Here is a 72,089-nt window from a genome sequence, read left to right as displayed (position 1 = left end):
AGTGCCTGTAGAAAAGCCCAGACGGGCGTGCTCAGGGAGATGACTATGCTGATTGGAAGACGGAATTGGCCGTGAAAGTGAGTGCAGTGCCAGGGCCTATGTCTTCCTACCATGCTCCTGTTGAGAATACATAAAAACAAAACAGATGTTAGAATTAAAACCAACTGTATAGTAAATCACAAAGATGGCGGCCAATGTGGCCGTGTATTGTGTGTCCTATCTCAAATCTCAATGTTGCTTACTTGCCTGTAACTTTATTTACACACTGTGCACACGAGTTCACTTACGTGATCAAGGCGTGTCGAAGCCGAAACATGTTGTAGGTGTAATAAACACCTTTGGACTTTGATCTAGTGCTTGACGTTTTGATTTCGGAGGCGCGCCAGAGGCAAGCCCGTCTGCGCCCGTCCGCGATCTGGCTGCGCTCAGCGCCAGCTGTGCTGCCAAAACCACATCCGCTCATTATGTTTATTCCAAGGAAGAGCTTATTCAGGTAGGTCAGCAACCTGATCCGCTTAGTCAATCATTAGCGGCCGCTAGCCCAACACATATGTTATTATGTGGTCTGCTTAATGTTTGGTTTTTGTGCAAACACCATCTGGAAATATCACTTTTAATCGAAACTCACGGTTTAGATGTGTTGTTTGTCACTGAGACGTGGACAAGAGTTGACAGTGGGGTCGAGCTTGACCTGGCCTGCCCACCTGGTTATAAGATCAGACATAAGCCTCGAGTGGCTGGTAGAGGAGGAGGGGTGAGGTTTATCTTTAGGGAGGCACTTGCCCTGTCGGAGTTTGAGGTTAAAGATGTTCAAGGCATCGAATTGATGGGCTTCTCACTTAAAGGTTGCAAGGGAGTCCTATATTCTGGTCTGCTTTGCTATAGACCCCCCTGGCAGTGTTAAGACAGTCTCACATGATTTGGTGGATCTTATTTATGATCTCTCGAACACCCACGCTAGGCTTATGATCTTAGGAGACTTCAATCTTTGGTTGAATGGCCCCCTGGATACAGCCTATAAAGAACTATGCCAGGCCTGTAGCAACATCCACCTCTGCAGTTGGTGCTTTCCCAACCCACCTGAGGGGTCATATCCTTGATCTAGTCTTTGCAGATGAAATCGGGGTTAAGATCAAGAAAACAACTGTACAATGTTGGACTGATCATGCCCTTATTCAGTTCTCATTGCAACTCCCAAATGACTCTTATACCGATAACAGCATAGCTAACATCAAATCCTGTCGGCAGAGGTCTAAATTTTTGAAATGTTCTACACTACCTAGTCTGTTACCCAGTGGCTTTGCCCTGGAGAAAGGAGTGGAAGAGAACTATCAGAGCCTCTGCTTACAGATCACGGAATCCTTAGATAAAGTGATTCCTCTAATGAAAGTGAAGGATAGACCCAAACGTGCAGCCCCCTGGTACTCTAAAGAACTCTGCCAGCTGAAATTGCGCTGTAGACAAGCTGAGAGAGCCTGGAGGAAGCACTATCTTGAGTCAGATAAAATCCTTCTAAAACAGCTGCTCCAGGGTTATAAAGAGCAGATAAAAGACGCTAAAGCTAAATTTTTAGAGGTTACGTTGGCACATTCGGCTAATAAGTCACAAACCCTCTTTAAAATTGTTAAAAATGTGTCCAACACTGCCTGCGCTACTAATAGTATTCCAGCTTCTCAGGCACTCTGTGACTCCTTGGCCTCTACTTTTGAGGACAAGATAACTGCCATTTTGAATGGACTGTCTGCCTCAAGTGCCTCTAACATGCAGACTACTATAGAATCGTATTGTCTACAGACTCCAGTTGACACTGGGGACTGTATTGCACATAGGTATTATCCAGCTTTACCCCTCCATCTTTCGAGGACTTTTGTATATTGGCCAATAGTGCATCATCGGGCTCTCCGCTGGACCCATTGCCACATAAGTTTTGGAAGCTGTTGCAAACGGAGCTCTTCCCTTTCTTATACTCAATCTGCTGTCAGTCTGCTTAGCACTGCCACTGTTCCTGACAGTTGGCAATTGGCGGTGGTATCCCCTATATTAAAGAAAGCCACACTGGACCCCCTCTGTACTGCGAACTACAGACCCATTTCCTTACTGCCTTTCCCAATTAAGATCTTGGAAAAATATGTTACTAGGGGCTATATGTAGGTAATAGCAAATTCCTGAATGGTAAATACCGAATTTTACCGATTAGGTATTTACTAATCGGTAATTGCTATGTAGGAAAAAAAATCGGTAAAAATACCGAATTGGTAAGATTCGGTATTTACCGATTCTGTAATTACCAAATCAGTTTTTGCCATTGATTCCTATGGGCCTTGAAGCCCATAGGATTCAATAGCAAATACCGATTCGGTAATTACCGACTCAGTAAAATTACCGATTTTACAAGAGGGAAAGGATGTCACTTTGACACCCCTGTTGCAACCCTGTTTCTGGCTTGTGTGCCATGTGACACACAGACATGCCCTTAGGGCATGTCTGTGTGCCACATGGCACAGGTGTACATGCACAGATGTGCATGTACACTGGAATTCGTTATTTACCATGTAATAGTATTACATGGTAAATAATGAATCGGTAATGGCCTGTGGCACTGTTTTCAGTGCCACCTACATCTGTATTTACCGATTCGGTAAATTTACCGATTCGGTATTTTACAGAATCGGTAAATTTACCGAATCGGTAAATATACCGATTCTGTAAATTAAGCCTACCTACATGTCAAATCACAATTACCGGTCGGTAACGGCCAAAATCGGCCGAAATCGGCCGTTACCAACCGGTAATTGGCGACCTACATCGGGCCCTAAGTCTCTTTCATGTTTTATTGAGGCGAATGTTTGTATAGATGTTGCCCAATTTGGTTTCCGGCCAGCCCACGGCACGGAATCAGCACTGGTGGTTGTCTTGGATGACCTACGTTCGCGTGTCGACAGTGGTCATGCAGCATTTTTGGTGCTGCTCGACATGTCAGCCGCGTTCGACACGGTGAACCACTCTACTCTGATCAGAAGGTTGGAAGACAATGGAGTGGTCGGTGCAGCGCGGGACTGGCTGGTCTCTTATCTCCACAATAGACATCAAGTAGTGAGTCTGCCTCCATTTAGGTCTGGTATTGGAATGGTAGGGCACAGCGTTTCTCAGGGGTCAGCAATCAGCCTCATTTTATTTAACCTTTACCCCTGCCCCCTGATTAGGTTGATTAAATCCTTTGGTATTACCGTAATAAACTATGCCGATGACACGCAACTTGTCTTCTCATTTGAAGGTAAGGATGCTGTCTCTACAGAGACCTTTCATCGTTGTATGTTAGCCACTGCGGTCTGGTTGAGGGAAAATTCCCTTCAGTTTAATGGATCAAAGACAGAGGTGCTGCACTGTTCACTAGACAAAATTCCACGCCCTCTGCAGGTGGATTTCTGGCCTCCTGATACCACGGCCTTTGTTGAATCAGCGGACACTGCTCGCAATTTGGCTGTTATTTTTGGCCCACATCTGCAGATGGACGCTTTTGTGTATAAGACCATTTGCACTTGCATGATGCTGCTAAGAATGCTGCGCAAAATTCTCCCCATGTTACCTGTGTCGGCCAGACCTGAGGTAGTGCATAACATCATACTCAGTAGGCTTGACTACTGTAACGCACTGCTACTTGGTGGCCCTAGATCTCTGATTAGACAATTGCAGCGGATCCAGAACATGGCAGCCAAGCTGGCCCTTTCGTGGGTGCGTTCTGCCTCATCATCTTTGGCACTCAGGGACCTTCATTGGCTGCCTATGTATCAGAGGATCTGCTTCAAGGCTTCTTGCATTGTCTTCAGAGCACTTCATGGTATGGGGCCTATTGCCCTTCAGAATTTATTTAACTGGTATTCGGCAGCCAGACTTTTACACTCTTCCTCTTCATATCTGGGTTGTTCCCCGAATCCTGAGGACACGGATGGGAGGCCGTTCCTTTGGCTTCACTGCTGCTAAACTATCGAACTCTCTTCCACTCTCTTTACGGAATCTGAACAAATTGTCCCTCTTCAAAAAGGGCCTGAAGTCCCATCTCTTTCCTAGGGCTGCGTGATCCTCTCTGCATGTGATGTGATTTGAGTCAAAGCGCCAGGATACCTTCTGGGTGACAGCATGCGCTATATAAGTACGTCTTACATACATACATACAAATACTTCACACATTGACTCCCAAGTAAGGCCTGACTGTTCTGTACGAAGCCACCAGAGGGTGAGCACAGGTTAATTTAGGTTGTGTTTCTGACTTACGCTGAATAGGATTGGTGTGCCAATTTCAACAGAGTGCAAACCTCTGCCAACTAGAGACCCATTTCTATCAGTAAGCTACTACAAAACTGTAGATTTCAACAAAAGGGCATTTTCTGAATATGGAAAGTGGTAAACTTACTCAAAAGTGTAAACTTGCTCAAAAGTGTAAGTTATCTGGCCTCAGATGCCTAATCCTCAGACTTCCATAACTTGAATAGAGTGGCCAACACTTTGGGGCTCATTAGTATGGCGGGCGGACTTTGTCCACCCTCCATGCCCCCGGGATACAGGCCCACCAGCAACACTTGCGGCGGTCCCGCACATCCTATTAGGATGCGCCCTACAACACTGGCAGGCGCATACCGCATTTCTGACATTGTGGCCCGCCACAATGCCAGAAATGCAAGTTGTGCATTTGACAGTACAACGTGACAGGCACCGCACGGGGCCTGCCACGTTGTACTGTCAAATGCAGTACCCCCCATGTGCACCCCCTGCCCCCCAGAAACCCCGGGGGCCCGCTACGGGCCCCCAATGCTGGGAACCGCATGCCTTTCCATGGCTTCCCCGCATGTATGCTAATATGGATGGCGGTGTCTCCCAGACACCACCACCATGTTAACAGCTTTTCCGCCCGGTCAACTCTTCAACAGGGCGGAAAACCAGCGGATCGTCTTTCCTTCAGCCGGGGTCCCCCCGCCATGGTAATGTGGGGGGGGGGGGAAATCCACATGCGGGCAGTAGATATTGGCGGGCGGTTCGCCACCGCCATACGGGCGGTGGCGATCCGCCCGCAATCTTAATGACCCCCTTTGTTTCCAACCACAGTGCATCGCTTACCAATTTTTGTGTGTGCTGAGGTCCTGGTCATCTCTGCTGCATGGATTCTGCTAGTGAAACTGTGGGCTTTGACGACAGGATGTTATAACTTAGGGACTGAGTCTCTCTACAATGTCAGTACCTGTCAGCCTAAATGCTGGCTAGCTCACAGTGCTTCACCTGAACTCCTAACCTTCCCAGAGTAGCAGTTGATTTTGGCAACCTTTAACACAACCCTCTGTTCCCCAAGGGAACTGTGGATACAGATCCTCCCCTTTCGTTACTCACTCACTCATGCATGCCCATGGTAAATACAAGAAAGACAGAAAGAAAGGTTTCAAAATAGTTTTTGAAACTATCACAGTCTATTATGAAGAAAATGTGATGTGATCATTAGGTAGATGCAACTAAAAGTAATTAACATTACTAACAGGGTGTGTAGGACAAACATCCCAACCATGGAAAATTATCTGACACAGCCTACTCTTACTTTGTGAGCACAGGGATATATTTGCAATCTCTTGGCTTGGCCACAGAACTCATACCTGGTGTATGTAGTTAGGTAGTAAGTATCATGAGTGTAAACTTAGTTCCTGCGGGGCTGCATGTCAGGCACTACAGTCATTCCAGAACAGTCCTCTCTGCGGGAATTCTTCTCCCTAGCCCCCAAAGGAACAAGGCACCGTTTATATGAAAGAAAACTACTGTGCTGGAAAGATGCAGCTGTGCCGACCGTGTTGTGTCTCACATTAGGAGCTGTTGTTGAATGAAAAGCGAAAAACAGTACACTATTCTGTTATGTATACAGAGCAACCTTGTACAATATGTAAAGACTAAATCCCAGGAAGAGTCCCTGAATAACAAGCAATATGTTCAGCATATTCACAGAACAATGTTGTGAAAACAATTGTATTATAGTTGGCCATGCAGAGCAAAGGCAAGAAATGTCAAACTAAGGGAGAACCAAAGTGGGTCCAAAAGGGAACTCACTACAACTCCAGCACTCTCATGTTAGGAAATGCAGTTAGTCCTATTTCAGTGACCATGGGCCACCATCACATGACCTGGGCTACATGAATAAATGCGGGTCCTACCTTTATGTCATTGCTCGATATTGCCATTGCTTGGACTCCGGTATCCTGCTCCCTTGGTTGCTGTGCTGTTGCTGAGGATTCCTGTTGCCTTGGATTCCTTTTTTGTCCATCCTCCCCTCCCCTTGTTATTCTCCCACGGGCTCGTGGGAGATCCTGTTTGCTGATTTAGACCTTCTTTTCCCTTGTAGTTAGTCAGTTTAGGTCCCTGTCCCTGGTTATTTTTCGTTTTCCTTTTGGGTCCTTATTAGTTCCATTGTCAGCGTTTTTCTAGTATTACTTGCTGTGTGAGCGGGGGCTCCTGTTTACATTTATTTGCCAATTCCGCTGTGCCCGCAACGCTGAAGTTTCTTCGCGTTTAATTCCTGATTCCGGGCAATTTCTTAGGCGCCTTTTCACATCGTTGGCGCGCGGAAGTGACGTTTTGGGTCATTCCGCTGCAGGCATTGGAAAACACAAACGCTGATGCGATGGAAGCATAGAGACGCTGAAACGTTGAGCATCTCTTACATCCTCTTCTCTGATTAGCCCCTTGTTTTTAGTCATCACGAAGGGTTTTTTTTGTGTGGCTTAGCGGATTATCTGCCCCTGGCCTATCTTTTTTCCCTTCATTGGCGTTTTATTTATTTTCTTGAAAACGAAGGACGCTGTACATGAGTGCCCCTGACTGGCATTTTAATCCATTGGAGTGTGCTTATAATTGGATTGTTCAGTCCCTTCACGAAGCAGAGCCTGCGCTTACCATTGGTAAGGAGGGGGTGCATGTTGGGGTGGGACATGGTCACTAAGCTGCATGTAAGGTAGAGTCTGTACAAACAAAGGTATTGTTTTTTACTTGTTATCTCCAGGTGCAGAAGCGTGAAGGAGGGAGCCGTGTCCTATCGTTCTACGGGTGGGAGACTTGGTGTCTCGTCCTTTTACCACCCTCTTTTCGGGTTCATTGTAACGCTCACAGTGTTATACTTCTGTGGGTATTTGGTGGACAAGGGAAGGGGATTGGTACATGCTACGTTCCTGCAGTGCTTGGGCTGAGTGGGGTCCAACAGAATATCGAGCCCACGTATTCAGCACTGCCTGAGCGAGCATGGATGAGGATGGGAATGCGTTAGAGAATGGCACAGGGGGTCCTTCAATGCAAGACATCATGGGGGCAGTACATACGTTACAGGCACAGGTTCAGGAGTTACAACAGGAGAATGCCGGTCTAAAACAGGAATTGGTGGCAGTTAGGGCCCGAGAGCATTTGCAACACAGAGGAACCACTCCCGTTATTCAGCCTGCAACCTTCCAGTATAGTGGAGGGGCGGCGGGACATAGTGCGGTGGGTGGTAGTGGCCCCATTAATGTGACGGTGTCTTCTCCAGTTGTGGTTCCATTAGCCCCCCCTGAGAGATTCACGGGAGATAGCGAGAAGTTCGGGATGTTCATGACCCAGTGTCAGCTACATTTTATGTGTAGACCGAGCGCCTTCCCCGATGACTCTGCTAAAGTTGCCTTTACGATATCTTATTTGGCTGGTAATGCGGCCCAGTGGGCCATCCCTTTGGTGGATAGTGACGATCGTGTGTTATATAATTATAACGCGTTCAAGGAACTGATGCGGGGATTGTTTGCTAAGCATGCGTTCATGCAGGCTAGCGATGCTGAACTTATGAAGCTCCGGCAGGGCAGACAGGATTTGTTGTCATACATCGCCTCCTTCAATAGATTGATATCCGAGACTCATTGGCCCATTGAAAAGAGGACATCAATATTCTATCAGGGTCTTTGTGAAGAGCTGAAGGATATCGTTTCACAGGTGGTGGATCCTCCGGAAGATTGTGCGGCGTTCATAGACCTCGTAGTTAAATTGAATCATAGGGTGTCTGAAAGGCGTGGGGAACGCAGTCGATTCCAGGCATCCAGAGGCAGCTTTGTGAAAGCCGAAACAAAGGTGGTAGGGGAGAATAAGATGTCGTCTGAACCTATGGAACTAGGAGGGATGAGGGGACCTTTGGCTCCAGAGGAGAAAAAGAGAAGGAGAGAGAACAATCTGTGTTTGTATTGTGGTCAGGGAGGGCATTTTGCTCGGGACTGTCCTGTGAAGCCATCTGGTGTGGGATTCAGCAAAAAGGTAGCATGTATTCAGGTAGATCGTGGGGTAGTTGGAGGACATAGCACACCGTATGAGGTTGTTGGATCAGTGGACCAAGCCCCAAGACATTTCGTTATAAATGCCCAGTTACTGCTTTCTGTACAGAATCGTGTTTCTGTATCGGTGTTGTTGGATTCTGGTGCTACAGGAAACTTTATGGATATCACAATGGCAGAGAAGTTGGGGATTCAGTGTCAGCTTAAGGAACGACCTGAGCCCGTGAGGGCTATTGATGGGACTGAGCTGACGTCGGGGTGTATTACCCGTCAGACCACCCCTTTGTGTCTCTTGTGTGAGAACGGGCATTCCGAACTGGTGTTGTTCGATTTAATTGATGCCCCTTCCTTTGGTGTTGGGGGTGCCATGGCTGCAGAAGCATAACCCCAGGATCGATTGGGTGCAGAGATTGGTGACATTAGATTCAGCGCATTGTTTAGGGAATTGTTATACCATGGCATGTGCCAGGATCAATCCTTTGGTTTGTGCCGTGTCAGATGTGGGATCTGTCCCCCCTCAGTACATGGCGTTCAAAGATGTGTTCGATAAAATATATGCTCAGGAACTTCCCCCCAATAGGGCTTATGATTGTAAGATCGACCTGGTACCTGGGGTCTCATTGCCTTGTAGCCGGGTGTATGCATTGTCGGAACCCGAAGAGGAACATTTGAAAGATTACATCGATGAGATGTTACGGTTGGGATTCATCCGTCCCTCTTCCTCTCCTGTGTCATCTGCTATATTTTTTATTCCTAAGAAGGAAGGAACTTTGAGGGCATGTGTGGATTACAGGATTTTGAATGCGGCCACGGTGAAGAACAGGTACCCTCTTCCACTCATCTGGGTGTTGTTGGACCAGCTCCGCAAGGCTACCGTATTCACGAAATTGGATTTGCGGGGCGCTTACCATCTTATAAGGGTGAGACCCGGAGATGAGTGGAAGACGGCCTTCAGAACCAAGTATGGTCTGTTTGAATACACCGTTATGCCGTTTGCCTTGTGTAATGCGCCGGCCACGTTTCAGTTTTTCATTAACGAGGTCCTCAGTGAATATCTGGATCGCACGGTTATCGTCTATTTGGACGACATCCTTGTTTTTTCCGAAGTGAGGGCAGAACATACAGACCATGTGATCCAAGTGTTGCAGACCTTGCAGGAACATCGATTGTATGCTAAGCTAGAGAAGTGTCAGTTTGACACTCAGGAGGTAGAGTTCCTTGGGTTCGTCATTTCGGCGGAAGGGATCCGGATGGATCCGAAGAAGATACAGGCCATTGTGACCTGGCCTGTGCCTACGTCGGTGAAACAGATCCAGGTACTCCTGGGTTTTGCCAATTTCTATCGTCGATTTATTTCACACTTCTCGGATGTAGTGGCACCGATGACTCGTCTTCTAAGGAAGGGTGTTCCCTTTGAGTGGACCAAGGAGACTCAGAAGGCTTTCCGGTCTTTGTTGGAGCATTTCACCTCAGCGCCTGTATTGGTGCATCCTGACCCTGCCCTGCCGTTCTTTGTAGAAACTGATGCGTCCATGTGTGCAGTGGGTGGGGTGTTGTCCCAACGTGACGAGGCTACCGGTCATATGCATCCCATTGCCTTCTTCTCGAAGACTTTGTTACCCGCCGAACAGAACTATACAGTGGCGGAACGGGAGCTATTAGCCGTAAAATTGGCATTCGAGGAGTGGCAACACTATTTGTGGGGTGCTAGGCATATTATCACCATTTACACTGACCACAAAAACCTCGAGTTTTTCCGTTCCGCTAGAGCATTGACACCTCGACAGATGTGGTGGGTTTTATTCTTTAATGAATATGACTTTGTCATCACCTACAGGCCGGCGGCTCAGCAGGTCAAATCGGATGCTCTGTCTCGAATACATGGTGGTCTGAAGGCTGAAGGCCCTGTGGGAGAGGATAGGGCTATGATTGAGAGCAAACGGATCATGGGGACTATCGGTAGGGATGATTTTACCGCTTCGGTGAAGGAGCGATTGAAGTTGTTGGATTTGGCTCCTTGGTTATCTTTGCCCCAGGTTTCAGTGAAAGAAGGGTTGTTATATCATGGAGATAGGATGGTGATTCCCCCTGGGATGCGGAGTGAGGTTTTGGAGTGGTGCCATTCATCTGCCTTGGTGGCGCACCCTGGGATAAAGAAGACGAGAGAACTGTGCATGCAGTGGTTTTGGTGGGACTCCATGATTATTGACATCAAGGAGTATGTGAGGGCCTGTCCTATATGTGCCATCAGCAAGCCCTTGCATTGTAAACCCTCAGGGCTTTTGTACCCCTTGGAGGTACCACCTTCTCCATGGCACACCATTAGTATGGATTTTGTGACCGACTTGCCATTAGTCTCAGGTTATACTGCCATAATGGTGGTGGTGGATTTATTCACCAAAATGGCCCATTTTATTCCGCTTTGCAAGATCCCTACGGCAAAAGAGATGGCTGTGGTTTTAATGTCCTCAGTGGTGCGTTTACATGGGCTCCCAGAGGTAATTATATCCGACCGGGGCGCGCAGTTCGTGTCTCATTTCTGGACTGAACTTTGTCTGGTACTGAAAACAGAGATACGCTTGTCTTCAGCATATCATCCTCAGTCTGATGGTCAGACTGAGCGAACCAATCAGACGATGGAACAATACTTGAGATGTTTGGTCTCGTCTCTGTCGTGTGAATGGGTAACAGCGCTGCCCATAGCGGAGTTTGCTTATAACAACAGCTTACACTCCGCTTTGGGCATGACACCCTTCTTTTGTTCGCTTGGATACCATCCTAGAGCGGTGGCCATTCAGCCCACGGGACGCATGCCAGCCATTGATGATGTTTGCAGGCGACTGAGTGACATATGGGGTCTGGCCAAGGAGAGTTTGGTCAAGGCCAAGGCTGCTATGAAGTTACAAGCAGATAAACATCGGGCCCCGGCTCCTTCCTATAAGGTGGGTGATTTGGTATGGTTAGTAACCCGTAATCTGAGGTTAAAGGGTTCACGTAAATTGCAGCCCCGGTATGTGTGTCCCTTCCCAATAATCCAGGTTATTAATTCAGTTGCAATGAAACTTGAGTTACCACAGGATTATGGGGTACATCCTGTGTTCCATACTTCATTATTGAAACCCTACATACCCTCAGTACAGGTTCTACCTCCACCTCCTCCTTTGATGATCGATGGACAGGAGGAATTCGAGGTACATGCCATCCTCGATTCCAAACGGATTAGGGGTCGTCTTTTTTATTTAGTCGACTGGAAAGGATATAAACAGGAGGACAGGACATGGGAGTCAGCTGGAGGGGTACATGCCCCGAGACTGGTTCGACTGTTTCATAGGCAGCATCCCCTGAAACCCCGTCCTGTGGGGAGGATCGTAGGGGGGGGGTACTGTTAGGAAATGCAGTTAGTCCTATTTCAGTGACCATGGGCCACCATCACATGACCTGGGCTACATGAATAAATGCGGGTCCTACCTTTATGTCATTGCTCGATATTGCCATTGCTTGGACTCCGGTATCCTGCTCCCTTGGTTGCTGTGCTGTTGCTGAGGATTCCTGTTGCCTTGGATTCCTTTTTTGTCCATCCTCCCCTCCCCTTGGTATTCTCCCACGGGCTCGTGGGAGATCCTGTTTGCTGATTTAGACCTTCTTTTCCCTTGTAGTTAGTCAGTTTGGGTCCCTGTCCCTGGTTATTTTTCGTTTTCCTTTTGGGTCCTTATTAGTTCCATTGTCAGCGTTTTTCTAGTATTACTTGCTGTGTGAGCGGGGGCTCCCGTTCACATTTATTTGTCAATTCCGCTGTGCCCGCAACGCTGAAGTTTCTTCGCGTTTAATTCCTGATTCCGGGCAATTTCTTAGGCGCCTTTTCACATCGTTGGCGTTTTATTTATTTTCTTGAAAACGAAGGACGCTGTACATGAGTGCCCCTGACTGGCATTTTAATCCATTGGAGTGTGCTTATAATTGGATTGTTCAGTCCCTTCACGAAGCAGAGCCTGCGCTTACCATTGGTAAGGAGGGGGTGCATGTTGGGGTGGGACATGGTCACTGAGCTGCATGTAAGGTAGAGTCTGTACAAACAAAGGTATTGTTTTTTACTTGTTATCTCCAGGTGCAGAAGCGTGAAGGAGGGAGCCGTGTCCTATCGTTCTACGGGTGGGAGACTTGGTGTCTCGTCCTTTTACCACCCTCTTTTCGGGTTCATTGGAACGCTCACAGTGTTATACTTCTGTGGGTATTTGGTGGACAAGGGAAGGGGATTGGTACATGCTACGTTCCTGCAGTGCTTGGGCTGAGTGGGGTCCAACATCTCACTTAATTGACCTTTATATCTCATTGCTCTTTATGGGCCATATTCAGTTTCTTTTATATAACTCTTGATCTCTACATCATATTTTCTTCAGTGTGGTGTTAATGTAATCATTAAATTTTCATTACATTTAACTAAATCAATTTATGTTTTTTTAATGTATTCTTAAATCTAAAGTCATGTAGATGTTGATGCACAAGTAACATGTGTAAATTTCTTATTGAATGCCATGTTGCTTGAGCCAAGCTACCAACGGTGATCATAAAAATCCATGTACAAATACGTTTAGCTAATTTGAAATACGTTTTTTGCTCTGTTGTAGGTATACCATACCACCCAGGAAGCCGACTGCCTCTCTTCCACAGTCTTCCACATAGCTCAATAATCCTGTTTCTGACATAAGCATATACTAAGATAACAATGGTTTTGTTCACAAATATGGGATTTATTTTCCTCACTATTGATTTAGGGCACACATCACAAGGCCATCTAAATTCAGGTTGCAGGTAAGTTGCTTGATTTGTGGCTGAATGTTCTCATTTTGTATTTAGAAGCTGTGACTTTACCTTTGTAACTCCATTTTTACAGGGGTAATATTTTACCAGCATGGGGTCCTATTATGTAGGAGTAAATCTGCTCCCATGGAGAGGAAGAGGGCATATCACAGTCAGAATCCCTAGATCAGTTAGCATATTCCCATAAATTCTAACACACAAAGAGCACACGGGACCGGGGCCGCATAGGGCGAGTGTATGGGTGGGAGAAACTATGCTGAAAGGGTGTTTGGGGTGTCCTTTTTAAGGACAGTTTCCCTCACACACCTGTGGTGTCATGCTTCATCAAAGGGATACCTTCTCGCATCATGAACCTGGTCGGGACGCGGGCTACAACCCCCTCACTGCGAGGGAGGAGCTCAGGGATGTTTTTCAAGAAGAGGGGTATTCATAAAACCCAATGTGAGAGCAGTGTGTGGTTGAAGGAGTGCAGTGCTAGTTGAACAGTGATTAAAACTAGCTACGAGGTTCGCAAGACAAAGTTGATTGTTGCAACCTGGTGCTAGGATTAAAAACAAGTAGGGGGGAGTGTAACTGCCAGCATTAGAGGCAGTTCCACTAGAAAGTGATCAAAATATTTCAGCCGGTTAACCTATAGAAGTATCATGGCTTTCGTCAGGATCTCTTTGTATGGCTACTTCTAAATGTGAGTGAAAAAAAATGAAGAAATAGAAAGTGTTGGTGTGTATATGTGTGATACAGAACCAGTGATCCGGCAGTTCAGCAGATTCCCTGGTGGAACCTGTGAAAAAGCATAAACAACTTACAGAGCAGTTCAAACAATATAGTGGGGTACAGAATAGTTGGTCCACACTAACACATTTCAACATAGACAATTGTATATAACTTGTGTCGTGCAACAGAACTAGTGTGGCACTTCACTCAGTTTGTAGCTTAGTTATGTGCAACTCACCTGCAAAAGTTAGGTACTATACCACATCTGTCCCTGACTGGTAGCCTTAAGTACATACCCCCATCCGACCTATTAAGTAGAGGTGGTGGCGTTAGAAACTAGGGAAAATTCTTTCTTTGCCCAATTTTAGAGGAACACAGGGATGCAGGAGTCTAGCAATCAGTGGTGGAGTGACCAGAAGCAGGGCTGTATCCCTGGGTGGGGGCGGGAGGGGGGAGTTGGATATCTGTTTGCGTCCAGTTAAAGTTGTAGATTAGATATAAATATCAGCGTCTGCCATGTGAAGGTGAAACATCCCAGATAGAATCCACAATAGGAGCTAACAAGACTAGCCCTGCATGACAATGGCGACTATCCAGACAATCTTAGTGGTGTATCAGGCACCTTACAGCAACAAGAACACAGAAGCATGCCCTGGGAGAAGCAGATGGTTTGTGGATGCCTCCCCAATGTTTCCTGATGGGACAGAAAGTGTGGTGCTGGATGGTTTGAAACACGTAAAGGACGCGTTAGAAATCGGGTAACTGACAGCATATCCCGCCTAGAGGGTATGGAAAAGCAGTGCTCCAGGGTTTGCTCTGGTGATAAGAGAACCCTTGTAGTGTGTGTAGAGTCGCATAATTGTGGCAGGGAGGAAATGGTGACAAGAGCATGTAGGATGCGCAAAAAAAACAAAGAAGTGCTCAAGGGTTTGCTCTGGTGATAAGAGGACCCTGGTAGTGTGGGTAGAGTTGCTTAATTGTGGCAGGAAGGATATAGTAACAAGCGTGTGTGCGATGCGCAAAACACCAAGAAATTTTACGAATTTAAGATGAGCGCATGTAAGATGCGCAACAAAACTAATAGAGAGCGCGTGTTAGAAGAGCTGCAGGTCCTGGGGAGAATAGACAAATTAGCCCAGGATTCACGGAGCAGGGCACTTACCGCTTAGATGAAGCGTGGAGTCACCGGCGTGTGTCCAAAGGACAGGAGGAAGTGCCTGCTGTGAGCAACCCAGTATAAGTAACCGGTGTGAGCTCTGACCTCGAGACTGCTTCCTGGAAGCGGTCCCGGGCATGCTGGGAAATGTAGTTTGGTAGTGTTCAGAGTCCAGAAATAGATCAGGATAGCTTATAGTGACACTAGGGGGTTAATGGTGATGTGCAGTCTTGAAAGCGGTGTGACCAATAATTTATGTAACGATATAACCAATTATTTTTAAGGAGGTCATGGTAGTGCTGTAAAGATACAGCTCCCAAGTAGTTACAGGGCAGTGACTCACTGAAGTGGTTGGACAAAGGGGGTATGGCATAGCACAAAGAGGTGCACATTGTAGAACCTCAGTGGGTACTCAGGCGGGACACGGAGGCCAAGGGATACGTTCTCATATAATGAGATGTGCACATAGGTTCTGCCTCCAATGTTGATTGGGGTGGTGGGTGTGATAGAGCATGAGAAGGTCACCCAGAGGTACGGTGACTAGGTGAGCGAAAAACCAATGGATATCATTGTTGAGCCTATTTTCAGATGTGCCTAGTCTGAACACCAATCTTTGCTCGATTCACAGTAATCTTTTCATTAGGTTGGGTGTGGTTGTGTGAAGATTTGGTTTGTCAAGTACTGTCCATCTCATGTTGTCAGCTTGATGGTTCATTTCAAAGAAATGTTGTACTCTTGGTGCTGTGCTTGGCACATCTGATGGTGCTCTTGTGCTCAAGAATGCATGCTGTTACTTTGTGGGTGGTTATCCCCATGTATCTGCCACAGGGGCAAGTAATGAGGTATACCACCCTTTCACTATTACAGGTGGTATGATGTCTGAGTTCCCACAGTTTATCCATGCCAATGTCGATAGTTTTGGTTGCCAATGTCTGTGCGCAGACCGCACATGTGCCAAATGGGAAATGTCCTTGGATCGGCAGAAGGTCACACAAAGTTTTTTGCCTATTTGGTGTCACTGGAGGGGGTCTAGTGTGTACAAAGCTGTATCTTAGATTACAACCTTGTTTAAATGCAAATAAAGGCTTCTCTAAGGTCTGCGAGGCTTTATTCAGGATGCTCCAGTTCCTGTTGATGGATTTCTTGACCGCGTTAGAGAGGGACCTGCAGGTGTTAACACAGACCAGTCTTGTTTGCAGTTGTTTGTTGTGGATGGTGTCTAACAGGGCATCTCTGTTGTTGTTCAATGCTTGTTTGGCTGATTTAATTATGAGCGATGCCGGGTAATGCCTATCCAGGAGATTGTATCGTAGTCTTGTGGCATGTTATTTATATTTCTCTATGCACGAGCAATTGGGTCTCAGCCTCAGGAACTGGCTGAAGGGTAGATTATCTCGCAGGGACTTAGGGGATGGCTGTTGTATTGCAGGAGAGAGTTATGAGCCATTGGTTTCTGGTATAGTTCCGTATCGAGGTGGCCATCAAGTGTGACTATTAGGAGATCTAGGAAGGAGAGACTTTCCTTGCTGTAGTCACAAGTGAAACGGGGGTGTCCATTTTGCGTATTCAGCCACTGGTGGGATGAGGTGATGGACGTGCAATTGTCGCGCCACACAACCAAGATGTCGTTGATGTACCTTTTCCGAAGCACAAGCTGTGCCAGGCACGGGTTGTTGATAGATAGGACAACATCTTCCTCGAAGACATGCATATATAGATTCACCAGGCTGGGGGCGAAGGTTCTGCCCATGGAAGTCCCGGATTCTTGCAAGTAGAGTTGGTCTTCAAACTGGAAAAAGTTCTCCTTCATTGCCAGGGTGGCACACTCCATGATAAATGGTATGGGTGTGATGGTGTCCGGTGGGTTGCGACTGAGGAGGCCTTCTATATTTGTACCGGTCTGGTCCTGGAAGATGCAGGTGTTCAATGATTCCACATCGAAAGACACCAGATAGTCTGTTTCTTGACTGAATTCAGTCTCCCTCAGAAGGCAGAGGACGTCCTTCGTGTCTTGTAGGTAAGTTGGCATGATTTTCCCCAAGGGTCTAAGGAAAAAATCCACAAATTTGGAGAGCGGTTCAAGAGCAGAACCAATGCCATAGATGATCGGTCTCCCCAGCGTTAGTCTCTGAGGCTTATGAATTTATGGTAATATATAGAAATAAGTAATGACAGGTTGCTTAGTTTAGAGGAACTCTGCTTCCTTTGTTGTGATCCACAGGATAGCCAGAAGCTCTGTAGTCATGGTGGCTATGGTGTTGGTGATTCTCAACATGAGATCCTGATATAATGGACAGTAGGACATAGTTGTGCTCAATTGGTGAAGACATTCCAATCTGTAAGATGTAGTATCCAAGAGGACAATGGCACTGCCCTCGTCAGCTGGCTTGATGGTGATGGCTTTATCCATGCTTAGGGTGTGAAGGGCCTGCTGTTCTCTTTTAGGAATTTTGTTGTAGGCTCTTGGTAGTGAAGACAATGTGGAATCCAGGTCCTTAAGGACAGTTTTCTCGAAGGTTGCTACCTCCACAGGCGCCAGGACGATGGAGGGATTAAAGGTGGATTTGGGACAAAGGTTGGCATTCGTAGTGTCCATGCATGTGCAACCTAGAGTCTTGTCAGCAAAGAAGAAATGTAATGTGACTTTGTAGAAAAATGTATGGACCTCTTGGTGTAGTTGGAACAGGTCTCCACTATACATTGGTACAAAACCGAGTCCTCGGTTAAGTACATGTGTTTCATCCTCTGTCAGCTGTCATTGGCTCAGGTTCACCAATAAATTGTCTCTCTGCTCAGCCCTAGTTGTTGCGATGTTTTGGTCAATCTCCGAGAGTTGCTCGGGGACGCTGGAGGGCTCCAGTGTGCTTGTTGTCATCGCCTCCCTCTCGTTTGGCCACGGCCCTGCCCTTAAAAAGACTGGTTATACCCTTGTGGCGGAGGTGGTTGGACGGCCAACGTAGGACCTTGGGGTCCTGAACCAAACGGTTGGAAAAGAGGGTGACTCCAAGGTGTGGGTGGCCACCATTGATTCAAAGGGGGTCCCCCTTGTGCTCCACGCCATATCTTCTGCCTGTGTTTCTGTGTGTTCTGCCGGGATGCATCTGAGCTGGAGTCAGAGTCGCTGGACCACTCTTCCTTGTCTGAAGAGGAGTAGTTGGAGCCTTAGCACTTACCACTTCTGTTAAATTCTGGTGGTTTGTAGGTCTCTTCGGTGCATGGATATACCTTTTCAAAGGAGAATTTTGCTGAATCCTTTTTGAATGTATATATTTTCCTGGTCAATGGTTACCCCTTGTACTCTTGGTCGTTTTGTTAGTTTCTTCCATGTTCTTCTTAAAAAGTGTGGCACTCACTATGGTTTTGATCTGTGGTTCAAGAGTATGAATCTCTATCAGGATAGTATCAGCCACCTTTTTTGCTGTGCTTATAATCAAAATGAGCCAGTCCCTAGTGCATCACCATGCATTGAGGGACCAGTCTTTAAGGAACTTATTGCTATCAAGGAAGAGTCTAGGTGCGTTGGTCATGATCAAGCCTGTGAGGCCATAATTACCTCTGAGATATTCTGTCATGATTGACCCATGAGTGGTGTTTCTAATGTGTAGGTGCTTAAGACACAATAATTTGCTCCAGTCATCAGTGTGAGCAATGGTCTGGGTGAGTGGTGTGTCTAATATGCTGGGTGTGGTCAGGATATCTAGCAACATGGCATCATCGAATGCCCATCCTGTAAGGTCAACTATGGTTATGAGGCTGATCACAGTTAGGGGAGATCTCACAAGACGCAGGGGTCTGCTAATGAAGTTGCTTACTGGATGATTGTTACGAAAGGGGCTAAGACAAAACTAAGAAAAAAAGGGCCAACAGCTGAGCCGCTGCTCAAAGTACAAGAACACAACAAGGGGGCCTGAGGAGGTTTAAAGGACCAGCGAGAGCAAACTCCCCAGTCCTTAACTATCTAACACACAAAGAGCCCTTGGGTTCGGGGTCGCATAGGGCGAGTGTATGGGTGGGAGCAACTATGCTGAGGGGGGTTTGGGGTGCCCCTTGTAAGGACGGTATCCCCACACACCAGATGTGTCATGCTTCATCATAGGGATACCTCCTCGCATCACAAACCTAGTTGGGAGGCGGGCTACAACCCCCTCACTGCGAGGGAGGAGCTCAGGGATCTTTTTCAAGAAGAGGGGTATTCATAAAACCCAATGTGAGTGTAGTGTGTGGTGGTAGGAGTGCAGTGCTAGTTGAACAGTGATTAAAACTAGGTACAAGGTTCGCTAGACACAGTTTATTGTTGCTAGGATTAAAACAAAGTAATGGGTAGATTAACTGCCAACATTAGAGGCAGTTGCACTAGAAAGTGATCAAAATGTTTCAGCCGATTGACCTATAGAAGTATCATGGCTTTCGTCAGGTTCTCTCTGTATGGCTACTACTATATGAGAGCACAAAATAAGTGAAGAAATAGAAAGCGTGGAGTGTTAATGTGAGATACAAAACCAGTGATCCGGCAGTTCAGCAGATTCACCGGTGGAACCTGTGAAAAATCATAAACAACATACAGCGCAGTTAAAACAATATAGTGTGGTAAAGCATAGTTGGGCCACCCTAACACATATCAACATAGACAATTGCATATAACTTGTGTCGTGCAACAGAACTAGTGTGGCACTTCACTCAGTTTGTAGCTTAGGGGCTCATTACAATGGCGTAACGATCGCCTCCGCCGGCGGTGGCGATCGTTACACCATCGTAATGAGAATTACTCACCACCATATTAGGATGGTAGTGGATATAGCGGCGGAAGCAAAGTCCGCCCACTGCTTTTCTGCCAGTGGCAATTGTTATGATTGCCTGCCGGGCGCAGCTGGGCCCCTAACATGGTGGCGGTGCCTAGTAGGCACCGTCCGCCATATTGGGATCAGGGTATTGGACAGGCCTTTCCATGGTGCCGATGTTGCCATGGAAAGGCTAGCGGGAATTGGCTTTGGTGGCCCGTTGTGGGCCCCCTCTGTGGGGGGGCACTGCGGGGGTAACCATGGTACCCCCCTGCAGCACGTGGCAGGCACCACATGGTGCTTGCCACGTGGTGCAGGGAAATGCTGTGCATGCTCTTTTACCATTGCGGATGGTGCTGCAGCCAGCAGCACAGTCCGCAATGGTAAAAGGCCACGATGCCCCCGCCAGTATGGCGGGCGCATCCTAATTTGGCAGGTGGGACCGCCGCACGTCTGGCGGGCGGTCCCTTCACTGTTATGATGAGGGCGGACTGAAAAAGTCAGGTATTATACCACATCTGTCCCTGGCTGGTATCCTTAGGTACATACGCCCATCTGACCTAATAAGCAGAGCTGGTGGTATTAGAAAATAGGGAAAATTATTTTGTTGCCCAATTTAAGAGGAACACAGGCATCTAGGAGTATAACAATCAGTGGTGGAGGGACCAGAAGCAGAGCTGTATCGGGGGGGGGGAGTGGATGCATTGGTTATATGTTTGTGTCAAGGTAAAGTTATAGATTAGATACTCATATCAGCATCCCCCATGTGAAGGGAAAACATCCCTGGTAGAGCCCACAATAGGAGTTAACAATGACTAGCCCTGCATGGCTATGGTGATTATCCAGACTATCGTAGCGGTGTATCTGGCACCTTATAGCAACAAGAACACAGAAGCGTGCCCTGGGAAGGGTGATCGTTGTGTGGCTGCATCCCCAATGTTTCCTAGTGGGATAGAAAGCGTGGTGCTGGATGGTTCGAAGCGCGTAAAGGACGCGTTAGAAATCGGGTAACTGATTATAATAAGTTGGAAGTATTGATCTTATTCCTTGGAACTTCTAGAAATGTAAGGGGCCGTTTTAGAAGTTGGCGGATCAGTAAATGCCATTAATCTTTCAATGATCTTCATTTAATTTATAAACTTTTTTAATTACATAAAAATAAAAGAAACGCATATATAAATAATTTTAAATATAATATTCTATATTTAATTAACACATTAAACTATTAAAAAAAATAATACAAACATTTAATAATAAAATAAAAACATTAGTAGTTAAAATGTTGGAGAGCGAAGGTGTAAAAATTACTATTCCCACTCCAGTGAGTGCAACAGTAGGGAAAGCGCTGGATAGCGTAGGGGTAAAAATGACTATTCCCACTCCAATGAGTGCAAAAGTAGTGAAAACGCTGGATAGCGTAGGGGTAAAAATGACTACTCCCACTCCAGTGAGTGCAACAGTAAGGAAAGCAATGGATAGCGTAGGTAGGGGTAAAAATTACTATTCCCACTTCAATGATTGCAACAGTAGGGAAAGCGCTGGATAGCATAGGGGTAAATATTACTAGTCCGACTCCAGTGAGTGCAACAGTAGGGAAAGCGTTGGATAGCATAGGGGTAAAAATTACTATTCCCACTCCAATGAGTGCAACAGTAGGGAAAGCGCTGGATAGCATAGGGGTAAATATTACTATTCCGACTCCAGTGAGGGCAACAGTAGGGAAAGAGTTGGATAGCAGAGGGGTAAAAGTTGCTATTCCCACTCCAGTGAGTGCAACAGTAGGGAAAGCAGTGGATAGCGTAGGGGTCAAAATTACTATTCCCACTCCAGTGAGTGTAATAGTAGGGAAAAGTTGGATAGCAGAGAGGTAAAAGTTGCTATTCCCACTCCATGAGTGCAACAGTAGGGTAAGCATTGGATAGCGAAGGGGTAAAAACTACTATTCCTACTCCAGTGAGTGCAACAGTAGGGAAAGCGCTAGATCCCAAAACAATAAAAAACAAAACCATCAACATTTTTATTAAATTAGATTTCCAATATTAACATAATTAATATATACATTCAAATATATTATTATTAACAAAAATAATAAAAACAATTAATTACACATTATTTAACACTATAAAATCACACACCTAATATTAATTACACAATTAAATGTAATAATTACTAATTCATTAATGAAAATGAATGTATTATTATTTATTAATTAATCAATAAAAAATTAATTACTTACCACTTTTCACACCATTTACACATATAAACACCAAAGCACACACCTAAAATTAATTACACAATTACAATTAATATTTACTAATTAATTAATGGTAATTAATTTAAAAGTATTTAATAATTAATCAATCAAAAACTGTGAATTACTTACCACCCGTCACACAATTTACACATATAAACACCACAACACACACCTAAAATGAATTAAACAATTAACCAAATTATTTATTAATTGAAATTAATTAACAACTAATTATTAAACTATTATTAATTAATCAATTAACACATTAATTACTCAATACATTTGATAAAATGTTATTACTTCCCACTCTATTCTCCTATAAACCCACAACCTACTACGGAACTAAAAACGCAGATTAAACTTACATTAATAACTACAAAAACTCTAAAACATATAATAAAATGACAAACAATTCTCATTAAAAGCACTAACATACATACAATTATTAATAAATCGATATTTTTGTAAACTATATTTTTGTAAACGATATTTAATACAAAGTTATTGATGTAATCAATATTACTTACCTGTCAGTCGATATTCTTGTCAACTATATTTTTGTTGTCGATATTTCTTCGTTAAGTTAAACAAGTTTTTTTCCCATTTGGGAGATCAAAAGATCTCAAATTCAGATAGTCACCTCATGCAGTCGATCACCTCATGCAATCAAATACTCACACTCAGTAGAGAACTTAACAGCCAATTGCTTTGGGAAATGCTCAACACAAGGAAAAAACCTAATGTTTAAAATATACACCTTTATTTTACATAAAAATACATGAATCCATATATAGTATCAAATAAAACATAACACAATACGTTAAAATACGTTAAAATCACCTAACGTGAGGAGGGAGAAATATAGGTCAAGACCATGTACTTAGTCTTTAATGTATGTTAATTTGGTAATTTTGTTGACAACCTAGGGGAGAAATTTTTTCTTATACCCAATTTTTAGTTGACAACTCCAAATTTAACCATAGTGCAATTTCTTCCCCACTATATTTTTGCGGTGATAATTCTGTCCCATGATATTTTTGCGGCGATATTTCTACTCTGCACCGGAAATAACCATGTTGTCTGACACCTTTGGTGTTGTATTAGTTCTCGAAGAAAGCCTATATCTCATAAGCATTTTCACTGCATAAACCACCATCAATCACAAATGTTCTTGCTATACTACTATACCTCCTTCTATCTTTCACCCAAAAGACCACAGATTGCACACCTCTAGTTCCTAGTTTCATTTTCATGCCAAATCATGGCACAAAGTTGAATAATTCTGAGTTGCCACACTTGTTACATAACCTTTCACTTTTTTTTAATCTTCATTCAGATGAGCGAAGTGAGGAAAGGATGTGGCGCTATCAGCAGAGCTGCAGACTTTGGAACTGGATAACCAGGTGCAAGACACGGCCTCAGCGCAACATTCTGTGACTGTGGGTGATTCGCTTAATCTCCCTATGCCTACAAAAACAAAATTGATTGTGTTCTTGGGTAATGTAACTGGTGCTCATGCGAAGTGCTACAATATCTTTGTGTCATGTTCACGCTATATTAAAAAGGAAAACCTGCAAAGTGTTTCCTTTACATTATTCAACATCTGTAGCTTCTCATGGTGGGGAACATCTTATTATAAGCTGTGAATACCCATAATCTTTCTTCTTGCTAATGCAAAAGATTAATTAACTATAGTGCCAAATAAATAAGGCATAATCTCACATTAGCTGTGCAGTGTGTATCAATAATCTGAGCTACTTACTCTACAAATTCAACACTGTGCAGCAATTTTCAACCACTAGTCCATCAGTGTTTGCATACAATCCCAGAAATAATCAAGTTGGCAGAAGTTACATAGTGATCAGAACATATCCCAGGGAATAAAAGCACAGTTTTACTGTCGTCCCATGTGTTAATAAATAAAGGTAAACAGCACAAGACAATACAATATGGCATATTGAGTCAAAAGAGAGTCTCAGGGTTGTTCCACATTGAGTTACCCAAACGACTAATGCACCAAAGGTAGTGATTTTCATTTTTAAAACCATTTAATTTTGCTCCATTGGGTGCATCATGTACCAGGTGCATTTACTGGGTCCTTTTCTAGCTAAAGTTGGAGGTAGCAGAATATTGCAAGCTCTTATCTACACACATACTTAAATTCTAATTTAAAAAAGAAAATGTGTTTGGTTCATCTTCATTAGAACCATAATTCACATGTTTTGCAAACTTTCCTCATGGACCACCCAAAGACCAAGCTTGTCAAGAGGTTTGCCTAGTTATCACAATGTTATAGGTTATTTAAATTAAAAAAAGATTCAGCTAGTATGTAGTATGTAGAGGAAAACCACAACCAACCAACAAGGTGGACCAACACCATTTAATGTCCTCCAGGTGCAGATGGAAACACCTATACTATGGTGCCATTTACCTTTAATTGCTGACATTTTGGAGGCTAAGCCAAGCCATTGAAATTTCAACAAATCATTCTAATTTTACAAAAAGGGACATCAAATAATATAGGGCATCACAACACGTATCACAAAACAGAGACTCTATTTAAATTGTCTAATAATTAAGCCACACTGCAATTCTTTCCCACAGACATAAATTAGCTAATGCACTTAGTGCTGTAGATCATGCATCACTACAAGAACCTTCAGTGCCCCAAAATATTACTGAAATTGCATTTACCCAAACATTAGCCCCCTGCATAGCATTCGTATTAGAACATTTTCATTTCTTAACTTTTTTTCTTCTGTGCACACCTGTAATTTATAAAACATTTTCCAGAAAGAAAAGTTGTACCTATCCTGATTTCACCAATGTATGCTTCACTGGTGTTTGCATCAATGACGTAGCGTCCAAAACTTATATACACATCAGCAACGTTCCCATTTACTTTCTTTAGCTTACAAATATAAAAAGATAAGAAAAATCAGATGTTATTGTAGCTCAGGGGTAAAATACTATAGCAACTAAATAATGAGTGCACCAAGATGCCCTACTGGCACCAGGAAATCATCATTAAAGTTGTAGACCTTTGAGCCCCCTGCAAACACCAAGAAGGTGAGTTTACTGAGGTGGTTTGTAGGTGAGGGGGTGTCAGACTATCACAGAGGAACAGCATCAGAGCAGCACCACAGGAAAGGTGGGAGTGGTAGTCACATGAAGGCTTGCTAGCAGAACAGGCTTAAAGTGAGCAGTAGTGTGAGGTGAGCCAGGGCAGGGGGCTGTAGCTGCCAAGGGGTGACAGATGCACCTCATTGCCATAAGCAGCCCTTGAAACAGCCGGAATGTTATACAGTGGAAGGCAGTAGGGCACAACCTCCATTTGTTACAAAGAAAAGAGCAAGTACACAAACTAAGCAGCTGTTTGTCACACCTAGATCATGAAGTTTATTTTTTAAAGAATGACTAAGGAACTTCATGCAGTCATAGTACAGATAAAGAACACAAATGGGCATGTGTAGCATAGACATGGATCACTAACAGACACATGGTGCGAAAATAGACACTCAAAGCATAGACATGAAAAACACAGAGAGTCACCTTCAAATCAAACCTAAAATAGAGCAGACATGAATATCAAGTAAATATAGATGGTTTGGACATTATACCTCTCTGAAGAGCTCTAATGAGAGAGAAACATGTGTCAAGGGTTGCTTTTATTCATTTCACGTTGGCTTGGATGGTATTTACCAATCCAAAGTAGTAATACTGTGCCTGGAGTGGTAAAAGGCTTTGGCCATTTTACAGCTCTGCAAGGACAGCATTGTGCTAATCCTATGCTTAAAAACGTTGCTGTAGAAATGGTAAAAGACTTTGTCCCTTTCTATCTCGGTGTGGATGGCACTGTCCTAATTCTACGCTTAAATCTTTTGATAGAAAAGCAAACATTTGAGGTGAGCAAACTTTGAGTGTTGCTGGTGTTGAGCGTGCTCTATTCTGGAGCTGCTTTCCATCTATACTTGAGAACTACACAGAGTTCTCTGCTTCATATATATATACATATATATATATATATATATATATATATATATATATATATATATATATATATATATATATTTATTTTTTTTAATATATATATATATATTCACTGAAAAAACCATAGGTTATAGACCATATATAGTTAGGAATTAGCATTATCAAAACCTTATTTTACTCACAGAAAACCATTGAAATTCGCATATATAGTTAGTTGCACTAACTATATATCGCGCACCCGCAATCCACTGCTGATGATGTCACATATTACGTCATTCATGACATGGTCAGTGACATCACTGATGACATCACTGATGACATCTCAAATGACATCACTGATGACATCACTGATGACATCATCCAGTGACTGTGTGTTTCTGTAAAGTTTAAATATGTTTTACATATTGAAGAATGAGTGGATGTATAAGTGTCTGATGAAGGTTTTAGTAGGTGCGTGATTGACTGTATGAGTGAGTGATTAAATGTGTCTTACTGAATGCATGGGTTAGTGACTACACTGTCTGAAAGTGTGCATCAGTATGTATGTTGTTGTGCAAGCTGCTGCATGTGTTGATCAGTAGCTATATGAGTGGCTATATGGGTTATTGATTGGTTGCCCAAGTATTTATATGGGAGACTGAGTGTGTGTGTGGCTGGCTGGGAGGTGTGTGACTCTGTGCAGATCAATGTGTACTTTTATCAGTGATTGTATAAGAGAGTAAGTATGTGTTAGTATATGTTTGAAAATGTAAGGTGTTCTGGGTTTAACTGTATAGATGAGAAAATGGAAGTGTGATTGATTATTTACAGGACTGACTAGGTGTGTGAGTAACTCCATGGATGAGTGGCAGAGTGTGAGTGTCTGTATAGGTGTATGAGTGCATATGATAGTGTTGTAAAGATGAGTGATTGTATGTATGAATGATTGTATGGGTGAATGAGTGAATGTGTGTGTAGATGTAGGAATCAGTGAGTGCGTATGTAGTAACTAGTATTGGTGTGTCAATGGTTTCAAAAATTATACTCTGTATTTAACACTGGGTGTAACAGAGGTTATATTAGAGTGTGAGGAGATGCATTGTATTATCACATGAATTATATCATCAGTGATGTGATCATTGATGTCAAATGAGATGTCATCAGTGATGTCATCAGTGATGTCATTTGAGATGTCATCAGTGATGTCATCAGTGATGTCACTGACCATGTCATGAATGATGTAATATGTGACATCATCAGCAGTGGATTGCGGGTGCGCGATATATAGTTAGTGCAACTAACTATATATGCGAATTTCAATGGTTTTGTGTGAGTAAAATAAGGTTTTGATAATGCTAATTCCTAACTATATATTGTCTATAACCTATGGTTTTTTCAGTGAATTTTCTAGGTTTTGTAAATGCTAATTCCTAACTATATATAGTCTATAACCTATGTTTTTTTCAGTGAATTTCAATGGTTTTTTAATAGCAAATATCAAATGGTGTAAAATATTTTCTTCCTTTAAAGGAATTATATATTTTATATGTATCTAATTTAATTTTTTTATGTCTTTAATTTTTTTAAATAATTTTTTTTGTTTCGCTACCGGTCCGCGCACCGGGTAGCTTCCTGTTAGCTCAATTTGGTGCCGCGACCCTATCCGCGCACCGGGAAATGTTCCGTTAGCGCAACTCCCGCGATCGAACACAACATCGTGACGCATCGCGTAAGCGCGACGTATCGCGTTGCCGCATAATGCGTCTTATGACGCGCCACGTTAGCGCACCCGGAAGCGCTTCGGTCCGCGTCCCGAGGCGCAAAACGCAACACCCCGGAAACGAACCGGGCGCGGAACGGGACGCGTAACGTAAGCATAACAGGTCATGTGACCTGAAAATAACACTTTTCATTGGTTCATTACATTTTTTTTTCACAAATGATGAAAGCCCCCACCTTTTTTCCTCACTGTGACTTTCATCTTTGTGAGAGGAAGACCTACTTTCCATATTTTCTAAAATGGCAAGTGTTGTAGCTGCAGCTGCTGGAGCCAATCCACCACCACCACCACCACCAAAAAAGGATGGACCACCTCCTCAGGTCATCCTTAATCAAGAGGAGGAAGAAGAGGAAGAAGAGGAAGAGGAGCAAGAGAGGAGGCAGTTTTTGCCTGAAGAGCCAAGGAGGTCCCATGTGAAGGATAATTATATCTGGCAATTCTACACATTTCCCCGGGGCCAAAAAAAAGTAAATGCCAGCTACGTCACATGTCTGATCTGTGACAAAGTTCTGTCCAGAGGGACTAATAAACAGTACAGCTTCGGGAATTACACCATGCATCGGCACATGGAGAGGTGGCACCCTATAAATTATAGTGCTGCGCAGGTACGTGACCTGCAGGAAAACCCCCCTCCTGTGGCCAGTACATCAACCGAACAAGCAGTGATGGGACCAGAGGCGAGGGAGACGGTCCGAAACATCCAGATGAACTTCGGGGACCTGAAGCATGTCTGCATTTTTTGCGGCAAATTAATTTGCTATGGGGAGAGAAGCATAAATCTAATCAACAGAGCTTTTGAAAATCATAAATGTACAAAACGCCCCAGAAAGTAAATTATCTTTTTTTTTTGTTGCTCCTGTTGAGCCCTTTATAATGAATGATTTTCGTTTCCCCCCCAAAAAAAACAAAAAAATATAAAACCGTTCAAAAAATTTAAAAAAGTAAAAAAATGTTCAGAAAAAAAATAAAAAAAATATAAAACAACAAAAACAATAAAAAAAGTTCTTTTCAGAACTACCTCCCATTTATAAAAAATTGCTAGAATGTTTAGCACTCTGGCAACCTCTATTTCTTTTGATTCGCTACCCGGTTCGCGCGCCGGTACGCGAACCGGAAGCGAAACAGAAAAAAAATGTTTTAAAAAAAAGGAAGAGTGAGTATAAGGGAAGGAAACAGAGAGTAATGTTAAAAGAAAGACAGCTAGAAGGAGTAACACAGAGATACTGTTTAATAGATCTATTTACCAAAGAAAAGATGTAAGAGGGTATAATTGAGAAAAACAAAATAGATAAGGAAGTGAAAGAAAAAAAGGAGAGTAGAAGAATAATAAACAAGAGTTTCTTGGAGAATGTGAGTGAATGTTCAAATTAAGAAGAAAAACAGTAAAGGATGTGGAATGAGAGGTAGGGATAGAACCAGACTAAAAGAACAACCCTGAGGGAAAGTGTTAAGAAAACAGTGAGCGAAAGTAAATAGGAATAAAACAAGATGTATGACAGTGACTAAGGTTAAAAAATGTGGAATAACAGAGAGAAAAAACAGAAAGCAGAAAAGAAGAAGTGACAGAAAAGGAATAATTGAAACAGCAAAGAAATGTAAATAACATAGTGTGCTTGAACTACAGGGAGAAAGCATAATGAACAAGTAGTGAAAGAGTGATGAGTCAGAGACAGTGAGAGTAATAGAGACGGACTGAGTGAACAGGAGTGAGGAACTATGAGAACAGAGGGACTGAGAAAAGGAGTGGAAGGAGTAGAGTAAGTAAGTAATAGAAAAAGGAATGAGGGAAGTAGCAAAGGCAGGAAACTGAGGGTTAAAGAAATGAAGCAGTGGAACTAATAGAAGTTAAATGTGATAGAGTACAAAACACTTACCTTATAATTGTCGGTAACTTAGTCACTTGTTATTTTTATACTTTCAATCTGTGAAAGAAAGAACAAAAATTTGAAAAATATTAAAACATGTATTTAAAAATTAGAAAAGACAAGGGAAAAGATTGAGAATCATCCAATCTTACAAAGAAATAAAGTTAGAGATAAACATGCAGAAAGAAAGAGAAAGAAACGGTGATAGACAGACAGAGACAAAAAGAAATTGTAATAGAGTAAATTACTAAGAGAAAAAAAAAGAACATACTTTCAGTGACAGAAAAGAAGGATAGAAGAGAAAACTAAATTGATTTTGTGTAAGCTACTAAAAGAATTGAGTAAGGTAAACTATATAAGGAAAGGGTGAATAAGGAAAAGAGAGTGAGGGAGAGAGGAGACAGAGGAAGTGAAGGAAAGAGTGTCAGATACAGACTGAGTGAGGCAACAAAGAAAGATAAATGAGTGAGGGTGAGTTATACTAACTGATTGCACCAAAAAAGGAGAACCCAAAAATATTTAATTTAGAAAACAAAGGGAGGAAAGATGGAAAAGACAAGCGAAGCAGAGGGTCTAAAAGCTGGAAAATGGTGCAAGGGAGAAAAGAAAAAAGCAGAGTTGGAATAGGGAAACAAAGGTTGAAAGATAAGTGGAGTTAGAGAACAAGGGTGAAAGAGAATAAAACAAAAGGCAATGTGAGTATGTAAAGAGGATTGATAGAAGGTAGTAAAAGACAAGTGAGCATGAGACAAGACGAGTACAAATTAAAATTCACAATACAAAGTACAGAATTAATTATACATGTTAAATGGTTTATTTTTGCTGTTCTCAGAATATATCAAATTTCACTAAAAACAGTGAGTTGAAGGTATTCATCATATAACAGCGGGGAAAAAAAAACACAATCAAAATGATTGTGTTTAAAAAACCCATATAACATAACCAATCAGAAATCAGAACTCCTCAAAAGTAACTTACTTTCCATGACGTCGAAGGATGTCCTATGAACAGCTTATACTCTGTTGTGCTGTTATTATTTTCTGCCCGCCACTTTCTGAAAGAAAAGCTCCATCGTTTTGACAAATATGTTACATACAATAAATGACTTCTCGCTCTCTACCGCACTTCTCCTCAAGGCCAAATAGTGTAAGAGCCATTTATAACTCTTGGAATTCTTCTAAGCAAATCCCGTCATTTTCTTTTTCCACAACTTTCAGAAAGAAAACGTCCAAGATCACTTTCACAATCCTGTACTAGTAATATCTCACCCTTCTTGCTCACTCATGTTCCACATTTCCTATGACACTGATACTGCTTACTATGAGGTACACTTCCACTACCTCTATGACTACTACAATTATTTAATTCTCTTGATCACTGTTAATCACAAAGCAATTTAAAACAGTACATAAAATTATATCAACTCCTAGAATCATTATAGGCCAGTTACCTACCCTAAATTCTCTCTTCTAAAAACACAAAGTAAGAATATTTTAAGTCAAAAGGCAACATTGTTTCATAGTCAAATGGGAATCATTTCTGAAACACCAGCATTTTTTACATTTTAAATAAGCTGTGTAATAAGCGGATGTTGTCAAAGGACCATCATGTCATATAATAGCTGCAGTTACAAATGTTCTTCCTAAAATCAACGACTGTGTAGCCACAACATTTTTAATTAAAGTTGAAAACTTACTTTCATCAGGTTTATATAGTTGGAATTTTAAAATGACATTATAACCAAAAGTTTGTACAAATAATGTGGACAGCATTGCAGACTTACATTACCTCTACTCCATGTTTTGATTGGCTGCTTGAATTAGCTTATTAAAAGAAACAGTTTTTCTGAACTCATTCAAAGTGCAGTTATTTTTCCATGACGTCAAGTGTTATGGTAAGAACACCGTTTGCTTTGGGAAATACTCTGTTGTCCTTTAACTAATCCGTGCCCACCACTTTCTGTAAGAAAACCTTCTTTTTTTCAGGAACTACTTAAAACTCAAAAATAACTTTTCACTCTGTACTACACTTATCCTCAAGGCCAAATAGTGTAGGAGCCATTAGAACCTCTTGAAATTCCTCAGAGCAAATCCCGAGATTCCTTCCCTAAAATTTTGGTTGTAAAAACACCAGGTAAGAATTTTTAAGGTCAAAAGGCAATCTTTTTTTGAAAGTTAAAACAGAATCATTGCAGAATGACCAGCCGTTTCCAGACTTCAAATAAGCTGTGTAATGTCCTGATGTTGTTGAAGGACCGTCATGATATATAATTGCTGCAGTTACAAAAGTCCTTCCTGATATTGACAACTGCAAAGCCACAACATTTTTAATTAAAGTTGTCAATTTTGTTCCATCAGGCCTACATCGTTGGAACATTAAAATGACATACTGGCCATATCTTCGTATAAATAATGTGGACAGCATTGCAGACTTACATTGGCTACACTCCATGTTTTGATCAGCTGCTTTTACTAGCTTATTAAAGGACACTGATTTACTGTCTGGCAAAGTTAAATATATAAATCTTTCTGAGTCTACACTAGCAGTACTTGATACCCTACAGTTCTTGCAGTCATGCTGCCATTGATAAGAAAGGCCAAACAGATGATCTACATCTACACCTTCATCTTGCAATACATCAAGCATATACATTAAAAACTCCTGACAATCTTGCTGAATATTTTGAGAGAATTGCGTTTGACCTGAACATTTGTCTAACAGATTTCGAATTTCAGACACACTTTCTATTTTTATTCTATCAGTGCTACATTTCTCTAACACAGAATTCAACAAACAGCAAAAACTTTGATCCGAATTAATCACAATCTGTTCTTTTAAAGTTTCTAGAGAAAAGACAACATTAACCACTACATTAGCATAGCAGTTGACACCAGAACTATTTGCAAATTGAAAACCAACAACATCTTCAACAGAATCCATTTTCTTTCTGCTTATAATTTCGGGTTCATCGACTTTTCGTCTTTTTGCTACAACCTCCCTACTATTGGTCACATTTCTTCGTTTCCGGCCTACCACACGTTTCTCAAACAAAGGATATTGAGGCAAATGTGGCGCATACTCTCTTCTTAACCTATTGTATTCCTTAACGCAATCTAGATCCGCACAAATGTTTGTGACATCACACTCAATCAAGTACAATCCCGATAAAGTTCTGACTCGTGACAATGCCACATATGCCATACCCTCCTTGAACACAGAACTGCCAATATTCACCAATGCACTGTCTACACTTAAACCTTGCGATTTATGGATTGTCACCGCATATGCCAAGCAAACAGGAAACTGCTTACGGCGAACATATAAGTCTTTTACAAGCAAAAACCTAGCAGAGCAACAACCAATTAGCTGTACTTCCTCAATGCCATCAAATAAAATTTTTAAAAATTCAATTCCATCTCTATTTCTGTATTTCTCAAAATCAACAACATTACCCATTGATCCATTTACCAGACCTCTTTCAACATGTAAATTCCTTCTCAAAATGATACGGCAATTTAAGCACACATTCAGAGTCTTTTCAAAACCAGCAGTTTTAGATATAGTCTTCTCTAATGAATCCAATTTAGATTTCAAATTCTCAGACAAAATAATTGTTGCTCCCATATGCTTTATTCTGTCAATAGCTTCCAGTTTCACAATCTCTTGGTTTTCTAAATTCAACATTTTGTTGTTGAAGATGGCACATTCTGCAAGAGTTGGCATCAAACATATTCCAGATTTCTTCTCAGTAATTTTCCGAAAAATATTCTCTGTCAGAATGTCTTCTTCTGGATACAAATTTGACAGTAATCGTGCATGTAAAGCTTCTTTCCCATGCTCGGTCACTTTCCCGATTCTAACATCTTGTAGAATATTCTTGTAATCTTCATCCTTCGCCTGACGCATATTTTCACGCACCTCAGCATAATTGAAGTTTAACCATATGCTAACGTTGCCAATGCTCCCTAGGCACTTCCTGGTATCTTCATGCGTAAGCAGTTTAAACACTGGTTGTCCTTTCACTGGTGTCAGCTGCAGAAGATCACCGAAAACAATGATGTGTTTGCCACCAAATAACACATCATACTCTGTTTTAAGAACTTCCTGCATTCTCAAATGCACAAAGGCAAGCATGACATTAGAAACCATGCTTACTTCGTCAATGATAAGAAGTTTTATCTTCTTCGGGACTCTGGAAACTTCACAACAAGCATCTCCAGATAACTTGTGGTATTGTAATTTGTTATCATGCTCCACTGGCAGCATCAGTAGACGATGTAAAGTAATCCCTTTAATGTTATGTGCTGCCAGCTCAGTTGGAGCGGTGACAACACAAGACAGCGATGACTCGGTCCTTTTCTGCAGATAACATGAAATTGCTTTAATTAGGAAACTTTTTCCAGTTCCTGCTTCTCCACTCACGTACAGTCGGACAGGCTTCAACGACGTACATGAGCACTCTTTCTTCTCATGACTTAATCCATGATCAATTTGGTTTGTAACTTCGTCATATATTTTCCTCTGCTCAACGTTGAGTTGTCTTTCCAAATCTTCTAAGTTAACCACATCCTCCTGAGCATGTGCCATGGCTCTTTCCATTTCAATCATGGCAGTGGCAGCTTCATTTTCGATAACTGGTCCTCCTAGTGGATCCTGACTCAATGAAACAGAACTCTGACTGTCCTGAGAACTGTCTCTAGCAATCTCGGCTGCAATTGTTGCTTCCTGCTCGATTTCCGCATTCAACATTTCTAGATATTTTGGAAAAACAGGACATTCTATGGTCTCCTTGGCTGCATTGAAAGAGTCTTCGTAACAGAGGAAATCTCCAAGCAGTTCCTCTTCTGCACGCCAAGGCTTGAAAAGTTGCAAAAGAGCTAAATAGAAAAACTCTTTTCTTTCAGGAGATTCGCCACTCAATTTTCGATGATTTACCAATTGGCATTTTCTTTGCTTGACCAGACATCCCTCACTTCCAATTACAGCATACACTCCTTTATCAATATCTTCTTTGATGTTCCTCTTGAATATGTAGCTTTGTAGAACCTCATACAGACAAACATTCTCGAGGTGACTGCTTCTATTTGGATAATATGTATACAACATGTTGGTCTTCAAAATATCTGTACTGTTTGGCTCCTTTTCCGCCAAATACTCAATTTCCCGTACAGGTTTCAGAACTCGATTACGCGTTGCAGCAAGACCAAGACTCGCCCAAATGATACTCCTAGATTTGGCATAGAGACTTGCTGAAGATAACCGGTCAGAACATTCGTAAGCTCCGATTTCTCGATGCGACAACATCTTCAGACTGAAACTGTACAACTTCTTACTGAGGCTCTTTTCATGGGAAATGTCCTCCCACATATCCTTCAATTCTGTCTTTTCTTTTTTTGTGATGTAAGATGTCACATACCGAGCCACAGCCATACAGTTATCAGCCACAAACTGTATATCCATGTTAGCATTCGACATGGACAAAATCACTGGGTTGTAGTCGTTGATGTACTTGGACTCTTCGTTTCTTTTCAAATTGTATGTATTTTTGGGTGATTTCCTCGTCACATTTTGTCGCAGCGAAGACATCAAACTGTTCACTCTTCCTTTAGATATCACCGATCGTGGAAATCCAAAACGACATTTTGTGTAGAACTTGTCCTTGTTTCTGAATTTACGACGACAGTACTTTCCACAACGATGGCTTTGAAAACGTAAAACTTGTTCTCTTAGGCTTTTGTCTTCCTTTGTCTTTGGAACAGCACATGTAGAATACTGTTCTATGAAACTCATCACTAAGTCATCCGGATCTGTTCCAAATTTGGGTGCATCTTTGATCCATAGCAGCATATGTATATGAGGAGCACCTCTTGCTTGATACTCCTTTCTCCAGAAGAAATCCAACACCTCTCCAAGAGGTGGATTTTTCTTGTTCATGATGAAAGACATCATAGCTTCAAATCTATGATTGAAGTACCTGCATACATTCACTGGATCCAAAGAGCACAGTTCTCCGAGTGTCTTGAATTCGATATTTTCAATGTTTCCATTTGCCTCTCGTAGAAATTCAAGTAAGTCTTCCCAGCCATACTCGGCACAGCTGAGAGTGAGGAACCATGTGGGAGTTCCTAAGTTCCTCAGCATACATTTTAAATCACCATGATGACGGTACCAGTACTCATTAGTACCACGCTGACATGCCATGAGATTAATCAGGTGAGAATGCAAAATACTGTCTTGCACATTGACTTTATCCATAAAGTCCCTTGCCGAGATATTTTGCATCTGTACACCACTTTTCAAGATGTGGTTCACTGCATATGACAGTCCAGACAGATCACTTTCAAACAGTAGATGAAACAAATAGGGAATGCATTGACGAAACCTAGGATCTTCTGCATACAATCGTAAAGTCCGGTATTCAGAAGCAGGAATTTGATCAGGTCGCTCTTCATATCTTCCTCCTTGACCTGTTGGAAATAGCTGTGGGAAACACCGAGCTTCCAAACTTTCCTCCCAAACACTAATGGGACTCCCTTTGGCTTGTTTCATTTGAAACAACTCAATAGCATTCCCCATGACTTCCTTGGAATGCAAAGGATGAACACTATAATGTTCATATATTTCTTCATTTTTAGAGGCTTCTACTTTCTCAATTTGTCCAGCACATAAATCGCTGTCCTCTTCTTCACTTACTTCCTCTTCTGCAACACATACATTCTTGTAGTACTCATTGTTTTTCATCAAATACAATGTTGCCTTTTTGACTTTCCTAACATCCACTAAATCTTGCCAGATTTTCTTACTCTTTGTCGGAACCCCATTAACTAAGATAACCAAAGGTTCCTCTTCCACTTTCTCTACTCCAATTGTATTAATGTTTTTCTTCAAATCTAGAGGCAAATAAACAACTCTTCCCTTTAATCCTCTCTGTAAATGTGATGGAGGCATTTTCCCTGTCTTTGGCTCCATTCGTACAATAGCCTGAAAGGGATGGACACTTTGAATCAAAATAGATTCATAAGTATTTAAATCCTTCAATTCAGAAGGAATCTCAACCAATTCCAGATTATTATGAACCGCTCTAGCAGGCATCCGGTTTTGATTTAATTTGTTACAACAATAAGTACACACACGTTGATCCGATCCCAAATCAAAACAATTTTCTACCATCAAGTATGTTGCGAAATCCTTCCATTCACTATTATTTTCCCTTTCACTTTTTGCATATAAATCCACTAACTTAGTCTGATTCTTATAATAAGTGCATCGACAACACACACAAGTGAAATTAGGCCTCTCACTTGATTTCACCTGAAACGTGGCAAACTCCTTCTGAAAATTATCTGTACTGGAAATCTGTACACTCTCTTCCACATTACCTTCTTCTTCTGGGTCAATTTCAACATTCTCCTCTTTACTTGCAAAGTAACAAAACTCAATTTCTTCACAAATATTCTTCACATCTACTTCAGAACCATGCAAAAGAGCACTGCTTAATTGTTTAAGCTTAATTGCTGGACTCTTAGCAAAATACAACATTCTCACTAATTTCCTCACTTTATTATGATGGACTGCTAGCATCCTGAAATGATGAAAAACACTCTGGCATACTCTCCTGGAATGACAAGCCCGTGAATGACCATGTAAACCTGTCACTTCTCTCACTCTGCATGGATCTAATTCCTGCAACAACTTCATTTTCTGTTTTAAACTTTTCTTATTAAATGTCCGTACAAAATCACAAAGCAAATTGATGGAATCCTGTCGCACACTGCAAATACTACTACACTTCCAGGTGTACACTGGACCCTTAGGACGTCTCCCTAAAACTTCATCACCTAACACCTTTTCTGCCTCTGTTGACACAAGTTTTTCTTTTTCAACTGGACAACCGTCTTTCACCTCATATGCTCGACCACTGGTGTCAACTGCATGCACCAAATCATTGTCCTGGAAGTAACTCTCCTCATTGAAAAATGCCTCACAACTTGAACTATGCATCCATTCTCCTGAAAATACTTCACAAAAATTTGTACGATTAACTATTCTCTTCCAACTACTATTTATTTTGAATTCATAAATTGCCTTGTTTAGTTTCCTAATTCTATTGATTACCAAAATAAATAACTTTCGCTTCATTTCCAAAGCCTGATCAATAATTTTCTCAACATTTTTCTTTTTCTTATAAAAAGCCAGTTTCTGTTGACCTTTCTTTACATTTTTCATCAAATTTACAATTATCCTGTTGCGGAACATTCATCTACGAATGTCCCTAAATTGATTGTGCCGTCTACCGGCACTCACAGAGTTTTCTCCTGCTCTACCACTAACTTTATTAAGGGGCCTTTCCTTCCTGTTTAAATTGACTCTCTTCTTCTGGACTAAAACATGTTCTGTAGTGATACTTTTTTTTCTGGAAATGTTTCTTAGGAAAGATTTTGTTGTCTTACCCGGAGCTTTTTTGGTGACTTGACGAGTTTTTATTGTAGAGGACTGCTGCAAGCATGTACTAAGCTGCTGTGTTTGACGTTTTGTAGCCTTTCTCCTCCTTTGCCTTGAAGGCATTTTTTAATTTTGAAATGATCTGCAGTTGAATCTGTGGTAAAATATAATAAAAATTTTTATTAACCACTATTACCAAACAGTAAATCAATAACAGTCGTCAAAAAATGAACACACTAGTTGTCAATTCTACATACAATAATTTTTAGTGCATTGACAAATTTAAAACTCACAAATAGTAGCAAAGAAATGGAATGCTTCTACATTTGACCTGTGCTCTTTTATATGTGAATCTGAACTAATTTTATTAGCATATTTCACTATTTTATTAAAGACACTTCACACAAGCTGTTTTTGAAGTTGTATTTAAATTTAAATAAAACGGTTAACATGGTTACTTTTATTTCCAGTAACTTAAATTTATTTTAAAAAATCTTTATAGTTCAATAGGCTCGAGCAGGTCAGCTGCCCACCCTATGTCATACAATTCTGACAAATCGGCATCCTCATCATATCCTTCATCATCCACAGGATATAAATCATCCAAGGGATCTACTTCCACTGACGTTTCAATGACAAGTTCAATGATAAGATCGAGATCAACAGATTGCTCATTATCACTCATGGTTGATGTTGTCGTTATCTTTAAAGAAAGAGAACAACAATGAGATGTTGCAGAGAAAGAGACAAATCTCAGAGACTATAATAGTAAAATTGTTTAACAAGAGTAACATTTTGCAGATATTATTTAGCCATGTCCAGCGATGCTGAGGAGGTGAGGCCTATGTCCAAGTTTTCAGTGAACAGCACTCATCTCTTCTTAACCTTGGATAAGCCTCACCGACTCTGTGTCCCCTGCTCATACTTAAATGTAAAGGGGCAGATTTATGTTAACTGGCGCATCCCCAGGGATGCACCAGTTAACGTGCGCCGCTGCTCTGCCACCCATGGTGTGCTGCATTTACAATGCGGAGCACCATGGGGCAAAAACAGCACAGATGCGTCACACATCTGTGCGTAAAAGCGGCGCATTGCAGGAATCACGTCGCAAGCGCGACATGACTCCTGCAATGCACAGGGGCAAGCCACACATTGCATGGTGCGTCACTCCTTATGCCTGTTTCAAACAGGCGTAATGATTTGATTCAGCAATGCCATAAAGCTGACTCAGTGAAATCTTGTAAATTTCACTGTGTTAGTTTTACAGGGCTTTCATGCAAGTGAACGCCCACCCTGCAACAAAAGGCCAACATGAAACCTGACGCAGGTTTCATGTGGCGCAGGACTTTACAGCGTGACACATCTGCCTAGATGCATCAAGTTGTAAATATGTCGCAACATGGCGCATCTTTTGCGCCGCCGCTGCGTCACCAAAGTGACGCAACGGCGGCGCAAAAGAGGCGCACGGCCATCATAAATCTGCCCCAAACATTTTAAATGATTGGTTCAGGATGCCGATAAGGTGTGGCCTATCGAGAGGTTTGTTTGAGGTGAGGCCTACTCAGGGGTGCAGATGAAATTTAGGCTTGTTGAAGAGTACAGAGGAGATAATACATGTGCAGGCCCACCAATGAAGTGAGTCATGTCCACTGCACTCTTGAACAAAGGCCAGACCTCCTCTGTCTTCCTGGACAGGCCTAAACCTCATCTGCACAATGTGATTCGTAATGTTAGGAAACACAGGTGATGTAATTGAAAAACGTGCAAATATTTTTGCTCATTTCACAATCACATCACCTGTATTTCCTCTGCTTAGGTATCTCATTGTGCAGATGTAGTCTAGCATATCAAAGAGTACGCAGAAGGTGAGCACTGTATGCAACAACTTTGACACTTACAGAAGCCTCAGCTTCTCCATGCCCCCTACACAGTCCTAAATGTATACAGTTTAAACTGACGGTATCTTGTTGCAGATGAAGTGAGGCCTATCTTGCAACATGGCGCATCTTTTGCGCCGCCGCTGCGTCACAAAAGTGACGCAACGGCGGCGCAAAAGAGGCGCACGGCCATCATAAATCTGCCCCTAACATTTTAAATGATTGGTTCAGGATGCCGATAAGGTGTGGCCTATCCAGAGGTTTGTTTGAGGTGAGGCCTACTCAGGGTTGCAGATGAAATTTAGGCTTGTTGAAGAGTACAGAGGAGATAATACATGTGCAGGCCTACCAACGAAGTGAGTCATGTCCACTGCACTCTTGAACAAAGGCCAGACCTCCTCTGTCTCCCTGGACAGGCCTAAACCTCATCTGCACAATGTGATTCGTAATGTTAGGAAACACAGGTGATGTAATTGAAAAACGTGCAAATATTTTTGCTCATTTCACAATCACATCACCTGTGTTTCCTTAGCTTAGGTATCTCATTGTGCAGATGTAGTCTAGCATATCAAAGAGTACGCAGAAGGTGAGGACTGTATGCAACAGAGCAATGTACATTACTCACCTCCCTTGACACTTACAGAAGCCTCAGTTTCTCCATGCCTCCTACACAGTTCTAAATGTATATCATTATCATCATAGTGACTATGAAACTCTAGCAGTACATATTGTGAAACCTAAATGTCTTAAAGTAACGATTTTTTAACCGACAAACAAGCAAATTATTCTCCCAGATTGATGGTGAGAAGTGATATATTTATTTAAAGAAGCAGACACCTTTTTGTCATTGTCATAAGTGTAAAAAGCATTCCTTTTCTTTATGAACCATTTTCATATCATAATTTGAAAACACAGCACAACTCCTATGTACAAGTACACCCTGTCAGTACTTAAATTTGCCAAGCACACATGCGGGCGTATTTACAAGAGCCTTGCACCACGGAGAAATGACTTAAATTTACCAAGCACTCATGAGGGCTTATTTACAAGGACCTTGCAGTACCTTTAAAGTCACTTTTAACGTGGGGAAAATGACGTGAATGTGGCTCATAAGCTTTGTAAATTTGCCCCCATGTTGACTATGAAACTCTTGCAGAACATATTGTGAAACTTAAATGACTTCAAGAAACGAGTTTTTAAACCGACAAACAAGCAAATTATTCTCCCATATTCATGGTGGGAAGGGAAATATTTATTTAAAGAAGCAGACACCATTTTGTCCTTCTCATAAATGTAAAAAGCATTTCTTTTTTAAAAAAAACGATTTTCTGGTCATATTTTGAAAACACAGCACAGCTCTTATGTACAAGCACACTCTGTCAGTACTAATACTTCACATTTTCTCCAATTACAATTTGTCAAAGAAGCAATATCTTTTTGGAAAATATAATGAATACACTTGACACAAAACAACATTTTAAATGCACAGCTGGCTTCCTTATTTTCTCCATAAACCATACTAGTCTCTATCTAAAGTAAATGAATCTTTTCTCACCTTAGCAAATGCTTTTTGAGTTTGAAAACAGTCTCAGGCACACACCAATTTTTCTTTAGCAGAGCAAAGGGTATGCACTCCAGAGGCTGCAACCAACAAGGCACAGAAATGCTGTAATTCATCACACATATCTCTCATGTCACCCAATCAAAACTCTTCCCTCACTTTTTTCAAATCAACACCCTTCCCCCCTCTATCCTTTCTGCCTTTTTCCATAGCAACTACCTCCTGAAAGACCTCTCATGTTTACAAGTTCACACAACAATGTTTCAATTGAACTCTGAACTCTCAGTACACCTGCGTATCCAGTGCATTGTTTCTTAAAATGTTTTTTTCTTAACCATTCAAATTTCATCTTTCAAAGAACTCATCCATGCACCCTAACTTTCTGTTTTCAGCAATCAAAATCCACCAATCACTGCTACTGAATCATTAGCACTGAAACTCCACAGTTTTTTTCATTACAAACTCCTACTGTTTCAACTGCCATTTCATTCCCACACTTCATCTGACTGCAGCAGAACCTCCTCTCACCATGTTTTCTGTCTGGATTATTGGACATAGTTACATCCACTGGGCTCAAAGGTATGCTGATAATAGAAATTTACACAACCTCAATTTACAAAATGTGGAAATCAACTGGATTGGCCACAGAGGATTGAGATGTCACCAATTGATACCATTGGTGAAAACCTTTTTGCATTTGCCACACCCTGACCTGTTAATTGTGCACTGTGGAGGAAATGATTTAGGCACTTTGACTGGGGTAGGTCTGGAAATGCATTTAAAGGACACCTTTGAACAATTGATGGCACTTTTTCCACAAACTGCCTTGGTATATTCAAATATATGCCAAAGACAGAAATGGAGGTGGTCCAAGCAATTTTGTCCACAAATTGAGAAATCGAGGAAGCATGTAAATATGTCTGTTTCAGCTTACATGAGAGACCATGGAATGGGCTCCATCTACAACAATAACTTGCGTTACTACATGCAAGATATCTACAGAGGAGATGGAGTCCACTTCTCAGATGAGGGGAACAGAATTTTCATCCTGAATTTAAGACTATGTATTGGTACCTACTTATAAGTACCTAAATCTACCACAGACCCAAAAGCTCTTTTCAGAGCTACCCTAACTATGATCACTCTAAATAAATTCTAAATGTAATTTTTTTTTACAAATTTTCACGATTTACGCTTTCCGGAGCGCTACGCGGTTCGCGCACCGGACGCTAACCGCGCAAAAATTAAAAAAAAACAAATATGGGTCTCCTCATCCACCCTCACAAAACCTAGGGGGTCAGGATATGTCTCCCTTGCCCCCTTTTACACAATCCCAGCATTGTTTAGCATCCATCTTGTGTCCAAATTAGACCTTAACGCAAGATGGCGGACTCCCGTTACGCTACCGGTAAGCTACCCGGTTCGCGTACCGGGTAGCGCCTCTACCGCGAAAAAACTGATTTTTTTATTTTTTTTATTTTTTGCCCTGCGGGACCCTTTAATAGCCCCCTCATCAATCCTAGGGGGTCAGGAGGGGTCTACCTTGCCCCCTTTCATTAATTTCCCCCTTCGTTTATTTCCACCTCTTGTCTCTCGATCCTACCGAGAGACAAGATGGCGGCCGCTCCGGACTGTTTAGAATGTTGACAGACACCGAAGAGCCAATCAGCTTCGCTTCGCGAAGTTCCGTTACGCGCCAGGTACGCGAACCGGGGCGCTAACCGGAGCGCTGTTACAGATATATATATTTTTTGGAACGTTAATTTATCAAAATCCACTGGAGCACATATATTGAGACCTAGCAAAGGCACATCGGGCAAACAATATCTACAATTTTGCCAAGTTTCGTGGAAATCCATTCAGCCGTTCGAGCTAAAAGTGAGTCCAACCGCCCTATGGAAAATTGCATGGGAAAAACGCGTTTTGGGACCCCCCTTTTTTCTCGGCCCCCCCTTGACGAAACCCCCCCAAATGTTCCGGGGCTGCTCAGAAACAAAATGTTCCATTTTCCTGAAAATTTCAGCCAATTCTGTCCTCAAACGCCAAAGTTATTCGACATAGAATTTTCAAAAATCCCATAGGAAAAAAAATCCTAACTATATATACCTACTGGCGACCGCCAGTAGGTAATTTATATATATATATAAATATATAATTTCCTTAGCCACACATATCATGTGTTTAAAGTACAGAAACTGATATTAAAGGTAATTGTGTATTTAAACACATACATCCCGCTATTTGGTGTGCCAAACCTAATCAGATTCAATATAATAAATGTATAATTTTGTTTTAAATATAAAATTATTTATTAGCTTTTATCTTGGTATTGCACTATGAAATATAGGTTTTTCACCTTTCAGTATCTATATGTAGTCATACAGTGAATATTGATAAAGTTGTGGGATTACCTCGCCATCGCACTTTAAACAAGAGTTTGTGTCCAGTGTCACTTAATCACCCCCCTACTACTGGGTCAGTCAATCAGATGTACTGTTTTCTTTGCACTTGCACTTTAAATTCAGCTCACTTCTCCCATTGCGTCATGTGACCAAGGCCTCTGTGTAGGCCAAAACGTTATGCTGACGAGGTGTGCCTAAATAAAAAACTCACCTGCATCCTGGATCTTCCGTTTCTTTTCATGCTGCGGTTCCTGAAGGCGAGCGAGCTGCTGATTTCAACAAACAGGCATATATATATATATATATACATATGCACAAAGATACTCCCCAAGCAACCTCCAATCCTTTCGATCGTCGAGGCATAGAAAGGAGACGGACCACAGGATCTGGCCTCAGTTGTTTTTAATGGCACAGGTAAAACAGCAGCAGCAAGACGCGTTTCGGGCTCGTGGGCCCTTGTTTACATGCAAAGTTGTTACTTGATTTACAATTTTTATATATGCTGTGAGTACAAAAGACACGAGTGATGTGGCATCTGAGATCACATGACCATAGACATAGTAAAGAAACTAGTAGTTCTTTATAAGCTGTCACATATATTCTGTTAAAAAAGAAAATATAAAATGCATAAATGCAAAAATAGTTGAGGAAAAAACTTTGGCAATATAAACAATTCAAAATTCGAAATTGTATAAACCTTCACATAGCGGCATAAATGCTCTTTGCTGAATATATAACAACAGCAGACTGGTGAGCCCAGACTCTTCCCGGATAAATCCTTTGCTTGCTCACCAATCGATGGTTGTTAATAAACTGTAACCATCCTCACTATCTCAAGAAACTAAACTTAACGATTCAGGAGGAATGTAGTAAACATTATAAAGTGCAAAAAAAACTTTTTTTTGGTTTATGGAAATATGCAATCTAATGTATACATCACATAACATTTTTTTATATATATATTTATAGTTAGAAGTAACTCCATTACCAATTGTGCAAAAGTAGCTGTGCAAATACGAAAGTGCAAAAAAGCTTCAGAATAAAGTACCCTGTGTAAGATGCTGGGATATAGAAACTGTGTTAAAAATGTTGATAACAATATAAAATCCAGGAAATAACGTAAATTCATTGTTAAAATCACATGTAAAAACACAATTCTAAAAACACCCTATTACATCCAATATATAAAAAGTGTGAACACCATATAAAATCAGGAAGAGAGAGCAGAATTTCATTATATTTACAAGAGAATGAAGCTATTCAGTGGGGCAACAGGGAACCTGACTACCCCACGAAATTTAATCAGTAACTAGAATGTCAAGTACACCAAGGCCGGAATTTCAGATAGTGCCATACTAGGTGGCAGGGAACCTCACCACCAGTATTATTCCAACTGGGCAAAACTCAGAAAGCGGGGCATATAACATTAAGACACTACTGAGTAGCAACAAGACCAGAACAGCATGAATAAAACGCAAATAGACTCCTAAAGGACAGTAGATATATATATATATATATAAATATGTATAATAATAGCATAAATACATTTTTCGTAATTGAATATGTCGACAGACTGGGGGGCGTATATATGTATTTAAGGCATTGGAGCTTTATTAATTTGGACAATGACAGTCACTAAATATACTCCCCACCTTGAATGTAAATTGTATATTGTTACATTTATGTCGACTGTTTAGATGTATGACACTTGATTCATCTATATGTTTTTTTACTACTACAAAATGGCGCTCAAAAGTGTTTGAGCTAAGTGTCTCATGAGTCGCGATAGTCCTATTACCATGTTTAGTTGGCTTGAAAAAAACTTTTGGCGCCAACCTGCCTAGTTTAAATGATTGTTGTTTGCTCAGTAATTTATCAGTGAGCAAGGGCACGGACGTGCCCGAAACGCGTCTGATGACTTTTACCCACCTTATGCAATAAAAAGAAAAGCGTACCTTATATCTTTGCCTTGAGTGCTGATTTGGGGTGTCCGCGAACTTTTCCGTGCAGGAGGCACTGAGAGGAAAGTTGGAGTTTTGATATATATATATATATATATATATATATATATATATATATATTCACTGAAAAAAACATAGGTTTCAGGGGCGTTATAGTTATCTGGACATTTTTCTCGTACAAAACCATGGAAATTCCCCCGTTATAGTTAGATCAGCTAACTATAACTCGCGCGCCCGCAATGCACTGCTGATGATGTCACATATTACATCACTCATGACATGGTCAGTGACATCACTCATGACATCACTGATGACATCTCAAATGACATCACTGATGACATCATCCTTGTGATAGAGTGGCAGACCTCTTTTCACCCTAATATAACCTTTGATACACACACTGAAAAATAGAAACTAACATTTTCAAAACAATGGACATACCAATACCACTTACAACACACCTATTCAGTAATTCAGTGAAGACGTATTAAACCTAAATACGTCTTCACTGGGCTTAGACCCTACATTTCTGCACAACTGAATCAGCCATCGCTGCCTGGCTTTTTTATAGCCCGGACCAAAAAAAACATGAAGTTCTGTCTCCATCTCACAGCTACTCGCAGGGAACCCTAAAAAGGTGGCACCTGCCCATTTATAGGAAAATGCACGCAGGGGAAGAGACCCATATCTGAATTGTACATATAGTTTCCTGACTAGTGCCTGTTGAATATCATCCAGGAAAGACTGTAGAATATAATAATCCTTGGTTCCCATACAATTGACAGGTTAAGAACCTGTGGCTGAGCTCTCCTGTAATTGAGCAAGTTTGCCCTCGCTGTAGCTCCTAGCCAATTCATTTCTTGTTATTGCAAGACACACTTCCTCCGATTACTCCATAGACTCATTCTACCCATTCTTTGGGGTACATCCCATGTGCAAACCATGCTAGTTTCCCTGCGCCCGGTAGACCCAGTAACTCCTTTAGCTCTGACCTATATACGGCCAGTTCTGGGGTCACCCACAGGAGACGACAAAAGGTTAGAGGTCTGAGACCAGTCTCCTCAGTGATTGGTCAGACCCCTGAATCCAAACGCAGTGGGGTGAGTGGTGTGCTAAGCCGGAGACAAAATAGCTGCCTGATATTGTTGTTCTCAGACTTGTAGATTCATGAAAGAAAATTCGGCTCGCAAAGGGCCATGTTCTGCGGATCTGGCCCTTTGCGAGCGCAATTTTTGCATTTGGGATTCATCATCCCAAATGCAAAAATCACTAATTGCAAAATCGCATATTTGCGAGGAATTGCATTTAAGGAATCTCTATTTGAGATTCCTTAAATGCAATTCATTAACCATTTTCTAATAGCGAATTCGCTATTTCTGGCGCTATTTACCACGAAGTCAGACTTAGTGGTAAATAGCGAAAACTCAGAAAAATACACTTTTTCTGAGTGGTATGTTACACACACACATGTCCTTTGGACATGTGTGTGCGCAACATCTGGCTACATCTGGCAACATCTGGCTACATTTGCTTTTCAAGGGTGCCTGGCACCCTTGAAATCGCATCCTTTTTTGCGATTAGCAAATTGCTAATCGCAAATAAGGAAGATGTAGGAATCGCAATATTTTTTGCAATTCCTACATGAATCCCGTTTTGCAAGTCCTTAATAGCGATTCCTTATGAATCGCTATTACAGACTCGCAAAACGGGACTTTGATGAATCTAGGTGAATGCCCCCAATATTCTGCCCTGTACGCTTGAGCACTCCTTGTTTGCACTTTGTAAATCTCTGCTATTGGCCCAGAGAGTTTATGGAAAGAATTCCTGAATAACTTGGCCAACCCCACTGTTGTCTGTGCTAACTTAAGTGTGGTTTTATATATGCGGCCCCCAATCCATTTTTTCCATTAGGGTAACACCTAGGTATTCAAATAATGATACCCTATCGAGCGGTATATCATTCAGACAAGGATTGTAACTAGCTGGGTTGAAGCCATATATTTTGTCTTATGAATACTAATCACCAGCCCCCTGGTTTTACTAAAAGCATCACAGCTATTAAGGATCCTGTGGATGTCTATTGGTGTCTTGGAGAGCAAGAGAGATTCATCGGCAAACATCATTGCCAGCACTTTACTGTGTACTAACTTTGGGGCATCAATGTCCTTCACTTCATTTAGTTGATCAACCAGTGCACTGATGTATAAACAAAACAGGGTAGGTGCAAGAACACAACCCTGTCTTACTCATCTATTAACTGCAAGTGTGGTGATAAGTTCACCATGTTTCCCATACATAATTTGGGCATAATTACCTTCATGCTGTCTCCTGAGCATGAACCAAAGATAGGTGGGAACCCCAAGATCACTTAATACAACCCATAGTTTGTCCCCGGGTACCAGATCAAATGCAATTTTATTAGGTAGAGACTGCCACCCTCTATTGACACCATTTTCCAATATAGAAGTTGGATCTTAAATATTTGGTCAATGGTGGAGGTGTTTTTCCTGAAGCCAGCTTGGTATGGACTCCCAGATATTATGTTCGTCCATCCAGACCTGAACACAGTCCAATAGTACCCGGGCAAACATTTCTGAGTTACATCAATCAGACTGATGGGTTTGTGATTAATGGGCAAAAGTGGGGAGTACTTTTTGTACAATTGGGCGGATTTCAGCCCATGTTGCAGGGATCGTCATTCCCTGCAATCTGGCATTAAATAAAACCAACAAATAGGCCCCCCAGATATTTGGTTCTGCACGAAAGAGGTCCACTGGTATCTTGAAAGCCCTGGTGCTTTGCCTAGGGTTATATTACTTAAGGCACTAGCTATTTCGATCAAGGTCATCTCAGGTGCCTCTCTATGGGTAGTCCGTGGTGGGGTTGTTGCTTGTTCTTTGGTGGTACCTTCTACCTCTGCCATGGTGTATAAGGCCTGGAAATATCTCTTCCAGATATCTGCCACTATATTAGGCTCTATAGCCTGCTTTCCTTCGCTACAGCCTGTATTAACTATATTCCGGAAGGCATTCATATCATTAGTTAAAAGGGCATTTTTCTGTGCACCCCATTTATCCATCTCCCAGGATTTTTTTGCTTGGTGATGCTCTCTCTATATGATACCCTTTTTTCTTAATTTGGTTCCTGTCCTTGGAATTGATAGTCTATCAAAGCCTGCTTGGTCTTCCGACCACTACCGTTAACCCAAGACCATTTTGCATTTTTTCCCCCCTAGAAGATCCTATTGGGAAAAATATTTCAGTCAGGTTATAAGTCAATACTGCATGGAGCTCTGCAACTCTGGTTAGAGGGGAGAAAGTGCCATCAATGGTAATGGATTTTTTAATTTACAGTGGGGTAGGGATAATGGTTGTATATAGGAAGGCCAGCTTATCAGGAGAATGCTGTATGACCGGCCACCGTATTCTTGTCCTGTTGTTGGTGAGTCTTGATCTATCATCTGGCGGTGTATTTGAGGCTGAGATTTTCCTAGGGACCGACAGCTCTATCTCCATAATCAGAGCATTGTGATCACTGTCAGGTTGAGGCAAGACAGCAAAATCCACAACCCTATTCCAGGATGTAATGAATCAAGGAGGATTGACGAACCCTATTGAATGTTTGCTTCCCTGGAGAGTCAGCTTTTGTGTGACCATTGCAACAGGGGCGGCTCTAGGCTCATGGCGGCCCTGGGCAGGGAGCTTAGGTAGGGAGCCCGGGGGAGCAGAGCGCGGAGGCCAGTGAAGATGGGGGGGGGGGGTCAGGGTGTTTGGAAGTGGAACGAGGCCCGAGGCCGACAAATCCCTGCCAGGGGCCGCCACGCAAATATGTATCCATCCTCAGAGGATTATTATATTAAGGATATATATTGGCGTGGCGGCCCCTGGGGTGAAGTGGCCCTGTGCAGGTGCACAGCATGCACATGCCTAAGGCCCCCCTGATTGCAAGCTCTTAAAGAATGGTTTAGTGTAAGTGATTTGATAGGAAGTGCCAGCAGGGCCAGGCCCTCATTGGCGGGATATGTGGTTCATGGATTGCCCAGCACAGATCTTTTTCACAAGAAGTTGCACCATTAAGGTCTGTCATGGGCTCAAATTGGCAATTAAGGTCACCACCTACAACCATCCACGCATTTGTAGTGATCGTAGGAATAAAGAGTGCCAGTTGATCAATTGTTGGAGATTCTCGACTAAGGCTTAAAGGCCTGCAGTAGACATTAATCAGTGCAATTCTGATTTGTGGTGCACAGGTAAGTAGGATGCACTGGATATCGGTGCACAGACAAAATATTGAGTTTGTTATTTTGACCTACATTAATATTGAGTTTTTAATATCGTAGGGACAGAATATCGACATCAAGAAAATCGGTGACCAGAATATCGACCTGAAGGTAAGAAATATTGTTTTATTTAATATCGCAGTTAGTAATATTGATAGTAAAAATATCGATGTTAATAATGTCTATGTTTATGTTAGTTTTATGTATTTTAGTATGTATTTTATATGTATGTGTTCCACATGTTTTGTTGTTTAGTATTTTTTTAAAATATATATATAAATTGTTTAGATGTTAGTAATTATTTTTGTTAAGTACATTTTGGGGTCGATTTCGATTTGGGAAAAATTACTCCGAATAGCCGTTCGGAACGTTTTTCCCATACGAATCGTACCCTGCAACGTCCCACGTGCGTACGACAAAGTACGATTCTTACCAGGAGCCGGACTCCGTACGAATCGTACAGAGACCGTACGACTCGAATACCAGTCGGAACGCGCTGTGCGCGACATCTGTGGCTCGCGGCTGGTTTATACGACCCAGCAAGTACGATACGTGTCGGGTAAGCAGCGTACGACCCTTTTTTTACGGGACCTGAAAACAGCCGTAAAAGCAGAGTTCGCTCCGAATCAGATATGGAACGGCTACCCCCGGGTATGGTGCGTACCCCCCATGATCGCAGGGGTACACCCCTTACACCCAGCGTACATGGGGTACGGTGCGTACCCCCCATGATTGCAGGGGTATGCACCGTACCTCATGTACGCTGGATGTACGGGGCGTACCCCTGCAATCATGGGGGTACGCACCGTATGGTGTGTATGTAATTATGCGCTTTTCCGTACGAATCGCCGTTACCTGACGTGGACCGTACAAATCGTGCCCTGATGCCTCGGTCCGGATCGTACTCGTCGGGTCGTACAGCGTGTGTGTACGAGTCGTACGGAGAGGGCTCCGGATACGATTCGTACAGACATTTTTTTCACCGGATCGGAATCGACCCCTTTGTGTTTTAGTACAGGAATGGGTTGCGGGCTTATAGGGGAACAGGGTGGGAAGTAATTTAATTAAAGTAAATGTATTCATAATTTTTAGAAATTATTAAGTATTTTCTGTAGCGGGTTGTGGGTTTATAGAGGACTAGGGTGGGAAGTAGTGTAATTTTAATTAAGTAATTATTAATGTGTATTTATTGGTATTGATAATTAATTTATTGTTTATTCATTATTAATTGGTAATTTATTTGTATTCATTAAATAATTGATCATTATAATTATTGTGTTAATTTAGTTTAGGAGCGGATTGTGTGTTTATAGGGGAACAGGATGTGAAGTAATGTATTATAATTAAGTCATTATTTATTAATAAATATTGGTATTGGTGATCAATGTATTGTTGATTAATTATTAATTGGTAAACATTTTTATTAATTAATATTTACTGGTATTGATAATTAATTTATTGATAATTAATTATTAATTGGTAATTAATTTGTATTAATTGATTAATTGATACTTATAATAATTGTGTTATATTTTATGTGAAGAGCGTTGTGTGTTTATTGGGGAATAGGGTGGGAAGTAATTTAATGTTATTAAAGTAATTATTAATTTTAATTTATTGGTATTTATAATTCATTTATTGTTAGTTTATTAATAAATCATTATTTAATTAAAAACATTATTTAATCGATTAGTTTGTTACTTTTAACCCCTACACTATCCAATACTTTCCCTACTGTTGTACTCTGGAGTTGGAATAGTAATTTTTACCCCTACGCTATACAACACTTTCCCTATTGTTGGACTCTCTGGAGGTGTAATAGTAATTTTTACCCCTACGCTATCCAACACTTTCCCTACTGTTGCACTCTCTGGAGTTGGAATAGTAATGTTTACCCCTATGCTATCCAACACTTTCCCTACTGATGCACTCTTTGGAGTGGGAATAGTATTTTTTTTCCTCTGCTATCCAATATTTTTCTGTATTGTTTTAGTTAATGTTGTGTATCATTTATTTTAAAAACTTTAAAAATATTGTAGTTTTTAATTTGTTATATATATTTTTTATATATTTATTTATATTATTTTTGCTTGTGTGTATATGTATTTATAATTTGAAAGATTTTTTTTTAAATGTATAAGTTATTAAAATAATTGTTTATGAATATTATTAAGTAAGTATATATATTATATTTTACATGTATGTGTTTAATTTATTTTAACGTTATGGGGTCGATTCCGAATTGGTAAAGAAAACCGTCCTACGATTCGTATTCGTAGCCATTTCCGTACGATTCGTACAAAGCCATTCGAATTGCGTAGTACGATCCGTTTACAAAGAATCGTCCGAATGTTTACGAACTGTATGAAAAACAAGCGAAGAACCGTACGACACGCACATGGCTAGTGAACCGTCCGATTTGTAAACATGCCTTACGACCCGCCAAGTACAATCCGGACCTTGAACGCTCTTCGTACGGGAAAACTCCGTCGCGTCTGAACTGTGATTTGTATGCAAAACATTGCGTATGAGTGAGCCGCACAATCAAATAAAAAGCAAACCCCCTCAACGAAGCATACGCCTACCCCAAAAATACGTCGCGTATGAGAGAGCTACACAATAAAGTACGAAATTAACCCCCTTCAACGAACCGCACGCGTACCCCTAAATACATCGCGTATGAGAGAGCCACACAATAAAGTACTAAACGAACCCCCCTCAACGAAGCGCAGGCGTACCCTGTAAAAAAGTTGAGTATGAGAGAGCTACACAATAAAGTACGAAACTAATCCCCCCACAAAAATACACACGCGTACCCCTAAAACCACACAAGGAGTATGCAAACGAGTCGCACAACACCACAAAACATATCTCCTGGGTACAAACCATTGCAAAACAATGTCCTGGCCAAATCCAAACTGGCAAACAGAGGGCCAAACTCAGACCCACCCCTTATAACACACTCACCAAAAATTCAAACTAAGCCACACCCACAAATGAACTAATAAAAAGGGCTCACACACACAAACCAGCATCCTTTGCAACATATCCATTTACCTACAGAGACGGACAACACACCAACTGCACACATCTACCTTCACACATAACCCCAATCACATTCAGACCCACACACCCCCTTCACATTCAGACCCACAACCCCCATCCATACACACCATCACCCCCAAACACATTCACCCCACAACATGTCAGCACAGAAGAATCCAAAGTTCACAAACCAGGAGATGGAGTCATCAGAGTTGAGCCACAGCTGTTTGGCGCATTGGTCAGACAGACCAGCATAGCAGACAAAACCCAGCTGTGGGAGAGGATCGTCAATAAGGTCAATGCTGTTGCACCCATCAGGCGCACCAGGAAGGATTGCCAGGCCAGGTGGTACGATCTGCGGAGGATGGTCAAGCGGAAGATGGATGAGGACTACGCCCAGAGCCAGTACACTGAAGGTGGTGGTCTCCGCAGACCAGTACAGTACCAGCCCTGGGAGGAGAAGGTCATGGCCCTGCTACCACCGGTGGGAGTACATGAAATTCAAGGAGCTGTGGAGCCAGGTGAGTATACAAACAACTCATGTTACATGGGTGGACCCCCAGCAGTACCAAGACATAGGAGGGGTGGGTGCACAGGACTCCCAACAGTACCCAGACATAAATAAAAAATGGATACTTGTATAGCGCACTACTCACCCGCAAGGGTCTCAAGGCGCTTGTATGAATACCGATGTAGAACCCATCCTGGCTTTTCCTGTGAGGTGTCCACTCCTGGGCACCCCCAAGGTGGAGGCCAGGCATCCTTAGCGTTGTGGGGGCTGTTGTGGAGATTAAGCAAGCTATTGCCCAGAGTTGCAGAGTGGGACTCCATGATTGGAATAGGCACCGAGGCGAGAATTATCAGGTCCGTGGAATTTTGAGCCCAAGACCCACCGAGGCGGGGAATTGAACCCTGGTCCCGGGCTAGACCTCTGTATCAGGGTCTGCCGCTCTAACCATTGAGCCACACTTCTCCACTTCTCCACTTCTCCAGACATAGGAGGGGTGTGTGGATATGACTCCCAGCAGTGCCCAGACATAGGAGGGGTGTGTGGATATGAAACCCAGCAGTGCCCAGACATAGGAGGGGTGTGTAGATATGACTCCCAGCAGTGCCCACGCATAGGAGGGGTGGAAGGATATCACTCCCAGCAGTGCCCAGACATAGGAGGGGTGTGTGGATATGACTCCCAGCAGTGCCCAGACATAGGAGGGGTGTGTGGATATGACTCCCAGCAGTGCCCAGACATAGGAGGGATGGGTGGGTATGACTCCCAGCAGTGCACAGACATAGGAGGGGTGGGTGGATATGACTCCCAGCCGTGCCCAGACATAGGAGGGGTGGGTGGATATGTCTCCCAGCAGTGCCAGGACATAGGAGGGGTGTGTGGATATGACTCCCAGCAGTGCCCACACATAGGAGGGGTGGGTGGATATGACACCCAGCAGTGCCCAGACAAAGGAGGGGTGTGTGGATATCACTCCCAGCAGTGCCCAGACATAGGAGGGGTGTGTGGATAGGACTCCCAGCAGTGCCCAGACATAGGAGGGGTGGGTGCACAGGACTCCCAGCGGTGCCCAGACATAGGAGGTTTGGGTGGATATGACTCCCAGCAGTGCCGACACATAGGAGGGGTGGGTGGATATGACTCCCAGCAGTGCCCAGACATAGGAGGGGTGTGTGGATATGACTCCCAGCAGTGCCCAGACATAGGAGGGGTGTGTGGATATGACTCCCAGAAGTGCCCAGACATAGGAGGGGTGTGTGGATATGACTACAAGCAGTGCCCACACATAGGAGGGGTGGGTTGATATGACTCCCAGCAGTGCCCAGACATAGGAGGGGTGTGTGGATATCACTCCCAGCAGTACCCAGACATAGGAGGGGTGTGTGGATATCACTCCCAGCAGTGCCCAGACATAGGAGGGGTGTGTGGTTATCACTCCCAGCAGTGCCCAGGTATAGGAGGGGTGGGTGCACATGACTCCCAGCAGTGCCCACACATAGGAGGGGTGGTTGGGTATGACTCCAGCAGTGCCCAGACATAGGAGTGGTGTATGGACATGACTCCCAGCAGTGCCCAGACATAGGAGGGGTGGGTGGATATGACTCCTAGCAGTGCCCACACATAGGAGTGGTGGGTGGATAGGACTCCCAGCAGTGCCCAGACATAGGAGGGGTGGGTGGATATGACTCCTAGCAGTGGGCAACAGTATGGGTGTGGGTGCAAGGCCTGAGGCCCAGAAGGCTGCAAGGGGGATGGTAGGAGGGGGCAAGGGGGATGGTGACTAAGGTTAAACTTTGGCCACCCCTATCACCAATACTGTGTACGCACAAGCCCAATTGCACTCATCCCATATGATCCAGGTACACAACCATGAACCATGCTCAATGTACAGGGAGTGAGAAAGTACTGACAACATAGCTGATACTGGGCCCTGGTGTATGCAGCACAAGGCCCTTCTGTGACCAGTGCAAACACTAACATCAGGACAACAAGGTCAGATATCTTGCACAGGAACTCACAACCACGGTCATGGCAGCATGCTCCATGGGGAGACAGCCACACCATGAGTGAGGCCTAGTTCCAACTCACACGCCAACTACCAGCACGGCCTGTCACACACACCCCTTACATAAGCATAGCCAGCTGAGACAGGCAATATAGTGCCCCACTGTCACAATCGTCATGTAACACAACAAATACCGATCTGATGAAGCATTTAAGCAAAAAATGCACAGGGATGATTCACAAGTCACTTGCACTTATACCACGATGCCGTAGCTACACCTTACTGACGTAGCGGACGCACAAATATTACTACAATGATGCTGGGTATTGACAAGGTGATGCACCTGGGAGATGTGCCACGTTCTAAAGCCCTGCGCCAGAAGTAGGTGGACTGGTCATGGTGTGGTTATGGTGGGGTGTGCGGTGGCTGCCCGTCACTGCGCAGCAAGACGTCCCAAAAGTGGCCTAGTGGAATCTTAAACATTTCACTCAGTCACTTTTATGCGCATGCTGCCTCAAACCTCTGTGCATGCCTGAAGCAGACGTAAGCATTGACACAGCATTGTGCAAATAGGGTCACACAGAGCATTGATGGATCTGCGTTCCACCAGCGACACAACTCTAGCAATGTGCTACTTTCATGGCACAGATGTGGGATGCAGCTGTACTGTTATCACACTATGGTGAGACACAGTGTTAATGTGTTGCATCCATGCTGGCATAGCTGTGGTGCACAATGACTGCCAAATCCCTGCCTGGGTGTGCCATTCATTGTAAATGGACCCACACATTAAAATGTGTCCTGAACACAGATTAATCTGGAACCACAAGTGAACAGTATTAAAAATCCAAAGCAGGTTTAACAGTGATAATGACAATGTATATGAACATTTGATTTTGCATTAAATAGCATTAACATCGTCTGTCTCTCACACCCACAGAGCAACGTGCACAATCTACCCCCAACCAGGGGGGATATGGATCACAGTCCCAGCCTCCACAGGACCCTGATCCCACCAACAGCAACGCCTCTCACCACTCCATGGATGACCCCGACCAACCTGGCACCTCTGGATCCCAAACCAGTGCAGCAGCTGGATCAGGGGTATCTGCGCCAAACACCACACCCATTCCTGCCACATCCAAGCTGACAGCTCGGAGCCCTGCCCACAATCCACAACTTAGCCAGTCTGACAATGAGGGACAAGGTTCACCGGGCACCCAGGAGGTAGCAGGCAACACCACCATTGTCAACCCTCAGGGGTCCCGTCGACCCGATGTGCCCACAACAGCAGGCCAGGTTCGTGTGGGCAGAGGAGGTGGGAGTGGCACAAGGCGGAGGCGAGAACCTGACCCGCAAGCTGCAGGGACCGGTATGTCTGAACTCAGAAACATCATGGAGGAATACCGGCGGGACACCAGGAAGTTCAGCCAGGGAGTGGGGGCCCTCATCGATTTAAAAAACCAGTAGGCCGAGCAACACACCAGTCAACGACGACACCAAGGACGGATGGAGGCAAGAATGGCTGAGCTCTTGGCGGTGCAGAGGGACATAAGCCATTCACTCCGTTGGATTGCTGACAACATGCAGCACCCTCCTTATGTCACCAGGCCAGAAACATCGAGGCAAAGACTGCCAACAGGCACAGGGAGGGAGGAGGAGGTGGAATCATCCGACGGAGAGTCCCATGCATCGTCAAGGCCTGCATATGAGGGTCCCCCAATGAAGGTGGGTCGTCCATGTTGAAGACGTTGAGAGGCAGAGGGCCATGCGCATCTCCCAGGTCACCTGATCTGGCATCATGCCTTTGTGTGCAACAGCATCACCTTATTGACTGTCTGACTCTCCCACATGGACTTGCTGGTCGCAGTGTCACCAATGATGCCAAACACTGTGGTCTGGACTCTGTTGACTAAAACTGCAAGGCATCACATCTCCCTCTGTGAACTTTGGATTCCCCGCATTTTTGTTCAGCGCCTAACACCTACTCACATGATGGAGAATAAAAAATAACAAACACATTACGTATTGATGTAGAAGTATTTTTTCCCTGACTCAACAACATATATGTCGGGATATGTCAAAGTATGCCAGAGTGTTGAACAAACTCAAGCCATCCATACAGTGAGATCTGAGTCTGGTTGTGGACACACATAGATCACAATGTATGCTCAACTACATCCATGGAGGGAAATACTCACACGTGATGGTTACTATCTGCTGAGGGTGGGGGGGGAGCTTGCCATACTGCTCTGAGAGACAGTTGCAGAAGAGTCTCATGAAGATGTACAGGTCATGGGTAATGTGTCGGTGTCCAGTGAGGGACTACCAGGTCTCCTTGTTGATGTGGGAGAACTATCACCCGCATGCAGTTGTACTGTGGAAGTGATGAATGTTACACAGGGCAAGGGTGGCTGGACGGACTACAGGCAACGGGGTGTTGGATGGGAGATGTCCATATATTGTATTTTTTGGGCTGTGGTTGTGGAGTGCCTACTGAGTGTGGCTCAGGAGTATGAATGTGATACTGCAATTGACAGTGGGGCTCTCAATCAATCAATCAATCAGGATATTTGTAAAGTGCGCTACATACCCGTGAGGGTTTCAAGGCACTGGGGGGAGGGGAGGGGGCTGCTACTGATCGAAGAGTCAGGTCTTGAGGAGTTCTCTGAAGGCCAACAGGTCCTGGGTCTGACGTAGGTTGGTTGGGAGAGTGTTCCAGGTCTTGGCGGTGAGGTGGGAGAAGGATCTGCCGCCGGCGGTGGTTTTCCGGATGCGTGGAACTGTGGCGAGGGCGAGGTTAGCAGAGAGGAAGCTGAGGGTGGGGTTGTAGAAGCTGAGTCGGTTGATGAGGTATGCTGGTCCGGCGTTGTGTAGAGCTTTGTGTGCGTGGATGAGGAGTTTGAAGGTGATCATCTTGTTGACGGGGAGCCAATGCAGGCCTCTCAGGTGGGGTGTGTTGTGACTGCGTCGGGGCCGTCAAGGATCAGTTGTGCTGAGGCATTCTGGATGCGTTGCAGCTGTCTCAGTAGCTTGGTTGTTGTTCCCGCGTAGAGGGTGTTCCCTCAGTCCAGTGTGCTGGTGACGAGGGCCTGGGTGACAGTTTTTCTTTTGTCAGATGGGATCCATTTGAAGATCCTGCAGAGCATTCGGAGGGTGTTGAAACATGATGCGGAGATGGCGTTGACTTGCTTGGTCATGGAGAGTTGAGGATGACCCCCAGGTTGTGTGCGTGGTCGGTGGGTGCTGGGGCTGTTCCTAGTGATGTTGGCCATCAGGATCGTCCCAGGCTGATGGGGTGGGGCTGAGGATGAGGACCTCCGTCTTGTCTTAATTCAGTTTCAGCCTGCTGTCCTTCATCCATTCTGCGACGGCCTTCATTCCCCTGTGGAGGTTGGCTTTGGCGGTGTGGGGTTCTTTGGTGAGAGATATGATCAGTTGGGTGTCATTGGCGTAGGAGATGATGTTGAGGCTGTGTTGTCGAGCGACGTGGGCGAGTGGTGCCATGTAGATATTGAACTGCATCGGGCTGAGGGATGATCCCTGTGGGACGCCGCAGATGATCTCGGTGGTCTTGGAGCGGAAGGGTTGAAGGCGGACGCTCTGGGTTAGGCCGGAGAGAAAGGATGTGGTCCAGGCCAGAGCCTTCATTTGGATTCCAGCGTCGTGGAGGCATGCTGTTAGGGTGCATTGGCAGACCGTGTCGAAGGCTGCTGATAGGTCCAGAAGGATAAGGATGGCTGTTCCTCCTTTTTCCATCAGGATCCAGATGTCGTCGGTGGTGGCGATGAGGGCGGTCTTGGTACTGTGGTTGCTGCGAAAACTGGACTGGGATGGGTCCAGGATGCTGTTGTCTTCGAGGTAGCGGGTCAGCTGTGTGTTGACAATCTTCTCCGTGACTTTCGCCGGAAAAATGAGCAAGGAGATGGGCCAGAAGTTATTGAGGTCATTGGGGTCCGCCTTTGGTTTCTTCAGTAGGGCGTTGATCTCGGCGTGCTTCCAGCTCTCCAAAAAGGTTGCTGTCTCGAAGGAGATGTTGCTTGTTTTTCAGAGATGGGGTGCGATGGCTGTGCTGGCTTTGTTGAAAACGTGGTTAGGGCATGGGTCAGATGGGGATCCGGAGTGGATGGAGTTCATGGTCTTGATGGTGTCTTCATCGCCGACATTGGACCAGCCGGTCAGGCGACTGGTGTGGGTGGGGGTCGCAGGGGTGGTGGTCTCGGCGGTGGATGAGGAGGTGTTGGTGTTGAAGCTGTTGTGGATGTCGGTGATCTTGCGGTGAAACAAGGTGGTCAGTGAATTGCACAGGTCTTGTGATGGTGGAATGTCGTTGGTGTTGGAGCTGGGGTTGGAGAGGTCTTTCACAATGTAGAAGAGCTCTTTGGTGTTGTGTGTGTTGTTGTGTAGGTGGTCCTTGAAGGCGGTCCTGTTGGTAGTCCTGATGAGTTGATGGTGTTTGTGGGTGGTGTGCTTGTGGGCTGTACAGCTGTCTGGTGTTCGTTTGCGGAGCCAGTTATTCTCCAGTTTCCGAAAGGTGCGTTTGGAGGCCCGGAGGTCTTCGGTGAACCAAGTGGCTTTCTTGTTGGTGTTATTGGTTGCAGAGGTCTTGAGTGGGGCGAGGGTGTAGGCGCAGATGTTGATCCACTGTTTGAGGTTGACGGCGGTGGCATCGGGGTCAGTGGGGTCGGTGGGTGGTCCCAGGGCGAGGGTGGTGGTCAGTTGGTCCTTGGTGAGCTTGCTCCAGCAGCGTGGCAAGCGTTGGGTGCGGTGGTGTTTGGTTGGCTTCCTGAAGGTAAAGTGGACGCATCTGTGGTCAGTCCAGTAAGGTTCGGTAGTGTGGTTGAAGGAGACGTGGTGACTTGCGGAGAACATGGGGTCCAGTGTGCGTCCAGCGGCGTGGGTGGGTGTCGTCACAAGCTGTTTGAGTCCACAGTTTGCGAGGTTGTCGATCAGGGCAGTGGAGTTTGCGTCGTTGTTGTTTTCGAGGTGGAAGTTCAGGTCCCCGAGGAGGATGTAGTCCGTGGAGGTGAGGGCGTGGGTGCTGATGAGGTTGGTGATGGTGTCGCTGAACTGTGGTCGGGGTCCAGGTGGTCTGTAGACGACAGTTACTCAGAGGGTGGTGTTGGGGTCGGTGTGAATCTGGAAGTGCATATGCTCGGCGGTGGTGAGGGTGTCGTCGTTGTTGGTCGTGACTCTGAGGAAGTCCTTGTGGATGATGGCGATTCCCCCTCCCACTCTGTTGGTGAGGTCTCTGCCGGAGATTTTGTAGCCCTCTTGGATGGCAATGGAGATGTTTGGTGCCGAGCTGACATGCAGCCAGGTCTCCAACGGGAAGGCCACGTCGGGGGTGGTTGAGTCTAGGAGGTCCCAGAGTTCTATGGCGTGTTTGCGAGCGGAGCGGGTGTTGAGGAGGATGCATCGGAGGTGGTGGGTTCTCAGGTCAATGGTTTGGCAGGCCGGATGCTGTAGAAGCTGCAGTTCCGGCAGGTGGAGGGCCCTTAGGTGTGCTTCGGGGTAGCCCGGTAGCAGGAGTGATTGTGTCCGGGTTGAGTGCGTGGAGGGTGCTGGAGTCGTAGTACAGTCTGGTGTTGTGGTGGCTTTGGGGTCCAGGGGTTCTGGCGCTGGGCGCAGTCCAGGTGCGGATGGGCACAGACAGGCTTGCCTTTGGTGTGCCAGCGGCGTGCCCGCTGTGCACGTAGGCTGTGCGGCTGAACAGCGACCTACATATTAAAGCGTTGAGGGAGGGAGGAGCAGCTGTGAGGCGGGAGCATGGCAGCGAGGGGGCGTGGCCGCAGGGGCAGCGGCAGCAAGGGGTGCGCAGAAGCAAGGGGGCAGGTGGGTGAAAAAAATGCACGAGCAAGCCTTAGCGCCTACAATGGAAAAACAGAGCACAGCGTACACAGAGGAGAAAGAAAATACAAGTTACTAATCACGGGGGAAAGTGCAGTAGGCAACCGCAAATGCACAGTGGAAGGGCGGGCACAGCAGGCGCAAACTCGCGCTCCACGCAGTAGCGGGCAGAGAACAGGTGGAGCTGTTTGGTGGCAGGGGGGCAACCTGGCCTGCAAGCAGGGTCAAGGGTCAATCTTTACTCTAGTAGGTATCTCAGGTGAACGGTCATGTGGGTCTGGCAGGGGATGTTGATGATGAGGAGTGCGCATGCACCCTGGGTGTGCACATGTCCTCCCGGAGTATGGCTCTTCTTCCTGTGTAGAGGTTGTTGCCGTAGTTGAGCTGGCTGCTGTTGTGGACCTGGGTGGCTGTCTGTATTGACTAGGAGTGGATCTATCTGAAGTTCATTTCCAGCATGTGGATGGACTTGCAGCATGAGGTAGTGATGGTATGGATTTGGTGAACTAGATGCAAACATTGATGTACCAATGCAGGATGGTGGTGTGTTTGTCCTCCAGTCAGGAGTTGCTCTACCCCTGACCCATTTATCCTGTGTAGATGTGGGCCTGCGTGCTGAAGTAGTAGTCCAATGTCTGAGGAGCAAATAGTAAAGTGGTGTACCAGCTCAGTGGTCTCAGATTTTGACACAATTTATGTGTAAGCCTCTCAGCTTGATTAGCATATGCAAATCCACTTCCCCCACTGACCCCCTGCCCACAAAGCAATACAACATCCTTGCAAAGATTCACTATCAACACTTAAATGTCATGTGGAACCCTTAACTCAGATTGGTCTCTAACCCGGATGTGTGGAGACACACGTTCCTCCTGCACATCTTAAGTAAAGGCAACACAGATACTGAATAAGCATCCTATCATACACCAAAGTCTATCTATCAGTCCGGGCGAACATTTCTGTGAAATTGTCCTGGCAGAAACTGATGCACTTTGTAGAAGATAATAGCCTCCTTCATGACTCGCAATCCAGCTTCCATCCCACCCATAGTACACAGTTGGGCCTCATACAAATGGAAGACTCTATACGCTGGGAGGTAGACGGAGGTTCCAAGGCGGCGTTGGTGCTGTTAGACATGTCTACAGCATTTGACACCGTAGACCATCCCATTCTTCAGAACCGCATGAAGACCATAGGTGTGTGGTCCTCAGTGCTGAACTGGATATTGTCCTAACTATCTGACTGCACACATCAGCTCCGCACCTACACATTCTACTCCACAGTCAAACCACAGAAGTGGGGTATGCCGCAGGGCTCTGCTCCGAGCCCGCAGACTTTAGTAATATTTACTTTACCCCGCTGGCTGATTCGATTGCCATGTCTAAAGTCTAAATGATATCACATGCTGAGGATCTTGTGCTTCTAATCACCTACATTCCAGCCAGAGCTGCAAGTATGAGCATCACCAAAATTGGTCCTTGGTGTTGTATGCCACTCTGGGGATGTACCTCACAAAGTATTGACAATCATACTCCTGGAATGTTGGTGTCGTCCTTGCGGGTGGTCTAGTATCCATCTGTGATGGCAATGTAGAAGTAGTGTGCGGGGCTTACGTACATCCAGGTCACAGTAATGAAGGTTATGTGTTGTGCTGTTGTGTTGATGAGGTAACAATGCTGGGCTGGTGTAATTAGCGTGTGTGCAGTACGACGCACATGACCTGCTTGTACGGACATGCACTGTTATGTGTGGCAGTATGAGTTGCGCACACAGCCTGCGAATTTGTCATGTGTGCACTTCGGGGTTGCCTGATACCAGGTGGATGATTGTCTGGTGTTCACTGTGTGGCGGGTGGCAGGAGCAAGAGTCTGTTGTGTAACCTGTGTAATTGAATGACCACAGCACCTTGTACTGTGCACGAGTTGCATGCGCTGGCGGTCATGCCTTTGTCATGGAGGGGGTGCAACTGTGGTACTGACAAGCTGCGGCCAGACTTAAGAATGGACGGATGGATGGAGGAGCATATTGGAGGCATGTGTGTTGCAGAATCTGGGCACTGGGTGTTGCGGTATCACTGGGGATGCAGCATCAGGAATGTGTGGAAACATGATGGCAGAAGGTGTGAGACACCATGGAAAAGTTGCACACAAAGATAAGGATATTTGCAAAGCACCATGTTACATGTGTATGGAAAGGAAGGAGTGTCTCGTTACTCATGGGTCACTGCTAGAAAATGGGTGAACAATCACCAAATATGAGGGCCACAGGATCAGGCACCAAAAGGCCAAGCGGGGCACAGGACAAACAGCGTCAGCATGTGTTGCATTACCGTTGTGGGTATTAAGCTAAAACAATACATACACAACCATGTATGTCAATCACATTATGGACCATGATCTATTCCAAACAACATGCATGTTGACACAGTACACATGACCACATTTGCACAATCATTGTAAAGTATGCAATAGATGACGCATGCAGACTGGCAAGACATCTGCGGTGACAGTAATGGGGCACAATGTACACTTGGGAAAACTTTTACTACAGAAATGGTTCAAGTTTGTTCTGAGGCCATGCTGCTTTAGATAATGTACATGGCCAGTGGCCTTGCTCTGAAGGAAATAACTATCATGCAATGAGGGTACCTGTAAAGCTGGTGAAACTATCGCCACACGACTGCCAGGGACTGTTGGTACCTTTGATCCTCAGATTTGTGCGATGCTGAAAGAGGTCCATCTCCAAATAGCCCCTTGGCCTGAGTATGAATAACAGACTCAAAAGGGTGATCAGGCGAGGGAAGGCGAGGATGTGAACAGCAGGGAGGGAGGTCTGAAACAAAGGTAAACAAGCATACCAATTCAACACTTCTTGGCACTGAATCACATTATACCTCATGACGTATACTGTAACAGTTACACCTGTGTACTTTGTCCACAGCAACTGTATCCAATTTGTGAGCACAGGTTTTGAAATGATACTACATCTGAGGTATGAACAGGGACACATAAAAGGTAGCAGAGTTTGTCACCTAAATGAAGGGGGTCTAATGATCACCAGGCTGCTTCAATACAATTAGAACCATGCGCTCATCAAGTTACTCACAGTGTATGACTGAGGCTCAAAAATACAGTGAATTGAATGTGTAGCAGTGCTACTCACACAAAGCAAAAAAACTGTAGTCATCCCTAGGAATCAGTGAGGGTCATGAATGTAAGATACACATCACACGCAAGAGCCGTACTTAGCTCATGCAACTAGGAAGGGAATTATTGAATCACAAGGAAGCCTATCAAGAGCCAGTCATTGGCTCTTCCAACTGTGCCTTACAATGCCAAACATGACAAGCAGGTGTGACCAAACTCTACAGAGAGTAATGATGCACAAAGCCACTAAACCACCCCTACCGTAACCAGGATATGCAGCACGGCACAAGAGATTGCTGGGATTAACGTCAAACGACTGGTGTAACGGAAGTGTTTACATTTGCCACAGCACTACGTTGGTACGTCATTAGTGCAACATTCCTGGAATCATGGGAATAGAAAGTTAACATAAAGTTACCAAGAAGGCTTGCAAAGCAGTGTTCTCCACTGGCACTGATGTAGTGACGTGACAATGACATTAGATACTGGCACAAGGGGCAATGCATCCATACGAACAGACTCACTGGACAGTTGTCAGACCATGTGGGACATACACTGGCCCACACCTTCACAACATGTCATTAGGTAAACCAAACTGTACTGGGCCACAACATTAATGTGATGAGCCAGACACATCCTGCTGCACACAGTGAGGGTGCAATTCCACACAGAGCCTGTGGTTGTGATGTCACACACAATGTAAACTGGTGACATCCGCAATGTGTCTCGCCCAAGGTTTACGCGCTTTAGCGCTGTTTCCCTCGAGAGCAGCGTCCCTTCAATGCACCAGTGCATTGAAGAGACGCTGCTCCCAAGGGAAACAGCGCTAAAGCGCGTATATCGATCCCTAGTACAGGAGGTTTACTTCAAAGCACCACCAAATTTACGAACAGATTTCAACTCAATTCGACCCGTGTGCAATTCCACATTCCATTTATTGAACTCCATATAATCTTGGCCCAAGGTTTACACACATTGATGCATTCACCAGAGTCAACACTCAACAACAGATGACTGACAAGAAGGGTGACTGTCCAGTCATGGGAGTGTTGCAACATGCATCTTGATCCATGTTAATGACACATGTATGTATGCTTCTACAACATGCACAGAAACAGTTCCCACACATTCCCAAAGCATACCAATCCAAAAAAGCCGGGGTTAGATATCTTACCCAAACGGACATTTCCACATGTCTGTGCATGGAACGCTGATTCGACACACGTTGCAATCATCAGGATGAATAGCAGGAGTACCAAGATGACACGAACAGATAACATGCAGAGCAACCTGGGAATGACAGGCAAACAAGGAGAAACATTAATAAAATGTCCATACAGACATGGTCATGTAAAAAAACATCACAATGTAGTACACATGTACATTCCGAATTCACTCATTGCACATATGCCTGTGTCATGACATTATCACTTGTGTGACACATTACAACAAACATCAAAGTGACTTCGCATACAGTCAGCTGGACACACAGTATGCAACACATGCCACTCTATGCCACTAGCTTGCACACAAATTCCCAGTGACTCACCTTTAAGAGAAGAAGTTGCGTATGAGCTGACTCCGGATATCATCCTCCTCCTCCTCATCACTTTCATCGTGGCCAAGCCCTTCATCCTCAACGGGTGCATGTTCCTGCTCCTCAGGATCCAGGATGAGTGGCACGCCTTCTCAACTGCCATGTTGTGCAGCATGCAGCACACGATGAAGATGTTACACACCTTGATAGGGGCGTATGGGAGTGATCCGCTGGTCTTATCAAGGCACCGGAATCGGCTCTTCAGGAGTCCAAATGTTCGCTCAATCACTCGCCTGGTCTGCCCGTGTGCATTGTTGTACCACTGGTCTGCAGCTGTTCTTGGGTTGTGGAGCGGTGTCATGAGCCACGGCATGTTGGTATATCCAGCATCTCCTACAAATATACATCGTGTCATAATTTGGGTAATGCCATTCCGTCAGAGCAAACAAAAAATTAAACATACAGGACAAACAGAGTATACCCACCAACAAGATATGCCCGATCATTGCGCAGCTGCAGCATCATCTGTGGTACCCTGCTACGCCTCATGATGAATGCATCATGGCACGATCCTGGAAAACATGCACAAACATGGGAAATTAGCATGTTAGCAAGACACACCACCAGGGCATTTATTGAGTGGTAATGTTTCCTATTGCAGTAGGCCTGCCCCTGAGCCTGTGGTGGCACCAAAGCCACATGTGTACCATCAATGGACCCAATGACCTGTGGCATCCCTCCCAGGGCATAGAATTCACCCTTTATATCTGTTAACTCTTCAGGTTTAGGAAATTTGATGAATTCATCAATGTGCTCTAACAAGGCAGCTAACACATCACGTAGGACACGGCTGAACATGGTTTGGGACATACCCCCCACATCTGCAATGGTAAATTGAAACCTACCTGTGGCAAAAAAATGTAGGGCTGCCATCACCTTTAGCTTTGGTGTCAACGCAGTTGGATACCTGTGTTGCGGTTGGAGATGTGGTTCCAGCCTGTCCATCAAGTTCTGAATCAAAACGCAAGTGAATCTGTAACGTCGGATGCAATCATGTTCCCTCATGGTCTCCAAGTCTGGAAAAGGCCTTGGTAGAGGACATATTTGGGAATAATGGAGAACAACTGTCAGCCATCAACTATTCCAATGTACATAGCACATGCAACACTGCTACTACACATCAAGTTACTATGGGGTCTGGCATAAGCAATACATCCTGGACACATATGCCAGCTTCCTGGCACTCCCAAAAAAAAAACAGATACATATGTTGTTTTTGAACAAAACATTACATGCACACAAAAGAGCTGCTGGGTTGCTCTGGGTGAGCAGAGCAAGATATCACTGGAGTGACACACGTCACCAGACCTGCATTAGAAGTTTGTCATCCCATACAGACAACTGACTGCAAGGCACAGACCCAGGTCACATGGAATATCTATTGGACATATCACACAACTTGCTAATAAGGTTTTTATGTGACAACGCAATACCACAGCAATTGTCACGATGCAGACATGTATGCATGGGGAACAATGATGTATGATGCCATCAGACCCAAAAGCCATTGGAAAAGCACATGTGGCATGGTGTGCATACATGCGAAACCATTTCAGTCACAACACAGACCCATTATAGAGGCACCAACAGCTGATGCATTTTCCGGAACCCAAACATTAAATTCAATCTTTACCATGACATACACATTACATTGTTACATAGGGACCTGATGAGCATCAAATTGTCAAGTGAGAAAGTGCCACGGTTCCTGGCATCATGAGACAGGTGCCCATAGTGATGACTGTGCCATCCCATTGTTGATGTGCATGACAACATGTGCATGATGATACCAATGGGACTAGTGGAAAGGTGATGTGTACCACATAATGCCCCATCACACATCACATGTGTCAACAGGTCATCACACATCTATTGTGCAACAAGATCTGATATCCTGTGCTATACCACTGCCTGGCACACCTAGGGCATGCTCATGTAAGTATGCAATGACAAGAACTTGATAGACATCCTTGTGTTAACCGTACAGCTACATCCCTGCCATGTGTGCGCCTCGTATCACTATTGTAATGCTGCCATACGTGAACGTGTGCAACATACCATCCCACTGCTTTGACTCCAGCATGTGAAACGTACTGTGTAAAATGCATCGTACCCCGACATTGCGTGCATGTGTGCGCCTCGTTTCACTATTGTAATGGTGCCATACGTGAGCGAACCGTACCCCAACATTGCGTGAGTGTATGTGCCTCATTTCACTATTGTAATGGTGCCATACTCGAGCGAACCATACCCCGACATTGCGTGCGTGTGTGCGCCTCGTTTCACTATTGTAATGGTGCCATACTCGAGCGAACCGTACCCCAACATTGCGTGCGTGTGTGCGCATCGTTTCACTATTAAGAATGTGGCATACACGACGTGAAACGCACCGTACTTGTGTGTAGATCCCAAAAAATACATAGGGGACGAGTAGTAGGCCCAGAATGCAGGCTGGTTGTCATGGATACTGAGATTTGAGTGTGAGCTTCAGGTATCCTGCAAAAGTCAGTTGGGCAAAACTATACAATGTTGAGATATTTTTGTGGAGCTGAAGCTCAAATTTTGAACGATGCAAATGTGTGTCAGGGCCTTATGATGAAAGTGATTGGATGAAACGTAGGATGCAAAGTAATCTGGCCTATCACACTGTACTCCTGATACTGAAAGTCCCTCAGCAGCACTGATTTAAGGCTGCATGTGGCTGTGAGAGGGCACTTGCCTGCACAACATTGGAGTGGACCACACTGCTGCTGTCTCTGCATTCCCTGGATTTTGCTGGCCATGGAGAGGGCACCTGCATTCAGTGAGGAGGAGAACCAAGCCCTGCTGGATGCCCTCCTACCAAACTACAGCAAGATGTATGGGAGACCAGGGGAGCAGGTGAGTGATGACTGCACTAGCTTTGACTGTGCACCTGTTGTGTGAGAGTCACTACAGCCATTGTGTATTTGTGGAACAGACATTCAATGTGGTTTGGCAGTGAGTGCCGGGTGTGTACAATGGGGTGTCTCCCATGCAGAGCACGGTGTAGTTAAAGTGTGTTTACTCCTTACTTGCATTATGCTAACTGTGACATTCAATGCATACTGATTTACACATTCTGCTGTGCCACACCTTGCAGGTTTTTTTGCCATAATTTACTGAGCTGTAATAGTGTTCACCCCAGAGTGACAGCTGAATGTACTCACTGATGTTTATGTTTTCTGGGGACCTGTGGTGATGTTGTGCAAATGCTGTGTTTGAACTCATGGACATTGAAGAGTGTGAATGTTCATTGTCACCTGGCTGAGTATGTATGTGATGTAGTTAGCTCAACACCTGTGGCCCCTCTTTGTCAAGTGTGACATGTGCAAAGTGAGGGTTGCATACACTGTTGAGACTGACAGGCGAGTGATCTGTGCCAGGGTGTGTATGTGTTGTCTTCTGAGGGTTCGTAGATGTAGTGGGATATGTGACAGCTTGTCACGTGCTGTCCAACACCCTGCAGTTGCATGTGTTGTACAGTGTATGCCATGATCAGTGAGTGTGTTGCACACCTTATGCCATCTGGTGCCTTTCAAAGGCATGTAGGCCATTTGTGTTTGCCCACAGGCCAAATTCACATGGACAATGATGCAAGTCCTGTCAGCATCCTATGCCCTGTTCACATCATCAATGTAGTGCAAGTGTGTGTCTCTGGGACATGGAGCAGGTGTTCTGATGTTGTTTCACTTTGTGTTCCTGACAGGTAACTGCCTACGAGAAGGGGGAGATCTGGTTGGACGTTGTCAGGTCTGTGGGGGGCCCTCGCCGTCGGCTGACCAACATCGGGAAGATGTGGCAGGACATCCGGTGCTGGACCCGAAGTATCGCCCGGGTCCAGCTGAAGCTGGAAGCTCCACGCAGGCATGGCGGCAGCCATCACCTCACCCCCCACATGCTCCGGGTCCTGGAAGTGGTCTTTCCAGAACTCCATAGGCAGTTGCAGGACGCACAGCAGCAAGGTGGGGGTAAGTACATGTCTGTTTGTAGTGTTGTGTGTCACATGCTACTTGAGGTGCTCTGAAGCCTGGAGACACTCCCACAGTTGGGGGGTCTGGTCAGACAGGCTATTTGTGCATTGTAGTATAAATTCCCCATATTCAGCTGTTGCTCTTTTCCATCCCTTCCCCTCCTCCACATGTGTCCCCTGGTTTGTGTGTTTCAAATTTTGCACATGGACTTCTAAGGTGCAAGGTAATTGGACTGCACATTGATTTGCGCATCATGTGGGAGGGAGGTCTGTGACATGTGTTGGTACCATGCCTGTGCCACAACCTGTGCACTGTGTTTGGCATTCATATTTGTTTGCACTGACCATGAGTCTCAACATAGGAGTGTGATTTTTAAAATGCACACCCTAGCAGCATGCATGACACATGTTGCGTGCTCATACATGATGTACATCATTTGTAAGATAGGCATAGTGACAAGACGGTTAATCATGAGACAGTCCCCAATTTCTAGACCCACAGATCTGTGTGCCCACTACAGTCCCCTGCAACACCCTGGCCTCCTAATCATGTGTGTCATCCAACACTGTGCCCATTCTATGTGGGTTCAGCATGGGTGTGCCTCAGTGGCATTGGTCCCTGCCATACTTTGTATTTATCATGTGTTAGCTACATTTGCACAATGTCCATGGATACAAGATTTGGCTTGTGCATACTCTCACTGGGCAGTGCTTGTGTGCCTATTCTCAAGTGTTTGTGACTAATACGCATAGCCAGCCACACGAGGTGACCTTGGTTTATTTTTTCAAAAGTTGCAGCACAGTTTTTGATACCCTGATTCAGAGAGTTAACTTCTGGAGCCGTATCAATCACATTACCGGAGTGATGGGGGTGTTGTGCATGAGAGGTGTGCTGGGCCTGCCTGTTTGTCCTTGTCAGTTGTGAGCTGTGGATGTAATTTGTAAGGTAGAGTTATCATCATGCACTTCCCCCGTGATGCTGGACAGTACTGTCATTGGGGGCTTTACAGGCTATGTTGTTTACTTACTGAGATGATTGTGCCTCAAAGATTTTTGCAACATGTATGTAGTTGTGGTGCTACGCTGTTTTGTCTTAGTGCACACACTACAGTGCTCACATTTACCATGTGGTTAAGGGTGTGTATACAATGCAGCAATGATTTTGATCTTCACAATTGGAGGCACATTAGCTTAAGCATTGTCCTGATTTGGGACATGTGGGCCACTTCACATGTCAGCCAGTGTGTGTTATGTGCTAGCAACTGTATGATGTGGTGATAGATGCCCTTGTGAGGAGTGACACATTTGTAGTGATCTCACATTGATGAATGTACCTTGGCACGCCCAAGACTTGTTGAGAGTTGTTAATGTTTGAAATGTGTGCAGGTTACACTTATGTGTCTACATTATAGTTGTGTCACAAGGTAGTGCACACCACACAACATGTGCAATGTTTTTGAATGAGCTTGCAAGTTTTGAATGAGGCCAGTGTTAGTGGTTAATGGTGTGCCTTGTTCTACATAGACATGTCCCCACAGTGGTCTTGAGTGCTTGAGACTCCTTTGCTGTCAATTGTACAGACTAATGTGTGTCAATCCATCAAGACCTCCGTTGGACCATGTATATGGTATATGGTCCACGCCATTTGTTTCTAACAGTGTTTTATCTTGAAGTGTGCAAGCTGTCTCAATAGATGTGTCTATGTTGTTTGTGTGCATTTCCTTGTGAGAGATCTTTCATGCAGGCACATACGTGTTATGTTCACAAGATGGATAATTTTCA

The sequence above is a fragment of the Lissotriton helveticus genome, chromosome 6 (assembly GCF_964261635.1).
Source record: "Lissotriton helveticus chromosome 6, aLisHel1.1, whole genome shotgun sequence".
NCBI classification, from domain to species: domain Eukaryota; kingdom Metazoa; phylum Chordata; class Amphibia; order Caudata; family Salamandridae; genus Lissotriton; species Lissotriton helveticus.
The sequence above is the reverse complement of the archived record's forward strand: the minus strand, read 5'-3'. Positions refer to the sequence as shown.